The sequence below is a fragment of the Hyperoodon ampullatus genome (assembly GCF_949752795.1).
Source record: "Hyperoodon ampullatus genome assembly, chromosome: 7".
In the NCBI taxonomy this organism is placed as follows: Eukaryota; Metazoa; Chordata; class Mammalia; order Artiodactyla; family Ziphiidae; genus Hyperoodon; species Hyperoodon ampullatus.
The window spans coordinates 27,179,725-27,251,813 of NC_136920.1; the positions used below are offsets into that span (position 1 = coordinate 27,179,725).

Consider the following 72,089-nt stretch of genomic DNA (forward strand, 5'->3'; position numbering starts at 1 on the left):
TAGTACCAGTTCTCTGAAATTTGGTTTTTTCTGCCCCCCTCAGTGTATTGACTTTATCCTCAGGTTAACTTCCCTTATAGAAGAAAAAAAAGTTACAGTAGTTTTATGATTCACGTCTTCATATCACACAGTCTTGAGGAAGAGACTTTTATGTCCCAACATCCCCAGCAAAAAGTCCTGAGACTCACTCTGATCGTACTAGTTTAGGTTATAGTGATAACCCTCAGAAGAGATATAGACTACCCCGATTTGCTCAGCCTGGGTTATGTGCTCCATACCTGGAGTTAAAGGAAGAGCTACTTTCCTCAGAACTACATGGATCTCCAGTGGAAACTGAGAACTACTAGAAAGAGATAAGAGAAGAATGTGCACTTGGGAGGAACCAACAGAAATTCATTACATTATGAAGTCCTGACATCCAAGAGGTGAATCAAAATAAATACAAAATGGATAACCAAGGTAAAAGATCTGGTGGCAAACATTTGACACACTTAAATTTAGATCTGACTAAACAACTTTAGAATTGGGTTTTGATTTTGCCAAGAAAGACTAAAACTTTTAACCTTCAGCAACTAAAATATACTAACCCAAATCAGGAAATGGAGTAAGGGAAATATGAGGAACAACACATGTTAATTTTATCATATTTCAGAACAAGGAGTCAATCAATCCTGTCTAAAATTGAAACATGTACTTTTAGAAATCATAATTGCTCCAATGTCAAAATTTCCGTGCTTCATTTTCATGAACTTAAAGGTACCTTTTCTGAACTAATATACCTTGTATTAAAGAAACATTTATTTGAATTCAGAGATTCCCTCCATTTCTTTGTCTTCAAGTTGAGTTGAAGTCAAATTGAGTAGTTTTTACTTTGTGAATTGTGCATAAGATCACATTTCTCTAAAATTACTTCTATCTATATACCTATCTATTCATTTTATTGAAGAGCTAATCCATTAATATGGTTCCTATATAAAGTTTTACAGTGAAAAGTCATGCTTTCACCCATATCCTCCGTCCTCCCAAGTCCCAGCCCTCAATTCATCTGTTTTTTATTAGTCTAGAAGCCTGGAATTACATCCACCAAAAGTGTACATGGTTATTCGGAGTGGTGGGATTTGAGATACTTTTTTAACTTTCTTACTGTTTATCTATACTTCTTTTTTTTTCAAATAGTAATCAGATGTAATTTTTAAGTTATTATATTAAAAATGAAAATAATTCCTCTCCTTCAATGGCCAATTAAGTCCCACTCTTTTGTGAAGACTTTGCTGGTTTTCAGGAGCAGGAATTACCTCTCTCCCTCTTCTCCATCATCCATATCCCTTACTCTGCAGCCCTCGCACACCATACACATACTCTCTGAGACCAATGCTATTTGTGGACGTGTAATGCATTCCTGCTGCGGGAGCTCCCTGGAAGTCCAATCTGGGGTTCCACTGTTAGCATTACACAGACCAGTCAGCCTCAAGAAAAAGTGATAGCTAACATGAGTTTTAAATTTCAAATTACACTCAGTGTCCCAGAAACCTGTTTATTTTTGCATTTTTGGCAAAATTCAACTTCCTGTTTCTAAGAAAGCCTACTCAAAGAAAGAAGGGACTTCACTCAGCTGTTCAAACCTCAGGTGGTACCTCCTTTAGCAGCTTAGGAGTTCGTGCGATAGAAAGGTCATTGCTTGGGGCCTGGGTTCAAGTCCCAATTCTGCCACCTGGGCAAATTGTTTCATCATTCTGAGCCTCCATTTCCTCATCCCAAGGGAGAGATGGTAATGATGATATTTACCTATCTCATAGAATTAAGTGAGATCATATAAGTAAAGTGCATGGTACTCTGTCTGACAGAGTAAGCACTACATAAGTATCAGCCATCACTGGTACCCATAAGCCATATCCCCGGGGGGCAGCTTTACCAGGTGGAGATACACTTTTAAGATCCTGAAGGGCAGCTTACCCTGGAACTGACCACATATGTCCAAGGATCCAGGCTCTGCTGCTTTTGTCTCCACCTTTTTCCCACCTCCCCAGTCCTACAAAACCACCAGAGACAACTCCACGTTCACCTCAGTTCACCAGCCCTTCCCAGGGCAGAATCATAAACACTTAAATAAATTTTGGACTCCATTCAAACTTACTTTCATAAATTCCTGGAATTTTCTATTTGGAACAACCTCAGAGATGATCTAGTCCAACCTGTTGATTTACAAATGAAGAAACCAAAGCCAGAGAGTTTAAGAAACTTGCCTAAGGGCCCATGGCTAGGTAGTAATGGAGCCATGACTGGAACCCAGGCCCCATCTTCCTGCATTTCCCTATTATTGATCATATTGCCATGTAATATGTTGGTTAATTGGCCGTCTCCCCCAGAAAGTGTGAGCTCCAACTTAGAATGCCTGCTTGTTCATGAGGAAGGTGAGGTTTAAAGAGGTGAAGTACTTGCCCAAGGTCACTCAGCTTGTAAGTGAAGGTATGAGATTTGGATTGCTTCCACTCAAAAACCTGTGCTTTTTATGCTGATAGCCTGTTTTCCAGTCCCATGACTTAAAGATATCTCTTCCTAAAGAAAGAATGGACATCAACGGTGGATGCAGGACAGTAGAGTAGAACAGGAAGTCAAGTGGGCTCATACACTAACCTGCTGTGTGAACCTGGACCAGTCATTTGACCTTGTCTTTTAGTCTGTCTTGTGCAGTAAGACTGGCAGCACCTGGTGCAGTGCATGACACCTTGGCTGTGATCCATATGTAGTTGAAAATTGTTGAATGTGTGAAGCTTTTTCCCCCCAGTACCACGTAGCCACGTTCTTTACTTCTTGTTTTCCCTCTCACAGGGCACCTCAGAGGAGTCCATCATGGGCCCGGAATCCTGTGTCTCCCCATTCAGGTGAGGCATCCTCAGGTCGCCTCTGTTTTCACAGCTTCAGCAGGGATCACTGACTCTATCATCAAGTGTGAATACACTGTTTGTTTTCCTTCTTCTCCTTCCATTTGTTGTTGAAAAAGTCCATTAGTGCTGAATGTCATGACTAAATAGTCAAGGGGAGAACAGTTGATGTGTTAATAACCCTTGCGTAAATACCATTTGTTACTGTCACCACTGAGGCTTTCAGAGAAATGGCACCATTCCTAGCCCTGGACTGTCCTCTTGTCAGCTCTCTGTCTTTCAGCAACGCGGAAAGACAGGTTTAGAGAGGGAAGAAGTCTGAAAGGGACTGGTGAGCAAGAGGAAGGAAAGGTATGGGAAAGAAACAGGGACTCAAAGAGATACAGAAAGTAAGAGAGAGGAGGGTAGGTTCCAGTACATACACACATATGCGTGCGAGCGCAGACACATGCACATACACAATGAAGCCGTGGAGAGAGTCAGAGAGCTGATGATTAATGGGATCTTTTACCAGATGTTGTATTCTCTTGTGCTCCTTCCTTAGCAGTGCTAGAGACCTCTGCATTCATCATATCTTAGCAGCTCTGACGTGGTCTCCCTGATTCCACATCTGCTCTTCTACTAACTTCTAGGATGTGCAGTTTTTTCCTACCAGAACTGGCTGGGACCCAGAGCAGAGATGATGTTGGCTGGATTTGAAGAATCAGCATAAGAAGGTTACATGGCATCACCATGGAGGCCAGGAGAAAAAGAAACTTTCTAAAGGATATCTCCATGTTGGGGATGGAGGAACCTGCCGTCAGGAAAGGTCACACTTGGATGAAAGGATTCATGAACAGGAAAACTGGAAAACCAGCTTCCCCTCTTAGTTAAGAGCCTGGGTGACCTTGGGACTGTGCATTAAGCTCTCTGCACTTTTATGATGGCAGTTTGCATCAGATGATCTTCCAGCTCTAAGCATCTCTGGGGCTGAGATTTTAAGGTGGATCAGACACCAAATCCTCTTTGAATTTTCGTCCCTGGCTAGGGCTGATCAAGTATGACTTTAACGCAAGGCAAAATGGCTTGAAGACATCCACGTTGGTTAGATATCGTTGTGTCCCCAGACTAGACACCTTAAATACCTCTCTTGGAATTCTCACAAATTTAGTAATAATTCCTTTACTTTGCTTAGTACTTAATTCTTTTCATAGCACTCTCCAAGAGAGACTACAGAGCATCATGATTAAGATCCCAACTCTGGACTCAGCCAGACAAAGGCTCAAATCTCAGCTCTGCTTCATACCAGCAGGGTGAAGTCAGGTAAGATTCTTTACCTCTATGAGCCTCAGTTTCCTCATCTGCAAGATGGAAATAACACTAGAACCTATCTCATGGGCAAGGACTTAAATAAATACTGTTTAGCACAGTGCCTACATGTATAAACCCACCATAAATATTAGAATTTGTCCACTCCATTCCCACACCACCAATGGGACATAGGTATGTATTTCCATTTAGGAGAGGAAGAAACTAAAGAATGGAGAACTTAAGTGACATGACCACGGTCTCCAACCAGTTAGAGTTGAAGCCAAGACCAGAAAGAAAATAGACTGTCCATCCCCCATATCATAACGAAGTCTCTGAACTATGCTTTCAAGAGGCTAAGCTTTGAGGATGAGATTGAAAAGGGAGAGGAGTAAAGGCTAAGTCTTTAATCTTGGGGAATACGTGCTGTTAGAAGGATGGGAAGAGTAAGAACTGAAGGATGAGTACTCAGGAAAGCAGGTGAAGAAAACTGTTGCAGGAAACAAGGAAATGGAGAGACCTTCAAGATGGCGGAAGAGTAGGACGTGGAGATCACCTTCCTCCCCACAAATACATCAGAAATACATCTACACGTTGAACAACTCCTACAGAACACCTACTGAACGCTGGCAGAAGACCTCAGACTTCCCAAAAGGCAAGAAACTCCCCACGTACCTAGGTAGGGCAAAAGAAAAAAGAAAAAACAGAGACAAAAGGATAGGGATGGGACCTGCACCAGTGGGAGGAAGCTGTGAAGGAGGAAATGTTTCCACACACTAGGAAGCCCCTTCACTGCTGGAGACTGGAGGTGGCGTGGGGGGAAGCTTCGGAGCCACGGAGGAGAGCGCAGCAACAGGGGTGCACAGGGCAAAGCGGAGAGATTCCCGCACAGAGGATCAGTGCCGACCGGCAGTCACCAGCCCGAGAGGCTTGTCTGCTCGTCCGCCTGGACGGGCGGGGGCTGGGAGCTGAGGCTCGGGCTTCGGAGGTCGGATCCCAGGGAGAGGACTGGGGTTGGCAGCGTGAACACAGCCTGAAGGGGGCTAGTGCGCCACGGCTAGCCAGGAGGGAGTCCGGGGAAAAGTCTGGAGTTGCCGCAAGAGACCATTGTTTCGGGGTGCACGAGGAGAGGGGATTCAGAGCGCCACCTAAACGAGATCCAGAGACGGGCGCGAGCCGCCGCTGTCAGCGTGGACCCCCGAGACGGACATGAGACGCTAAGCCTGCAGCTGCCGCCACCCAGAAGCCTGTGTGCAATCGTAGGTCACTATCCACACCTCCCTTCCGGGGAGCCTGTGCAGCCCGCCACTGCCAGGGTCCCGTGATCCAGGAACAACTTCCCCGGGAGAAAGCACGGCGTGCCTCAGGCTGCTGCAACTTCACCTCCCTCCCCCCGGCCTGAGTGAGCCAGAGTCCCTGAATCAGCGGCTCCTTTAACCCCGTCCTGTCTGAGCGAAGAACAGACGCTTTCAGGCCACCTACACGCAGAGGCGGGGCCAAATCCAAAGCTGAACCCCAGGAGCTGTGTGAACAAAGAAGAGAAAGGGAAATTTCTCCCAGCAGCCTCAGGAGCAGTGGATTAAATCCCCACAATCAACTTGATGTACCCTGCATCTGTGGAACACCTGAATAGACAACAAATCATCCCAAAATTGAGGCGGTGGACTGTGGGAGCAACTGTAGACTTGGGGTTTGCTGTATGCATCTGACTGGTTTCTGGTTTTATGTTTATCTTGGTTTAGCATATAGAGTTTTTTTATCATAGGTAGATTTGTTTATTGATTTGGTTGCTCTCTTCTTTTTTTTTAATATATATATATTTTTTTTCCTTTTTCTCTTTTTGTGAGTGTGTATATGTATGCTTCTTAGTGTGATTTTGTCTGTATAGCTTTGCTTTCACCATTTGTCTTAGGGTTCTGTCTGTCCGTTTATTTATTTTTTTTAGTATAGTTTTTGCACTTCTTATCATTGGTGGATTTGTTTTTTGGTTTGGTGGCCCCTTTCTTTCTTTCTTTCGTTCGTTCGTTTGTTCTTTCTTTTTTCTTTTATTAATTAAAATTTTTTTTTAATTTTTAATAATTATTTTATTTAATAGCTTTATTTTATTTTATTTTGTTTATTGCATTTTTTTCTGCTGAACCATGTGCTGACAGGGTCTTGGTGCTCTGGCCGGGGGTCAGACCTTTACCTCTGAGATGGGAGAGCCGAGTTCAGGACATTGGTCTACAAGAGACCTCCCAGCTCCATGTAATATCAAACGGTGAAAGCTCTCCCAGATATCTCCATCTCAACACTGAGACCCAGCTCCACTCAACGACCAGCAAGCTACAGTGCTGACACCTTATGCCAAACAATTAGCAAGACAGGAACACAACACCCCCTATTAGCAGAGAGACTGCTTAAACTCATAATAAGTTCACAGACACCCCAAAACACACCACTGAACCTGGTCCTGCCCACCAGAAAGACAAGATCCAGCCTCATCCACCAGAACACAAGCACCAGTCCCCTCCACCAGGAAGCCTACAAACCCACTGAACCAACTCAGCCACTGGGGGTAGACACCAAAAACAGCGAGAACTACAAACCTGCAGCCTGTGAAAAGGAAACCCCAAGCACAGTAAGTTAAGCAAAATGAGGAGACAGAGAAACACACAGCAGATGAAGGAGCAAAGTAAAAATCCACCAGACCTAACAAATGAAGAGGAAATAGGCAGTATACCTGAAAAAAAATTCAGAGTAATGATAGTAAAGATGATCCAAAATCTTGGCAATAGAATGGACAAAATACAAGAAACATTTAACAAGGACTTAGAAGAACTAAAGAGCAAACAAACAATGATGAACAACACACTAAATGAAATTAAAAATTTTCTAGAAGGAGCCAATAGCAGAATAACTGAGGCAGAAGAACGGATAAGTGACCTGGAAGATAAAATAGTGGAAATAACTACCGCAGAGCAAAATAAAGAAAAAAGAATGAAAAGAATTGAGGACAGTCTCAGAGACCACTGGGACAACATTAAATGCACCAATATTCGAACAATAGGGGTCCCAGAAGAAGAGAAAAAGAAAGGGGCTGAGAAAATATCTGAAGAGATTATAGTTCAAAATTTCCCTAATATGGAAAAGGAAATAGTCAAGTCCAGGAAAGGCAGAGAGTCCCATACAGGATAAACCTAAGGAGAAACATGCCAAGACACATTAATTGAACTATTAAAAATTAAATACAAAGAAAAAATATTAAGAGCAGCAAGGGAAAAACAACAAATAACACACAAGGGAATCCCCATAAGGTTAACAGCTGATCTTTCAGTAGAAACTCTGCAGGCCAGAAGGGAGTGGCAAGACATATTTAAACTGATGAAAGGAACAAACCTACAACCAAGATTACTCTACCCAGCAAGGATCTCATTCAGATTTGATGGAGAAATTAAAACCTTTACAAACAAGCAAAACCTAAGAGAATTCAGCACCACAAAACCAGCTTGACAACAAATGCTAAAGGAAATTCTCTAGGCAAGAAACACAAGAGAAGGAAAAGACCTACAATAACAAACCCAAAACAATTAAGAAAATGGTAATAGGAACATACATATCAATAACTACCTTAAATGTAAATGGATTAAATGCTCCAACCAAAAGACATAGACTGGTTGAGTGGATACAAAAACAAGACCTGTATATATGCTGTCTACAAGAGACCTACTTCACCCCTAGGGACACATACAGACTGAAAGTGAGGGGATGGAAAAAATATTCCATGCAAATGGAAATCAAAAGAAAGCTGGAGTAGCAATTCTCATATCAGACAAAATAGACTTTAAAATAAAGACTATTACAAGAGAAAAAGAAGGACACTACATAATGATCAAGGCATCAATCCAAGAAGAAGATATAACAATAGTAAATATTTATGCACCCAACATAGGAGTACCTTAATAAATAAGGCAAGTGCTAACAGCCATAAAAGGGGAAATAGACAGTAACAAAATCATAGTAGGGAACTTTAGTACCCCATTTTCACCAATGGTCAGATCATCCAAAATGAAAATAAATAAGGAAACACAAGCTTTAAATGATACATTAAACACGATGGACTTAATTGATATTTATAGGACATTCCATCCAAAATCAACAGAATACACTTTCTTCTCAACTGCTCATGCAACATTCTCCAGGATAGATCATATCTTGGATCACAAATCAAGCCTTGGTAAATTTAAGAAAATTGAAATTGTATCAAGTATCTTTTCTGACCACAACGCTATGAGACTAGATATCAATTACAGGAAAAAATCTGTAAAAAATGCAAACACAGGGCGGCTAAACAATACACTACTAAATAACCACGAGATCACTAAGGAAATCAAAGAGGAAATTTAAAAATACCTAGAAACAAATGACAATGGAGACATGACGACCCAAAACCTATAGGAGGCAGCAAAAGCAGTTCCAAGAGGGAAGTTTATAGCAATACAATCCTACCTCAAGAAAAAAGAAACAGCTCAAATAAACGACCTAACCTTATACCTAAAGAAATTAGAGAAATAAAAACAAAAAAACCCCAAAGTTAGAAGAAGGAAAGGAATCATAAAGATCAGATCAGAAATAAATGAAAAATAAAGAAGGAAACAATAGCAAAGCTCACTAGAAGTAAAAGCTGGTTCTTTGAGAAGATAAACAAAATTGATAAACCATTAGCCAGACTCATCAAGAAAAAAAGGGAGAAGACTCAAATCAACAGAATTAGAAATGAAAAATGAGAAGTAACAACTGACACTGCAGAAATACAAAAGATCACGAGAGAGTACTGCAAGCAACTATATGCCAATAAATTGGAAAATCTGGAAGAAATGGACAAAATCTTAGAAAAGCACAATCTTCTGAGACTGAACCAGGAAGAAACAGAAAATATAAACAGACCAATCACAAGCACAGAAATTGAGAGTGTGATTAAAACTCTTCCAACAGGGCTTCTCTGGTGGCACAGTGGTTGAGAGTCTGCCTGCCGATGCAGGGGACACGGGTTCATGCCCCAGTCTGGGAAGATCCCACAGGCCACAGAGCAGCTAGGCCCGTGAGCCATGGCCACTGAGCCTGTGCGTCCAGAGCCTGTGCTCCACAACAGGAGAGGCCACAACAGTGAGAGGTCTGCGTACCACAAAAAAAAAAAAAAAAAAAAAAATCTTCCAACAAACGGAAGCCCAGAACCAGATGGCTTCACAGGCGAATTCTATCGAACATTTAAAGAAGAGCTAACACTTATCCTTCTCAAACTCTTCCAAAATATAGCAGAGGGAGGAACACTCCCAAACTCATTCTACAAGGTCACCATCACCCTGATACCAAAACCAAAGATGTCACAAAGAAAGAAGACTTCAGGCCAATATAACTAATGAACATAGATGCAAAAATCCTCAACAAAATACTATCAAACAGAATCCAACAGCACATTAGAAGGTTCAAACACCATGATAAAGTGTGGTTTATCCCAGCAATGCAAGGATTCTTCAATATACGCAAATCAATCAGTGTGATAAACTGTATTAACAAATTGAAGGAGAAAAACCATATGATAAAAGGAATCTAAATCGGAAAAGAAGAAGTAAATTTGTCACTGTTTGCAGATGACATGATACTATACACAGAGAATCCTAAAGATGCTATCAGAAAACTACTAGAGCTAATCAATGAATCTGCTAAAGTAGCAGGATACAAAATAAATGCACAGAAATCTCTTGCATTCCTATACACTAATGATGAAAATCTGAAAGAGAAATTAAGGAAACACTCCCATTTACCATTGCAACATAAAGAATAAAATACCTAGGAATAAACTTACCTAAGGAGACAAAAGGCCTGTATGAAGAAAACTATAAGTCACTGATGAAAGAAATTAAAGATGATACAAACAGATGGAGAGATATACCATGTTCTCGGATTGGAAGAATCAACATTGTGAATGACTCTACTACCCAAAGCAATCTACAGATTCAATGCAATGCCTATCAAATTACCAATAGCATTTTCACAGAGCTAAAACAAAAAATTTCACAATTTGTATGGAAACACAAAAGACCCCAAATAGCCCCAAAGCAATCATGAGAAAGAAAAATGGAGCTGGAGGAATCAGGCTCCCAGACTTCAGACTATACTACAAAGCTACAGTAATCAACACAGTATGATACTGGCACAAAAACAGATATAGAGATCAATGGAACAGGATAAAACACCCAAAGATAAACCCATGCACATATGGTCACCTTATTTTTGATAAAGGAGGCAAGAATATACAATGGAGAAAAGACAGCCTCTTCAATAATGGTGCTGGGAAAACCAGACAGCTGCATGTAAAAGAATGAAATTAGAACACTCCCTAACACCATACACAAAAATAAACTCAAAATGGATTAAAGACCAAATGTAAGGCCAGACATTATAAAACTCTTAGAGGAAAACATAGGCAGAACACTCCATGACATAAATCACAGCAAGATCCTTTTTGGCTCACTTCCTAGAGAAATGGGAATAAAAACCAAGTAAACAAATGGGACCTAATGAAGCTTTTGCACAGCAAAGGAAACCATAAACAAGATGAAAAGACAACCCTCAGAATGGGAGAAAATATTTGCAAATGAAGCAACTGACAAAGGATTAATCTCCAAAATACACAAGCAGCTCATGTAGCTCCATATCAAAAAAGCAAACAACCCAATTCAAAAGTAGGCAGAAGACCTATATAGACATTTCTCCAAAGAAGATATACAGATTGCCAACAAACACATGAAAGGATGCTCAACGTCACTAATCATTAGAGAAATGCAAATCAAAACTACAATGAGGTATCACCTCACACCGGTCAGAATGGCCATCACCAAAAAATCTACAAACAATAAATGCTGGGTAGGTTGTGGAGAAAAGGCAACCCTCTTGCACTGTTGGTGGGAATGTAAATTGATACAGCCACTATGGAGAGCAGTATGGAGTTTCCTTAAAAAACTAAAAATAGAACTACCATACGACCCAGCAATCCCACTACTGGGCATATACCCTGAGAAAACCATAATTCAAAGAGTGTCACGTACCACAATATTCATTGCAGCTTTATTTACAATAGCCAGGACGTGGAAGCAACTTAAGTGTCCATCGACAAATGAATGGATAAAGAAGATGTGGCACATATATACAATGGAATATTGCTCAGCCATGAAAAGAAACTAAATTGAGTTATTTGCAGTGAGGTGGATGGACCTAGAGTCTTTCATAGTCTTTCTGAGTGAAGTAAGTCCTAGTCTTTCTGAGTGAAGTAAGTCAGAAAGGGAAAAACAAATACCGTATGCCAATGCATATATATGGAATCAAAAAAAAAAATGAAATGTTTCTGAAGAACCCAGGGGCAGGACAGGAATAAAGACACAGACGTAGAGAATGGACTTGAGGACATGGGGAGGGGGAAGGGTAAGCAGGGGCGAAGTGAGAGAGTGGCATGGACATATATACACTACCAAATGCAGAACAGATAGCTAGTGGGCAGCAGCCGTATAGCACAGGGAGATCAGCTTGGTGCTTTGTGACCACCTAGAGGGGTGGGATAGGGAGGGTGAGAGGGAGATGCAAGAGGGAGGAGATGTGTGGATATATGTATACATATAGCTGATTCACTTTGTTATAAAGCAGAAACTAACAAACCATTGTAAAGCAATTATACTCCAATAAAGATGTTTAAAAAAAAAAAGTGTATTTTAGGCAAAGGGAACAGCTGAAGCAAAGTTCCCGAGGTAGGGATAAGTTTGACTATGACTTTCAGTGGGGCATTTTCAGTGACTTGATATGAACAGAGGCCAGATCATGACAGTTAACAGAAGAGAACTGAAGTATAAGGAAATAGAGAGTCTATGGGTAAACTACTCACTCAAAGAGTTGGTCTTGAAAAGAAGGAAGAGAACGGTATTGGTGGCATTTATGGTCGACAGTGGGCAGTGCCAGCCATTTCTCTTTGGGTACCTTTCATTTCCCTTCCCATTTCAGTGATTTCCCCTCAATACCAATATTCTCAAGCGGAAAGCCACATCCTTGGAACATTCACATTAACGACTATGAGGTATTTGTGGGGTTTGGAGATAAGAATACTCAAATCCTCCCACTCCAAGTCTCCACTGACAGCATGGAACTTGTTTGTACTTGTAGATACTGTCACCATTTCAGCAAGCACAGAGATATTTGCTTTGGATCTTTATTATTTTTTTTGTTCTCTAGAATTCAGGGTCACCTCTGGTTTCTAAGGCTTACTGTTTCTTATTTTACTGTTGGTTAGTTTTGCTCACTATCTTTCCACCCTTACCCCATCCTCCCAGGTCAAATTCTAGAGAAAGGCTGTCCAATAGAACTTTCTTTGATTATGGAAATGTTCTATATCTGCATGTCCAATACAGGAACCATTAGTCATATGTGGCTATGCAGCATTTGGAATCTGGGTAGTGCAATTAAGAAGCCACAATTTCGGCTGGGACAACAGAAGAATTTATATTTTAATTTTATTTAAACATTAATTTAAAAATATGACACATTTAAATGTTTGGAAAATAAGTATGTTTGGAAAAAATCAGGTATATGAGTCAAATAATTTGATTATAAAATTTATGAAATCTAAATACAGATCAAGCCTTTCCAATCAATATTTAACATGTGTTCAGTAAATGTAAAATGCACACCAGATTTTACAAACTTAATATGAAACTTTTTCATATTTCATAAAATATCTCATTATTAACATATTAACTAATTTTAAAATGACAATATTTTTATATATTAGATTTTTAAATATATTATTATAAGTAATTTCACCTGCTTCTTTTTACTGGTTAAAGGGAAAATTGGAAAATCTCAAATTTCAAATTACATATGTGACTCATTTTATTTTCATCAGAGAGAGCTAATTTAAGCTATTATTTACATATTAAAGAGCAGATTTGACAAATTCCCCTATTCTTAGGTATATGAATATAATTCATAATGTTATTGACTTATGATGCTTTACATTAAAACAGAAGAGTTAAAAAAAAAGCCACAATTTCATTTACATAATTTTCACTAACTTAAATAGCCACATGTGGCTAGCACCCATATTTTTGGACAGATAGTTCTAAAGTTAAAATTCAGGAGAGTTCATAGTTCCCAAAGAGAAGACACTCTGCAAGTTCTTTGTGATTACTGAGAAATGCATCAATGCAAATAAATAATTCCCAGGACAATGAGGGAATTTCTTCTCAATCAAAAAAAAAGGAATATATACAAAGTAGGCCAAGTTTGATGTGCTTGAATATTATCAGCATACAAATTTAGCCCAAACGTGAAAATACTCCTTCTTGTAAATCAGAGAGGTAATCTCTAAAGATCATCATTTCCCTAAGTGTGTTCTAAAGGGTGCTGATTTCATGAAGTCTTCTTTGATGAAAAAGGTGCATTGTCAAATAGGCTTGGAAAATTGGGAACACTTTTTTCCCTCTCTTATAGATTCACAATACACATCATAACACAAAGGTTCTGGGAAATCCTACAGTAAATAACTCTGTGATACATTGTTTGACTCACTTTCTCCATTGTATTTAACCATGAAACTCTGTGTGTGTGTGTGTGTGCATGTGTGTGTGTAAAGCATTAGTGTTTTGACACACTAGAGAAATATTAGGGTTAAGAGTATGGACTTTGGGGGAATTCCCTGGAACACCAGTGGTAAGGACTCAGTGCTTTCACTGCAGGGCCGTGCCCCTGGTTCAATCCCTGGTCAGGGAACAAAGATCCTGCAAGCTGCGTGGTGAGGCCAAAAAAAAAAAGTATGGACTTTGGGAAAAAGAGAGCTGGGTGAACAATGCCAGTTCTACCACTTACTACTAGCTGTGTGACCTTGAGAAAGTCATTTAATCTTTCTGACCTTCATTTCCTTCATTTGAAAATTGGAGATAATAGCTATAAACAGCAGGCTTGCATGAGGATTAAATGTAATAGTGTATGCAAAGAAGATATCACAGTTCCTGGGATCAAGTGGATCTTCCCCAAATGGTTAGCTATTATTATTTTCATTATGACTTCTATTTATTTATTTATTTATTTATATTTTTATTTTTTAAATTTTTTTATTGGCTGTATTGGGTCTTTGTTGCTGCTCACGGGCTTTTTCTAGTTGCGGCGAGTGGGGGCTACTCTTCGTTGCAGTGCGCTGGTTTCTCATTGTGGTGGCTTCTCTTGTTCTGGAGCACAGTCTCTAGCATGCAGGCTTCAATAGTTGTGGTACGCAGGCTTGGTTGCTCCGCGGCATGTGGGATCTTCCTTGACCAGGGCTCGAACCCGTGTCCCCTGCACTGGCAGGGGGATTCTTAACCACTGAGCTACCAGGGAAGTCCCTCATTATGACTTCTTAAGTGACTGAAGGACTGAGACTTTCTGGGCCCCAGGAGAAGTATATTATGAACCGGTAGAGCTCATTTCTTGCCTGGAAATATTTTTACCTGTTGTACTGGAAACCTGGATGTAAGAGTGATCTTTTCTGCCTCTCTTTGTTCATCCTTCACTAAGAATGTACACTCAGCATCAGATGCTCTCCATCTCACTCAAAAGAAAAACCAGAGCCTTCAAAATGACCTCTAAGTTCTGTGTGATCTGGCCTGCCAGGGCCTCTCTAACATTATTTCCTACTACTGCTGAGTCTACTCTGGCAAACAGACTGTGCTGCTGTTCCTTGGACATGTCAAGAACACACGTCAGGAACCTCAGGAACTTTGCACCTGCTGATCCATCCAGTAGGGTACCATTCCCCCAGCCATCTGCATGGCTCCTTTCCTTCCACCCTTCTTAACCCTACCTAAACTTGCAATCAACCCTACATACTCCAGCACACTTTACTCCTCTTCCTTGCTCTACATTTCTTGACTACACATCTGATATGCTATGTTTGTCTCTTAATATTTTGTTTCTTGTCTGTTTCCATCCGATAGAACATAAACGTCATGAGAGCAGAATTTTTTTTGTCTCTTTCATTCTCTGCCATAACTCAGTGCCTAGGACAGTGCCTGGCACATAGTAGTAGACGCTCAGTAAATGCATATTGAGTAACCATATGCAGAAACTGCATATGTTGTGTTGCTAAGTGTGTTGTTAAGTGTGTTGCTAAGTGCATTCCCTCTAAGCCTGGTTTTGAATGACTTGTTGAAGCATGAAGCACACAGTTACAGGTTGGTTTCTGTGGTTTTTATTAGTGTTTTCTGGGACCCATCAAACCAAAAAAAATATTTTGAAAAATATAATTCTTTCATAAAACAGAAATATTCAGTTTGAATTTAACACAGTTTCAAGGGCAAGATTTCTGATTTTTAAAAAAATAGCAGCAGTAGGGTTGCTTCCCACAAATTGTCAACCCAGAAGCCAGATGGGAAGAAGAGCAAGAATTAGGCATATAGTTACAGAAAGATTAATCCCAATTAAGCTAAACTTGTGAAGGCTTATACATTTTAGTGGTTCGTGAGGCCCAGGCTCAACACGTTTTTATTAAATGTTCTCTGTATCTCTTATTCCAGAAATGGAATACTGAGAAGCAATGCTGAGGTTAATTCAGCTCTGATAATTGTGATTGCTGTGTTCTTTCTTTCACACAAGAAGTATCCATCCAATGGGCTCCTATGGAGCACCTATTACACCCCACATAGTTAGATAAGCTCTTCACAAACATGGTTCCATGCTGTGCACACAGTAGGCACTCAATAAACTTTTTTTTAACTAAAGAAGAATAATATAATTGCCTTTCCCTCTTACTATTTTAACTTTTCCTACACTTTATACATTTGAAAAACAACACACTTGCAAAACTAAAACCTAACATGCATGACTAACCTTATCAAAAGATCCCTCAGTATTTTTCAAAACAACAACAAAAAAATACAAACCAACCCCAAAATACTAAAACTTAGAACTGCTTTACACTTAAATAGCAATTTACATCATATAAACACATTCATAATCTTCATTGGTTTAAACAGGTTCAAGGTTCATGACTGGCTTCTTATACCAGATAAGTCTCACAGTTCCTAATAAGGTGACAGAATTCTCACACAACATACGTTGACTTGCAGAACCAAATACCTGTTTTGATTTTATTTCAGCACAGGTAGGAAGGCAAAGTAAAGAGTCTCACAGTAAAATGTTCACCTGATAGATAATATGTCCTTGAAGTTTTGGCCGTTGTGCTCTTCATCCAGTGAAGAAAACAATTTACATCACGATTATGGATATGGCTTCCCAATCCGAGGAGTCTTCCAGAAGACATTCATTCATTAACTCAACATATGGTTATTGAGGACCTGTGTCATGTTAGATACTGGGAAAACAATATTGCTAAGATATCATCCCTGCCCTCAAAGAGCTTACAGTCTAGCAAGGTAAGAGTTTGAAGAAGGACAAGCACATTCACAGGAAAACTCATTGCCCGGGTCTGCCCTGCTCAGAAAGCAAGTTCAAGAAGCTGTAAGTATGTCCCTGGGAGTCAGGGCTTTGCTCATTTCATCAAGTCAAATATCTAGAAGCCTCAGATGATCTGAGTCTGGTAAAGTCTTAGCAATACCTTTCCTGCCTCAGGTTCCTAGGAAAAAAACAAACAAGAGCCCAAGCCTTTAGTTTAAGGAGAGTTTAAGGAGACCATGCGTAGTGACCATAGGAGCATCAGCTCAGACGAGCTTCTCAAGTGAGAAGCTGTGAGTTGCCAAAAGAAGGGGGCTTCACCTGGTGCTGGCTTGTCTCTGGGATTCTGTTTTCTCTTGCAACACCGGGGGGAAGGATTCTATTCACACCCCAAATTGGCATGGCTCGATTACCTTGAGTTCTCCAAGTCATGAACAGCACACAGAAAATGCATCAAACTCAAGCCAAGACAATAGAGAGATACGCTGAGAACTTAATACGCCCACCTATTTATGCAGGAACCGGGTGCCAAGAAACTGTCACTTTCAACAAATAACACAATCTGCTAATTATCTGCAGAGTGTTCCATTCAGTATGTCCCAGACTCACTACCTAGCAGGGACTGCTCTTCAATGGAGAGGGTGAGGAAAGAGCCAAGACCAATTTGGAGGAATGTGAAAAACTTACAGGTTTGCGGAAGAGCAAGGTCGGAGAAGGATCCAGGCTGCCTAGATGATGAACAGGCCAAGCCAGAGAAGAAACAGCAGAGAGAGAATTAGCAGACACCCCTAATCATGTCACACAATTCAGACACACACAGCCACACAAACATTCATGTGTTTACACAAATTCAAATATCTGGAGGTTTAATTTATTCTGTGGGAAGTATAGTCAACTGCTGGGAAAGCCTCATAGTTCTTTAGCCTTCCTTGGAGAGCAAGGTGTGTCTTTCATGCAGGAATGTCTCAGATCTGTGCTGCTCATCTTCATTTCTCTCAGTTCCCTCAGTAACTGTGACTTGACAACACTGAATAGCACCCAAGTCAGGCAGAGAGAAAAACAACTCGGTTGTACCTTCAGAAGATCATTCATCTCACTAAGCTGTGCTCCAAGGTCACTGGCGATAATGGCTGTCATTATAATTAGGACAAATTCTTAATTCTTCATACTTCCAACCTTCTGAATCCATTACAGACACTCTGCAACTTTTGACTATGACTCGCTTGCCTGAGTTGAGGAAGGCACTGCAGGAGGTGTTCCATCAGTGGATGAGACGAGCCCCCTCTTATTGGTACATGTCTTCATTCCCATAATATGCTCAAGATAGAGAGGCAGGAGGGAGGAGAAAGCCAAGGACATGGGGAGCAGGAAAGAAAAGTTGCAAAAGGGATCTGGATATTCGAACTCATTTTCAGAGTGTCTATAGGCTCGCGTTCCTCCCAGATTTCAGGGTCTGGCGATAAGTCTCCAGGGACCCAGAACAACACCAGCATTGGAGAAGTCTCCAACTCCTTCCTGACCATAGATCCTGAACTGAATTTTCTGTTTTTCTCTTCCATCCTTCCTTTCTTTTCTTTGTCCTTTTTTTTTTTTTTTTTAACATTCTTCTGGATGCAAATCTAGGCAAGACATCATTCACTTTGGAATGAATTAAGATGAGACAGGAAAGAGATTATCCAAAAGAGGAAAGATTATAAGAACTAACATCTGCAAAGATTCTCCCCTGGAACTAACTTCCTCTCTCACACACACACACTCTTTTTCTCTCCTCTCAGTGTTTCCTTCTGTAATATAATTTTTACTCTGTTTTGTAATTCTAGTGCAAGTGTGTTCTATTGTTAGCCCTTGTTTATCTGAGTCTAGCTCTCATCTCAGGTTCTGAAAAGAAATCCCTCTAGCTCTTTCAACCCATTGTCCAAACATTTTAAAAATGAAAAATAGGTTGACTTTAAAGTCTTGCTTTTGCTTCTCTCTAGGGATTTTTTGTTGTTATTGTTCCGAGAATAAATCACCATCCTCATCTTAACTAGCTAAATCAGCGGTTCTACCTCCCCCCCAGCCCAGGGGACATTTGGTAATGTCTAGAGACATTTTTGGTTGTCATAACTTTGAGGACCAGAGTGCTATTGGCACCTAGTGGGTAGAGATCATAGATACTGCTAAACATTCCAAAACACACAGGACAGCCAAATAATACACAACAAAGAATAATTCAGCCAAAAATATCAATTGTGCCAATTGGGAAACCACAGGACAATGGGAGTACAAGAGCAAACTCATAACTACCTCCCTTTTCCCACTTATTTTTAAGCAACTGGGATAAAGATAACCAAAGCCGGACCTTCTCTTAAGTAACTAAAAGTGAGCAGAGGTGGCAATTGAAGTTTTTCACCAATCATCCAAGGGGGAGGAGGGAAGATAGACTTGGCACCAGGTAAATCATTCCTGAATGAGTATAAAGCCCCCTCCACCATTATTATTCTCTGATTTAAGCATAAAAGGCATGTGATTATGCAGTGATTACAGTCCACTGTGGATTGTGGAAGTCCTCATTCTCCACTCACTGACACCCGAAGGTCAGGGTAGACTTCTCAGCATCCTTCTGGTTCATCCCACCAATCGGAGACCCTGGAGTTCATCCTAGAGACCACGCCCACCTCTCTTGAAGAGGCCACAAGGATGCTATGTGCGGAGGACACGTCACCTTTTCCTAAATCATTTTGCATATAAAAACTTTTAATGCCATCTGATTTTTTTTCTTTCTCCTTAGCAAGAAGCACATGGCTACAGACTCTGTTCTTGCAGTGGGAAAGAACTTCACAATAGAGGCAAAAATAAATCACAGCCACATACAGTGTCATATTTCACAGAAAACTGTGTACGTTTGTTCCCCATATAGGACATACTTCAAAGTAACAAAATAATTCTATCAACTGTCATGTTCCTTCTTCCTGTTAGAAGTAGATGTATTTTTTTCCCCGTCATGGTACATAAATATCAGAGAAAAGTAGTCTTTGAAATATTTATGTCCAGGGACTTCTGGGTTGGTTATCATTTGGGGTGTGTTTAGGTTTGTGTTCAGTGTGTCAGCAGCTTCAGTTTTCATTTTCCCTCCATCCGCGTGCATTCTTCCCAAATTTATATACCAGTCTTCGTCCATCCACACGTTCCAGAATTTCTCTTTTGTAGTAATATCTGTAACAAAAGGCATTGCATAAGGTGGCTGGTCTGATTAAGACAGCCGGGGGAATGACTGGTCACACGGCCTTATCATGTTTGGAGACATGAAACTCCTCACCTCATGGCTCGGCTGAGTTTTTCATAGGTCATGCTGCTGTTGTTTTTCTTTTTCCCCCAAAGCTGGGCCACAGCCTCTGATTTCAAGAACCTGAAGATACCCTCAGACCGGTCTTCCCACTTGATTAACCCTGGATTCTTGTCTGGGTTCAGGAGGATGTCGCGGATGAATTCCCATAAGTGAGTCCCTCGCGGATCTGAGGTGAAGGAGAAAAAGGAGTTTATTCATGGCTGAAGGCCTAGAGGAAGCCTAGAGTTGAAACATCTTACATCAAGTCAGAGATACTCGACTCCATGCTACCCACCTGTGATGCCAAATCACAGAATCCCCACTGGGTATTTAAGAATGAACTAGCACAGTTTTTTAATTTTACAAATCAGAAAGCTGAAGCATGGAGAATTTAACTAACTTGACCAAGGTCGCCCAGCTAACTAGTGGCAAAGCCAAGACAAAAGGACATGTCTTACATAGAGAACAGATTTGTGTTTGCCAAGGGGGCATGGGTTGAGAGAGGGGGCAGAGTGGGAGGTCGGGGTTAGCAAATGTAAGCTATTATATGGAATGGATAAACAACAAGCTTCTACTGTATAGCACAGGGAACTATATTCAATATCCTGTGATAAACAATAATAAAAAATATTTTTAAAAAAGAATGTATATATATGTGTAACTGAATCACTTTGCTGTACAGCAGAAATTAACACAACATTGTAAATCAACTGTACTTCAATAAAAAGAAATAAATTTTAAAAATAGGTTTTAGATCTCCTAGGCTAGGAGGTGTATCTTCTAAATATGGTTGACAGATTGCTGGGCATTCATTTCAACTTGTTACTTCCCAGGAGAGCAACGCTCAACCACTTTTATTCGGAACTTCTTTTATTTAGAACCTCAACCAATTAGACGGCTGCCACCCAGAAACTGTGTGTCAGCCAAATGCGCATCGGTAGGGTCTTAGAATTCTAACTCCTAGAATATATTGGGGCGGGGTCTCACAGGGGTTGAGGGGGCCAATTTGAAAATGAAACAGCTACTGTAATGAAATTAGCAATCAAATTCAATTCTACCCTCACTGGATTTGTGACACACAACTCCCTCCCACACCCAATTTGAAGGGCTGTGTTCATTCAGTTCTGTGGGATGACCTGGAGTAGCAGATAGCAGATAGCAGTCCAACTGCTTACAATTTCCAGATTACACCACCTTGATTTCTTTCCGTGTCCTCCGCCCCCCACCTCCACATCTCTGATATTTCATACACTTTCATAAGGTTTTATTATCGGGGGAAATACAACTCCCCAAAAGCACTGTTGAATCTTAAGAATAAACAGTATTTCTTGGAACAATAACTCCACAAAAGTAAGAAGCCAACATATAGCAAAAGAAAAAAAGAATACACCCTCGGCTGTTTCTTCCCATCTCTCTCCTCTTCCCACCCTTTTTTCTGGAGAAAGGGAAATTGCTCACCCCATGCCTGAAAGAAGTTCTCGTTCACTGATGTCTCAGTTTTAGCACAAAGAGAACAGAATGAGGAGGAAATATCCACTGGGGCTCCACTTTGAGAAGCGACTGCAGAGGAGGTTACTTAGCCAGCAAGTGATGCCTCTCTTTTCACACCCTACCCAGTCTGAGGTGAAGAAATGCAGGCAGCAGGCAGAGGCAATATTTGTCTAAAAACTGGTGGCCTCCAGTTACTCTCCACTCAAGGGGAAGGGCCAGGAGGCATCTGAAAGCCAGCCAACTTACTGTGCTTTTTGGTGTGGGACTTTGTTGGTTGGTCTTGCTGCTTTTTCATATCAGGCGACTCTGCTAAAGAGAAAAATGAGAACTGCTTCATTTCCCTATTTCCTACAATTATCATCTTCATTCATTCATCCACTCATTTCACCAGTATTTATTGAGCACCTACTACATGTCTGGCACTGTTCAGGTAGGTGATCATGTCCAAAACAAAACAGAGGTGATAAGTGCTCTGGAGAAAAAATTTCAGGGTAAGAAATAGGGGTAGAAGTGTGGAGATGGGAATAATTTTGCCATTAAATATAAGGTGGTCACAGAAGACGTCTCTGATAAGGGGACCAGAACAGTGTGAGGGGACAGCCATACAGAGAGCTTGTAGAAGAGCTTTCCATGCCTGAGAATAGCAAAGGCCCTGAGGTCAGTGTGCATAGAATAGAAGGAAGCCAGTGTGGCTGTGAACAAGGGGCACGGGGAGCAGGTGAGGTTCACTAAGGCCTTATAGGACTTTTTGAGGGTTTTAGCTCTTATTCTGTGAGAGATGGGAAGCCATTGAAGGATGGATTGATTGATCAATTGATTGATTGATTGATTTATGGTTGCGTTGGGTCTTCTTTGTTGCCCGCAGGCTTTTTCTAGTTGAGGCGAGCGGGGGCTACTCTTCGTTGTGGTGCATGGGCTTCTCATTACAGTGGCTTCTTGTTGCAGAGCATGGACTCCAGATGTGTGGGGTTCAGCATCTGTGGCACGTGTGCTTAGTAGTTGTGGCTCGCGGCCTCTAGAGCGCAGGCTCAGTAGTTGTGGTGCCTGGCTTAGTTGCTCCCCGGCATGTGGAATCTTCCCGGACCAGGGGTCGAACCTGTGTCCCCTGCATTGGCAGGCGGATTCTTAACCACTGCACCACCAGGGAAGTCCCCACTGAAGGATTTAGGTCATTGAAAAGTTTTAGGTATATATATATATATATATAATACAAAAATGTAAACATTTATAACAAAGAAAGATGACTTTTAAGCCAGAGGAGTGCCTTTTTTGGCATGCAAAGTTACCTTTTAATTAGCCTGACAAAGGGGCCATTGACTGGCCTGAGCTCAGTACAGAGGGCCACAGTGGACTATGGAAACACAGATTAGTTTAACAAATGACTCATTATGGTAACCCTTGAGATTATCAACAAAGAAGAGATGACAGAGGAAAATCTGTGGAATAAAACTTGTTAAAGAGAAAACTAAATGATCTAGCAGTGTGTGTGTGGGGTGTGTGTGTGTGTGTGTGTGTGTGTGTGTGCCAATGGGCACTTCAAATGTCAGGACGACTAAAGCAGATCTTACCATAAAAAAAATTACCACAATCAAAAATCTGCCAACTTGAATCCAGGGCAGCCCCTAAATGGTAGCCAATCCTGATAAGAAATTGGACCAGTATATCGTATCCCTTCTGTGTACATTACATCAAGGCTCCCCAACTTAAGGTTTGCTGACCCATGTGTGGACTTCAAGGACATTTCAGACTGACTGAAACCACAGGCAAAGGAAGAGGGTCCACAGCTTTCAAGATTGTCAGTAGTGATCCATTATTCAATAAAGTTTGAATACCATTAGATCCTAAGGAAAATGGTTAAGAAGACTAGCTCCTGTTTCTTGACCACTTACTATGTACCAGGCACTGTGGTCAGCACTTTACATGAATCACCTGTTTTGATTCACACAATCACCCTATGAAGAAGGTACTAGCAGGATCCAGAGGTTTTACTCAAAACCACTATTCTATGCCATTTCCAAAGATGGTGCCACATAACAGATTTCATAAACATCTTCCCTGCCAAGAATCAGGTTCAGTTCTGCAACCCACTACTTAGTGGGGAAAAGTCATTCCAATTTGATGATTCTCTATTTCCCCGCGTGCATGGATGCATTCACCTATCTGATCCCCCAGATTGTCACAACTCAGAGCTCCCAGCAGTTTGAAAGTCGTGGTGGGATAGATGAGAGAGTTTTAATAAGATCTGGTTAGAAGAGAAACCTCTTTTTCTGGTTAAATGCGCCACCACCCTCCCCCACCCCGCCGCCCCTCCCCTCAACACTGTCAGCAGGAGGGTTTGCACCCGACTTGGATTTCTCTGAAACCTGAAAGAACAAATTCGCAGGAAATGCAAGGAGACTCCACTCTCCCTCCCTGTAGGTTTCAGGGTGAGGTTGCGACATCCCATCAGGATGTGACAATATTGCGACAGGTTGGCACCCACAGCGGTTTCCAAGTGATACATCATTCTGACAGGGCCACGTTGTTCTGCAGACAAAGAGTGGCATTTACCCAGCAGGCCACAAGCAAAGCTCATTTTCAAATGGCATCCAGGAGAGATGCAGGGCCATTATTTCAGAGCCAGCATTGAACTCAGAAAAACCCAAGTGTAGGTGTCTCTCAGCTTTTTGGCCTCAATCATTGTTTAGGCGTTGCAAACTCATGTAAAGCAAGAATCAGTTACTTTGGGGAGTTAAGGTACCTCTATGAATAAAATGGAAACCTTGGCCCCTCTCCCCAGAAAAAGGCACATATGTGTACACTCGTGAAATTCTGTAACAATTTCAGGAGTGTGTGGGTCACTTAGGAGTCCATGGACTCCAGATTAAGAAGCCCCAGACCAGCTACACCACGAGGAAATGTCTCTTTGAGATGTCAGCCATTTACCCAAGCTAGACTTCCATCTAGCTTAAGAAAGACCTCCCGCGAAAAAAATTCCCCCAATAAAAATGTGTGCATCATCGTAGGCAAGAATATGCAGCCAAAGGCAAAAGAAACTTGAATTTCTTCCAGCCTCTTCTTCCAGTCCCCAGGGCATGGGGGACAAGCTGTGGAATCACCCACCTGCCTCAGCACTAAAATCTTTTGATCTGAAACCTTACCTTAATATGATGGCCCTGCCCCCTGTATCTTCCCCTGGCCTCAAAATAAAAGTCAAAACCTTTGAAGTTAGCCACGTGGTTAAGTGATTCATCCTTGTAAAATAATGGCTTGCTCTGGGGAAACTGTCCAGCTTGGCTTTCTCCTGCTCCGCTCCCAGGCACCTCAGGCCAAGGTCCAGTCCAGACGGGGCAGCACCAAGGCACAAGTTTATGATGAGTTCCAGAGCATGACTTCATCTAAGCTGCTTCACAAGAAGCAAAGATTAGAAGCATTTGCATATGATTCAGCTGTGAGCCATTTCTTTACGGGATATACAAATTTCAGTGTTATAATATACCATGCCACCCTCGCTCTAGGCTCAGCGAGTCGGTAAATAAACACATCAATCCCGAGTTAGCGTGATTGGCTCGAAGACTATCGGGCAGATCAGGAACACTGGCGGCGGCCATTTTATGAAATGAGCAGAAGACAGAGAAATCAAAACAGGGCCCGCTCCCCCACCTGTGTTTATCAGCAAGGGCGTCAGTTGACATGTGGCCTCGCCTCAGCGCGGCTTGTGACTTGCACTAAAACACATAAAGATACTTAACTGCACTCCATTTCATAGGAGCTGGAAATCTAAAGACTCAGACAAATGACAAGGGTCTTTGTGGGGGGGGCGGTTCTGGTCCCGTCCAGTAAAGACTAAACTATTCTAAAAGGAATTGATCCTTACAAGGTTGTAATAACTATCCTACCTGGAAGGCTGTTATCCCAAAGAATTCACCAACCCAGACACTGAAATGATTCTTTAAGTGATCATTCTGATCGGGGTCCTGGATGGCTTATCTCATTTTCCAGCCTGTGTTACAATTTCAGGATAGGAATCTGGAGTAAGGTGATCAAGAATCAGGGGAGGTACAGGAGAGCAGATTTGTAAAGCCCATTTGAAGAAGGACTATTGAAAAGTAGAATAGCTGAACTCAGGAGACAGTGAGTTCCCTGTTACTACAAATATGAAAGCTGACATTGGTCCCTGTTGATTGGGAGATTCCAGCAGGTTAAGTCAGGATGCAGGAGAGAGCAGTGTGTCCTGGCTGGGAGGGCAGCAGAGTTGTTGATTACAGCTTTTCCTTTCCCAGGTGCCTAGAGACTTAACCATCCCTGAGGCTCAGGAAGTGGTTGGTTCAACTTTATTCTTCCTTGGAATCTTCTGCCCTAAGCCAAAGACCCAGGACATGGGAGGTGACACCTTAGGAGGTGTGTCAGGAAGTCAGAGGGTGACCATGGTGGTTTCTTCAGCTCTGAAAACCTTGGTCTTGACTGGGTGGTGACGATTGCCACAGAAATTTTACCCTGACTGACTCAGTTCCCCCAGCATGGCAAATCCACTGCAGAACCTTTCTAGTGTTTGATCTAGTTCCCTAATTTCAGCAAATACTTAGAGTGACACATAAGGCGATGGGCCTCTGTGTGGAGGGGGAGGTCGAGAAATGAATTGGCCTCCATTCTTAACCTCAATTCCAGAAGCATTTACCCTGGCTCCCAGCCCTGTCTCATTCAAAGGGCTTAACCCGAACAAAACCTCAAACCAAAAGCTTTCATTTTTTTCAGTTCTCAAAAGCACACTCAACAAAATGAAAAAAAAAAAAAAAAGGAAGGAGGAAGGGTTGTTGTTTGATTCTTCCTTTCACAGACACTCTTTTAAATCCCAGTTCTGAAGTTGCCCCAAATTCAATTCCAGGAAAAGACAGATTCACTTGTGACGGGTCTAAGCTCCATTTCACAGAGCCAAACAGATTCACAAATTCGCACCGAGATCAAGAGACAACACGAAACCCTCTCTTCACCTCCCCCATGCACTCATTCCTACCAGTGGAACTATTTGTAAGTGGACAAGGAGAAATAATCTGAAATACAATCTGAAAGCTTCTCTCCCAGACTCCCAGCAGACCAGCCCTCTCACTCAGTGTAACCTTGATTGAGAGTCATGGGTAGACCCCAGATGCATCCAGTCCTAACCAAACACGACTCATATGAACATAATTCATAATGTGCAGGCGGTCTGACTAATTAGAGAGTCCTGATGAGCCAACAAGGTCAGACTTTAAAACTGACCTGTGATTCCCAGGGTTCCAGAAGTTTTCAGCTACTGCCCCTCCACCCAGAGACCATCATCCCAGGTTCACTGTCCTCTGAATTCCACTGTTAGACATTCATTCTCTAAAGCCAAAGACAGCTTGTTGAAAATTAAATAGAGCCTTCTCCCCCATAAGTATACCCACATATGAATAATTTTATTGGATAATTTCACAAAAGCAAGTTTTTACTGAAAAGAGAGTTTCTGTTGTCACAGAGAGTGACTTGGTTTCACAGGAGCAAAACACATTTCCTAGAGGCATCCTTGCTGGTCATTTTCAATGTACAAATATGGGCCCAAAAGCAGATTCTTTATAAACCTTTCCTAGCCTTTTAATGGGAAAGACTCCAGCGAAGTTGGAAATGTAGGGCATTGGTAATTCTCATTAATTCACAGTAAACACTTGCAGGAGGCACACTCAGCCTCAGATGTCAGGACAACTTACCAATGGGAAGGTGACCGCTGGTTGTCATGGAGATCTGGGCCCGGCAGAAAGTTTTGCTGTCCAACAAATCTGTGGCAATGAAAACATAAAGGACATTAAGAGTCCCCTCCTTACAACATAAATTTTTGGCTGTTAGCAAACTGGAATAAGAATGTAAAAGGGTCTTAAGCGTTGGGGAGTTAGTTACCTACTGTGCTACCATAGTTGGTGTCATATAAATAGTTTTCTTCTTTCCAGGTGTTCATGATGGAAGGGTCTACAAAGGACAGAAAATGGGAATGTCAGCAATCACCTTCCCCAGGTGAGGAGTTTGCCTTTTCTTACTCACTGTTCATCAGAGAGGTGTGGGACAAGGGGCTGGTTCTCAGAGAGAAGAGATAAGATTCTGCTTCAGCCACATGTTACCTTATCATAATGTTACCCCAGTTTTCTTCCAGGGCCCTAGGGGAGATGGACTTTGTTACGGCCCCATCCAGGTGTTCTACACCTGTTGCATTTTGAGGGAAGTGAGAGAAGTTGTAACAGTGGGATCCTGTCCTGGACCAATGCTTTCCTGAGGATATTCCCAGTCTGTACTTGGGGGGGTCCAGGAGCCTGGCATTGTCTTACATTCTACTATATTGTCACCAGAACATTTTTAGACTAGTAAAAAAAAAATAGTAGGGACAAAATAATTTCATGATTAATGAGCATCTTTTACTAGTAACGTCTTCCTGGGAGAATTAATGAAGTTTCTTTAAGAAAAAGTCTGCTCAGTCTTATCACAGAGTCTTTATTGCTAAAATCCAGAGAGAAACTCTCCTCAAGTTGGGTGACAGCCCCCTCCCTCCAGAATTTCTCCAATATGCTTAAGGGGTAACATAAAATTTTCAAAACAGAACTAAGGAGAAGGAGATGAGAGTGTTACCAAATCAAATAAACAGGTTTTAAGAGTAGGGCCTCATTGCTTCATCTAGGAAAAGTTCTCTCTCTCTCTCTCTCTTCAGTGTGCTGGGTAAGCACGTCTCCTGACTCTTCAGATTTCAGACTCCAAGGAAACTCCCCTCCACCTACCCTAAACGAAGCCCAACTCCTACACACCCCTCACCTCTGGGCTGATCTCCAACAGAAGTTTCTTCTTTCCTGGCTGGCCAAGAGCTGTGAGATCTGGCAGGAGCTGTCACCTCATCCCCACCAGGAACTTCCTGCTCTCCCCTCGTCACAGACAGAGGCTGCCCTCCGCTCCCTCCTGCCCAGCATCTGAATTTCAGGGCCGGGGTGGTAAGCCACTGGCCGAGTTTCATTTTGTTTGTGTAGCATAAGTGGTATACAAACCTGACTCACTGGCTAAGTCCTCCTGTTTACGACATAGGGATTTAGCTGGTATTTGAACTAATAGCTACGTGTTTGGGCACCCCAAGCCTGATCACTTAGGGGTTACACCCTCTGTCCTTGTTGGGTCACCTTGTACACCTGTTGTTGTCTCTGAAAACAAACTGAACCAAAAAGATTTGGGGGTGTTGGCCCCTGTATGAGCCTCCTTTCCCCTCCTCCCAGGGTGGAGCTTCTTCCCCACCCCTCGGCTCAGCTTTTGTGAACTGGCAACATGAGAATGTCTGGATGGTCAAGGAGGAATTGTCAAGTACTTGGGACCTCTCCAGTACCAAACTGTCTCCTCCGCTGGGGCTATCTGTCCAGTCAACAGTGGGGATTCGGGGTCAGGGGGCACCATCCTCTAGGCCAACTCCTGTGCCTGCCTCTAGGGCAGTCACGCCCATAAAGCATAGACCATCTGGGTAACTCAACCCTGGTCTCTGGGGGGAAGGGCAGGGCTAGGAATACCTAATTAACATGTTTAGCAGCTACTGTTTTTCTTTAATAATGGTAGACCAGCCCCCTTACAAAAGAGTAAATAACTGCGTGGGGCCAATTTCCGCCCCTAGTGACTCAAAAATCACCCCAGGTAAAATACAGTCCTTGGTGACTGGCATGCAACCTGCAGGGAGGCCTGAGGCAAACTCCGTGGGTGGTCCATGTGGCCCACATTCTCACTGATGTGGACATGGGGAGTGACCTTGGAGCAGTGGCAGCTCCTATGGGCTTGGGGGGACTTGCAGAGCTCTCCCTAGCCTAAGAGGTCATAGGCCAAAGGTCACTATACAAAGACCTCTGATTGGTACAAGGCTCTAGGGCACAACTTCTCGAGGCAGTTACTGCCCCCTGCAAGTCCCCAGAGGAGACAGAAAGTCCTCAGGAGAGAGATTTTGGGACAGAGGAAGGAGGGATGATTAGGCAGATGGAGAACAAAAATGAATGTAGCTACTCTGGGCCTGCAGACTCTACTCAGAGCTCAGAATAGTGGCTTTTGTCTAAAAGCGTACTTAAGGCGGGAATCAGTTCCACAGCTGCCTTTGGACATCCCTACAGAAACTCCAAGGTCCCCAGAAACTATAGTAACTACAACACCAAGTCCGAATATTCCTCCTCCTTGTGAAACACACTCCCTCCAAGGGAGGAGGGGAGAGGAGACACTGACCCTTCCTCTTCTCTCCCCTTGCTTCTCCTAACTTGGCCAAGTCCAATCCCCTGACTCTTTGTGGTGACAAGAAAGCCCACTTAGATTCTGCATTTTCTGGGCTCCTGAATCAGAGCCTGGGTGTTCCCTTGACCAACCATGGGAAGCAGAGAAGTGTGGGCAGAATTAGGCTCACCATCAATCTTAACAATCAGAAATAGTCGTCAGTCATTGGTCCCAAGGATGAGGGATGAGGCTCATGGCTGCCTGGCCCATTGGAGGCAGCCAGGGAAGAGACATCCCTGGGTTTCCTGCCAAAGTACTGGCTCCGTCCTGCTCCCACACTCTCCCTCACACTCCCTCCCAGTTGTCCTCCGCAGGCCTTTGCCTACCAAGTTGGCTCCCTTCATCTGCCACGACTCACCAGCTTGTTCGGTCTTGACAATGACATTGTGTGTGGACTGGAACAGGTCACTGCTGCACTGGCCTGTGAAGGACAGATTGGGAAACTCAGAGCTGGCCCACGTGTAGCCAAAATGTGTTGCTTGACCAAGGACGAAGCTGGCTTCATGGAAGAGCTTCTGACAATCCCACAGCATGATCACCCTTCTTTGCTTCTGGGAGGGGGCTTCCCTCTCTGGATCTATAATCTCAAGCCTGGGGCCCTTGGCCCAGAAAATCAGTAGCTAGGGCACCAACATCAGATGGAATTATTTGGCCTTGTATAGAGAAGGCATCCAGTATGAAGGAAATAGAACTTTAGAAGTTGAAAGACCAGTTTTTCCACTAATAGCTGCAAGGTACTTCACCTTTCTTCATCTTGGTTTCCTCAACTGTACATTTAGGAGATTAAGCTAGCTAAAGTCATTAGATTTCCTCTAAGGTTCTTTCCCATACTAAGATTTGATACAAAATGAAAAGGAAAACCACCTTAGTTCTTCTTTGATCTTAAATTTAATCAAACCCCTTTTGATTAGATCTAATCTATGAGCTATGTCTGGATAAGTGCAGTGATTCTTCCCTTATTTATGCCTGGCAACTTTTCTCCAGATGTATCATATATGAAAGCACATATATACAAGTGAATTCGTTTCATATGTTTTTCCTGCCCATCCAGGTTATAAATATCTCAGGAGCAGAGGTCATGCTTTAATGTCTCTGACCTTCAGTTTTCCCAGATGAAAACTGCCCCTGTCAAATGGGTGCAATATTTATTTTCACATAAGGTCACCAAATGAATCAATTCACTTAGAGTCCTTGTATAAGTAAATACTCAATAAATGTAAGTTAGTAGAATGTCTACAAAAAGGCAAACAACGAAACAAAGGTGAGAAATCTGGACATTAGGCATTCAGAGACACCAGCAGCATGCAAGTCATGGAAGGCCAAAGGTGGAAGGTCAAAGGTGGAAGGTCAAGGACGGCCACATCACCTCCCACACTTCCCTGCCTTAAGCTTCAATCAGGGCAAAGCTTTAAAGGAGTGGATTTAATTGGAGGTGGGGAGGTAAATATTTTTAATTCTTCAAGTGTAAGTCTGCTCTTTCTGAAGATGCCTGGGGGTTATTTTTAGAGCTTTGTTTGGTTTGGTTCTAGTAAAAGAAAAATGAGCAACCACCTCTGTGAGCTGGATGGGAAGTAGGGAGTGTCCAGGAGCTGAATGAGGTCATCTCAAATGGCCACCACTTCTGCCCGCTCCGAAGCCAGACTCTGGATTCTCTTCAGTGTTGATGGCAGCTATCTGGATCTGAATCTGGTTCATAGCCCCGGAGCTCATGCTTCCCAAAGCTCCAGCTACATGCCCAAACACAGATTCTGCTTAGACAGACATGCCCATTCTGATGTGGACAGGACAGCTCACTATTCATACATATCACTGCTTTCCAAAATAGTTCTCAGAGGAGCTAGTTTTTTTGTTTGTTTGTTTTTTTGCGGTATGCGGGCCTCTCACTGTTGTGGCCTCTCCCGTTGTGGAGCACAGGCTCCGGACGTGCAGGCTCAGCGGCCATGGCTCACGGGCCCAGCCTCTGTGCGGCAAGTGGGATCTTCCCAGACCAGGGCATGAACCCGTGTCCCCTGCATCGGCAGGCGGACTCTCAACCACTGAGCCACCAGGGAAGCCCGGAGCTAGTTTTTTATAACCATATCAGAAGAACCTTAGGCCCGTGTCAAGGACATTCTGCAAGATAGTTGTCTACCCTACCAGCTCTTGCAAGCCAGTGTAGCACGCGTGTAGTTGTGAATAAACTATCACCAATGGACAGCCTTTAAACGGTGCCTGTCTATGTGCTAGGTGAGGCCTCAGGAAAGACACCTGGGGCTCTAGTGCAGCACCAGTCCCAGAAATCACTGAAGAAACACCCCAAATGTGTCCAGACCATTCGTTTTAAGCCTTTTTTCGATTCAGGACCTTTTAAAAATCTGTTGTAAGATCGTAAGCTTTCTCCCCTCCCAAAAAACAAACTAGATCTAATTTTGCCTATTTTCTTACCACACTTATGTCCCATCTTGAGAACCTAGGTGTAGAAATGTTTTTAAAAAAATAGCCATGATGATCTTAACAAGCAAGGGATTGGGGATGAAACAATCGAACCCCATTTGCAAGAGAAAGAAGTGGTTTTCTGAGAGTACCAAGTATCCTGTGAATACCCAACTAACCTTTGTCTCCTTGGAAATTAACCATGTAAAGAGAGAATTACAGTATGCTGGATTTGTATGGGATTAGACACACCTTCTACCCTAGGCTTCAAGCCTGTCCTCTCACTTCCCTTCTACTTCTCTGTCTCAGGAAACAGTCATTTGGAGGTGAGACCATCCTTGGATGCCCCTAAACAGGAACCCTGCCAGCTGTGGAGTCTCTGCTCTTCCCAGATGGCTCCTAGCAGGGCAGAGAGACCGAGACAGAGACAGAGAAAGAGTTACCATTCCACTTGAGATGCTGCAAGTTGCTGTAGAGGAGCTGTCCCGCTGTCCCTGCTGCCCGGGTGAACTCCTGCAGACTCATGCTGCAGAGATGCTCGCCGTTGATGTCAAACTCTTGGAAAGGGATGCAGCTGGCGTCCAGCTGGTTGGTGTCCAGGAGGTGCTGGAGCCACTCCCACACCTGGTACTTGGTCCAGTACTGAGGATGGATTTCATGCCACTGGCCTCCAAAAAACCCGCTGGAAACTGCAAAACAGGAGGCGGCCCTGTGAGTGACCCGTGTTTGTTTCCGAGCATGATCCCAGACATGGGGATGCCCCTCTGGCTGCCAGACGTCACAGGGATCACAACCACCCTCTGCATGCATCAGTGGGGATTGGAGCTTGAGATGGGCTCTGGAGAGGAGGCTCTAGGAAATGCAATTCTTTCCCCAGTTGTGGTGGGAGCCAATCATTCAGCCTCCGTATATCTTCATTTTGTTCTCCATATACTTACCCCTGAGCTCTGGATGAGGACACAACACTTGAAATGCTCTGAGATCATGAGCTCCTCCCACAAACTACCATGAAAGCTAAAGCATTGCTACAGTTTCAACAGAGTATTAGCTTCTTGTCCACAACCACATAATTCTCTCCTTCTTCTCCCTCTCTCTCTCCCATTTATTTCTCTCTCTTACACACGCATATATACACATACATACCCAAAACTCAGACCATTTTCAAGCAAACTGAAGCTTCAGACCCAGGTTCTTGTCACTGTGATGCCTTTGCTGCTCCCCAAAGTGGCCCAGATGATTCATCTGCTCACTGTGCTGACATCCTCCCACCCCATACTGGTTATTACAGCCACTAGGATGTCACTTCCCTACTCAGCTACCTTCAGCAATTTCCCTTTATCCACTGAAATTAGGCCCCAAACTGCCAAGCCAGGCATTAAGGCTCTTCACTAACTATTCCTCAAGTGACCTTTTGCCTTTTTTCTACGTTGTTCTTTCAGCCTGGTTTGTATTCTACCTATCACTGCCTGTTGAATTTCTACCCAGCTTGCTGGCCCTGACCACCCTATAAAGCCATCACAGACCCCCTTGACTGACTGCTGAGGGCTGCTGTCCTCTGAATCTCTAGGAGATGCACTTTACATTTCTCCTAATTACGTTTGTCATGTTCTGCCTCTCTTGGTGGGTCTCTAACTACAGTCCTGTTCTCCTTTGTAAATTGTATGCTCAAGGTCATGGACTCTGTCTTACCCATCCTTGGATCTCCCATAAAAACTACCTCAGAGACTTTGCCATCATAGGTACTGTCTCTCTCCTTCTTTAGTAAATTTGGGGCTGAAGAAGAAATAACGTTGGAACCTGGAAGAGTTGTGAGGTGCATTCGCAAGATGGTTAATTCAAGTACCGGCGAAGAAGAGGAGTTCATTCAAGCCAATAAATATTACTGAGCTCACTATGGGCTAACCATCTATGTATGTGACACTCATACTCACTTAAGAGAACATGACTAAATCAGCCCCAAATCCTGGAGGGATGGAGAAGAGAGAACCAGCCTCTGGCAGCATATAACCAGACTGAGAGACCTTACAATCCCCTTGAAAGCATGGGCCAAGGCAAGGAGCTCTCTAGTGGGAAAGGTGAGGGGCAAGGACAAGGGGAAAACCCTATTATAGCCCACCAAGCTGAAGGAGGGGAAATCCAGCTGAGCATGACACACAGATATTCCCACAAACTCAAGGATAGGCCAATAGAGGAAAACGTAGCAAAAGAAAATGGTCCCTAACTTTTTCTTCAAGGTCATGCTAGATCAGTACTTCTCAAACTCTAATGTGATTATGAATCACCAGGGGATGTGGTTCAAATGCAGATTCTGATTCCATAGACCTGGGGTGGGGCCTGAGTTTCTGCATTCCTAACAAACTTCCCCAGGATGATTATGATGCTGGTCAGTGGATACAGTTTGAATGGCAAGGAGCTACAGAGCTCCAAAAGGTTTGATCTCCATAATGCCTATGGCCTAGCCCTCAACACCTCAGGAGGAAAGGCTGAAGGGGGAATGTTTCCAACCTGGTCCCACCTGCCACTCATATTATGTGCCTTACTCCTCATTCCTCATGGCCACACAAAAGCAGGCCTAAACCCTCAGCTTGGGCCCTAAAGGAGAAGCCAACAGTGGAGGGGGAAGGGGCAGGGACTGGACGAATCTAGTCCCAAAATTTAATTACATAGAAATATTCCCTAATACACCAACACACAGAGCCTAGACCGGGTGTCTCTACTTCCTCCCGAATTTTTGGTGTCCTACCAATACAGCTATTTAAGGGTGGGCTACATTTTTTGCAGCTCCCCAAGTCTTTGTACTTTTATTTTTTAATTAACTGTGTTGCTATGACTGTGCAGCTCCGGCTTTGTAAACAAGAGACAACAACTCTCAATAACCCCACACCAGAACTGCGGTACTTTCTTCTCTCGATGTCACATGACCCAGATGAGAGGATGGCTCCTGATAGCGCAGCCTGTTAGAACCTGGCAGAACCCGAGAATTTTGTCTAAAGTTGACCAGGGGAGACTCCCCATCAGCCAGGCGACTCATCAGATTCCTGAAGCTTTGGGAAAAGCACTGAAAATCGTATGAGTTCAGCTCCTCTCTGGCATTCAACTGGCCTCCCCCATCAATCAGGACCGGGAGCTGGGCCTTCTCTGGGGCCTCTGGAAGTTAGAGAGTAAAAAAGTGATGTTTAAATTCCACTCCCTTCTGACTACACTCCAGAGCAAACCAGAGGGATGCTGCCTTAATCGAGGGTCCTAGGGCCTGGCATCCAAAAGATTTTGCAGCCTAAAGAGCTTTTCCCTGTTTGGAATCATCCTTTGAGGGCCCCACAAGGAATCGGAGTCCTGTCCCAGGGAAGGTCATGCCCAGAAAAGGCAGGAGTTCAGAAGCACAGGTGATCAATCAGAGAAGGTCACCCATCCCCGCTTTTGACCACGTGTGGCTGGGCTTCCAAGCTGGAAGGTGGAGCTGCCCAAGGATCGGCCACTTCTTGGAGAATGCACCCCTTCCATCAGCCTCCCACTGCTGCTTCCCAGACTCTGCTCACCGATGGCCCATTTCCATTTTCTCAAGGGAAGCAAGTGCAGCAGAGTCTCTGGGGAGGAGATTAGCGGCAGGTATTGGGCGGGAGAAGGCTCAGAGCTCCCTACACCCACTGCGGTTCTGTGCACAGCAGTCTATGCAAACTGAACACCTTCACAATGGGGTGCGGTGCCCTGATTCAGCAACAACTTTATTCAGTCCGGCTTCTACAGTAAGCCATGGGCTTGATCACCAAACCCCCTCTAAGCCCCACCACCAGGCCCTCCTTCTTCTAATCAATCGGTTCTAGATTAAAGCACCAAAGGCAGGCACATGGTCTCCTAACAACTCTCCCCTCCCTTTATAAAGGGAAGTCACCGGAAAATGAAATAGAAAGATTAAGCTGCTACAACTCTCTTCTCCTTAACTTCCACGCTTCCATGCGACACACACACACACACACACATACACACACGCACACACAGTTTTCCATCCTATCCTATCTTGATATCCCAGCCAACACTATTAAAGTCGGCCTTCCTCTGGGGTGCCTCTTCTATCACCCTCTCTGCCAGGCTACCAACCTGGACCTTTGAATATTGGGAGAAAACCATGGAATATCACAAATGGGCTTCTGGCTGGGGCCCTGGGGGGCCTGTGAAGACCTCCAGCGTGAAGAAGAGTTTTCTCCAGTCTCCCTGGTCCCCACACCCCCCGGCTGAATAAAACCTGTATTTTTCATTAAGTTGGGAAACGAAGCCTAATTAAAGCCGAGGAAGAATCCCCATGGGGAGTGACACTGACCCCCGCGCGGCCCCTTACCATTGCACGTGGGGTAGCTGTCTGTCCAGGCCGGCTGCTGGTGGAGGAGATTGTTGCTGGGATTGAGATTCATTACACCACTTCCTTCCAGAATCATGATCTGTAAGGGGATCAAACAGGCCGTTCAGCCAGTGCCTCTTGGACAAACGTCATTTGAGAGTATAGATCATAGAGTGAATTTAGGAAGGAAGAAATAATTTGGTCCTTCCATCCATTGCCTGTGAAGCATGTTGCCACAGCCCTTTCAGTAAAAGCAAAACTCACTGACAATTAAAAATTTCCAGGTTCGATTTTCATATGCATGAGGCAAGATTTTATAGCCACCCATTCACAAATGAATAATCTCTGATCGGGAATGAAACGGGAGGAAAATGTAATACTTGCTCACTGGGCGAGTCTGGCCAGCAGCCAATTTTTTTTTTTTTGGACAAAAGTGAAAATACCGAAGAGGTTTTTATTTAAAGTAAAATTTCAATCAGTGAAAACCCAAATGGGTTGCAGAACAGACCCGGCACCTGTGTAGGAACTCTGACCTGAAATCAGACACTTACAAATCTCAACACATCTGAGCAGCCTACACCTGGGCATCCAGTAAATTTCCTCAGCACAAATGTCTGCCACGGGATGGGCTCGTCTTGGAGGACCTCAGCCATATTTGACCTAGAGTTTTTCAAGTATTTGGCTCCGTGATAATATTAGAAATCAGTTGGTTTTGGGGACAAGACACTGCCCCTTCCCCTCCTTCCTGGTAAAAATTCAGCCCCACATTCCCTCTCCTTTTAGAGACCTGGAGAATACCGCAGGTTTCAAAGCTCATCTGAAGCTGACTTTCTCAGTCTGAGGGCTCGTTTTCTCAGTAAAGGACCCAGGAGAAGAGGCTGTCTTCCATGAGCCTGTTTGGGTTTTTTAAACCATGTAAAAATTTTACACTTTAGAAATATTCACCTCAGTCGTCCAGCATCTACAATGTTCTTACCCTCAAGGCAGGCGCCCTCCACCTTTCAGACTCAAAGCCCCAGAAGTGTGTTCAATCATCCAAAGGATGAACAGCTTGTTTCCAGAGGATGATTGAGCATTACCCAGGGCCTCTAAGGGTAACCTGTTCTTTGTAAATGTTCGGGTAGGGAGAAGAGTCTAGCTTTAGAGTAGCAGCTCATGGAAATGTTTCTGCCTGTATGGGGGAAATCTTGCATCTTCACGAGTCACCAACCTCCCCCAGTCAGAAACTGCCCAGCCAGAGTAGTTCCATCCCTCAAAACCCTTTCCTCTAATTTAGCTAGTGCTCCTCTGGTTCTATGTAGGGCTTGAGAGGGGAGAAGGGGGGTCTGGAAAAGGCATAAAAATTCATTCATGTGTTCATTTATTCAACAGATATTTATCAGCCTTGCAATGGGCTGGGCACAGTTTTAGGGACCAAGGATAGAGCAGTGATTAAGAGTTGAACTAGGCTAAACAGGAACATTTATCATGATTATTAACATCATCATCCTGGTTGTTTGGCAAATAATTAGGCCTAAGTAGAAGGTAGGAGAAGGAAAGATGTGGTGGGAATAATGAACACTGTAACAGACCACAGGGTGCAGAGATGGCAGAGCTGGATTTTACGTGGTGGTGCCGTAGAGATGAGTTTCGAAGTCAGAAAGAGTGGGGGTTTATCCCACGCTCTCACACTTACCTGCTAAAGTTGGTACTAAGTCGAACAAAAGTCATTAACCTCTCTGAACCCCAGTTTCCTCTTATGCAAAATACAGGTCATCATACATACCATATGTATTGGTTGGAGCTTAAACAAGTTTCTATACCTCGAGCACTTGGCACAAAGTAGGACATGACCGCATGGTAGGTGTTATGAGGAGGAGGGCTACTACATCTCTGGATAACCCAAACCAGAAGCAACCTTGGGCCTCAGTTTCCCCACGCAAAAATTTAAAGAAGGTAGATTGCTTCTTAAGTTCATTTCCAGAAATCGCTTTGATTCTCACTCTCAGAGGAAACCAACCCAAGTCGAGCCTTTTTCTCCTTCACAGGAACTGGGCCTTTTCCCATCGAGCTTTCTATAGCAATTGCCCTAAGCTAAGAAACCAAATGGGGGACTCCAAGGTACAAGAAAACTTCCAGGTCCCCAGAGGGGTGGCTGGGGGAGGGAGGAGGCATGGCACCGACTCCTGTTTGCTCAAGGCTGGGCTTGTTCCTTGCCAGCATTTGCTCAACTACAAGCAGTAGACAGGTTACTGTTTAACCCTGAAGGGGCTGCAGCTCAGAGCCCAGCCCATCTGCCCTCCAGGCTGTGGGTAAGGGTGGGGTGGGCAGCGGAGGCTTCCCTGAAATTCTTTCACAAGGGTTTGCCCGCAGGGCTGTTTCAAAGTGGCCATTTCAGTGGAAGCCAGACCTGCCGGGGCCAACTAGGACCCACCTCCTCAGCCGGCTGGCCCAGACCTCCTGCTCACCACTTCCCAAAAAACTAGAAGGCAGGGTGGTGTGAGGACTGAACGCCTGGCTTTGAAGTCAGGGAAAGGTGGGCTCAGATCCTAGCTCCCCTGCTCACTGTGGGTGACCTTGAGCAAGTTCAAGTCTGTCTAGCCTAAATCTTTCTGATCCTCACTTTCCCGCCCTGTAAAATGGGAACAACCCAGACACAGAGGGCTGTGGGCATCAAATGAGCTTGTGCATGCAGAGAGCCGAGTGGGTACTAAGGAACAATTCAATAAATGTCTCATGACCGTGTGGGCCAGTTTTCCTCTTAGGACTGAATGCCCACCAGCCCCTTTCTTCCGGGCAGACATCATTTCTCAGCATGAGGCACCCAGAACTCTCAACCCACAGAGAAGCCCTGAGGACTACAAGGTCACAGCTGCCCGGTTGCCACCTGGCCCCCCAGGAGGCTGAGCGTGCTCCCTGCCAGCAACCCCTTTCCAAGGGAAAGCAGCTGGCAGGGTGAAGGGCCCTTTTTTACAGGGCACAGTAAATGGTTACTGCCCATAAAAGAGTTTATGTGGCATATTCCTTAGTGAGTCAGAGTTCACCGAGGTCACCCAGGCTTGTGAGGAAAGAAGATCAGTATTTTCAACCCAGCTTGGGGCTGCAGGGACAGCGCCCTTAGCGTGGGCACCGAAGGCCCCCCACCTCGGGGCCAGCATGGCAGAAGGCCTTTCACCAAGTCCTACCCCCACCCCGGAGGCCCAGCTCTTCAGGTGTAAAATGAGGACATTTGCCCCCCAGCAGCCTTACAGGACTGTTGAAAAGATCAAATGAGATAATGGATAATAAATGTGCCTTGCGAATTGTTTTTTTTTAAAAAAAGCATTATTATAATCAACTCAGCCACACTCTCATATATGAATATAAACTTTCTATGGTACATGGTGATTACTTTATGAGGTATAAAAAGCAACCCTTTTCATTAAAAAGTAAGGGAATTATTTAATGCTGTTCTTAAGCTTTCTACTTTACCTTCAGCATAGCTTTTATTATTTTCTTTCAAAAGAAAAATATATCAAGTGTGGGAGGTAGAGACTTTGGAATCTCTGAGGCCTGGGTTGGAATCCAGGCTCCCCATCTTTCAGCCACGTGACCTTGAGTATGTTACCCTTTCCCAGCTCAATGTCTTCACTGATTTCAAAGGGGAAGTCGGGGAAAGTGGATGTCCTCCAAGCCTAAGGGCTGTTTGGAAGGATAAATAATATCATGGATTTAAAGGTCCCTAGTCCAATGCCAGAACACATGCCCTCATTTAAAATCAGTTTCTTTTCCTTTCTTTAAACATCAGTTCTCAGGGTGTTGCTCTAACACATTTTACTTCTTCCAAGATTGGAGGAAGTAAATTCAGAGCCTAAGTAAGAAGGTTCCACCCTTCGAGCCAAAAGCAAGCTGGGAAAAGGATCTATTTGGCCTCATCTCCAGCTCGAGGGAGAATTCTAGGGGTGAAAAGCAGTTTCTCAACCTCAGCACGACTGGCATCTTGGTCCAGGACGGTTCTTTGTTGCGGAGCCGACTTGTGCATTGCAGTATGCTTAGCTGCATCACTGGCCTCTAGCCACTAGATTCTAGCAGCACTCACCCACCACCCCCCTGAAAAATGTCCCCTGGAGCCAAATCACCCCCAGTTGTTGTGAACACCAGTCAAATTAGAGCCTGTGGAGGTGACAGCTCAGGCTTTGATCTTGCTGGTGTGGTGACCTTGGACTGTTTCCTATCCTTTCTGAGCTGCTATATCCTCTCCCAGGAAACAGCCGTGGCATTAGTATCACCACCTAAGCTTGCTGGAGGACTGACTGAGATAAGGGACTGCGAGGTCCCCAGCACAGTGCCTGGTCATGCTGGGTAATTGCCTCCTAGGTGGAAATTTAAGAAAATGCACTGGGTATCAGGCCCACCTTTGTCTATTCCCGCATTGTATGTATTCTGGGAACACAGCGTAAATTACTACTTGGGCTCTTAAAAACTGCACACCAGAAAAAAGGTAAATCTTAATTGAAACCGAAAGAGTGAAATGCAATGTGGGTGATGCAGCGTTTTTCCATCTGCGTTCTCTTATCCCCCCTTCGTGTATACAAACAATTGGAGGGAATTTTTGCCCCCTGTGATTGTCTTGACTTCCACATTCGCCCAAGACATCACCCTTTGCACGGCAGTTCTAAAACTGACACTTTGGGCGACAGAAGTCTGGAGCCACGCATGGGACCCAGTCGACTACAGTAGGCGGTACCTCATGCCAGCCTATTCCACCTTAGGCAGCAATTCCCTGGCAAACAATGGGCCACTAAGTTTTGACCAGTCCGAACCCATTTTGTCAGAGAGACGGCACCATGCTGTGCTGGGGTGGCCACAGACACTCTTTACTCCCCTACTTTGTTAAGTGGCAGTTCAGGGTTAAACACAAATTCCCACAGAGCCCTAAGATGCTAGGGTCTCAGACCACTTCTGGGCCACCCACGCATAAAGGCGATCTACCACCTCTGTACCCTCCCTACCAGACCTTCATCAAAGGCTAAATTCCCTTCGAGCACCAGCTTGACCACCACGCACAGGGAGGACCAATGGATCGGGGTGGAAGCCATCAGAGCACTTGGCCTGACCCTAAAGTTTAAGAGTCTCACATTTTAGCTGCTGCTCGGTGGCACAAATGGGACTGCATGAGAAAGAGTCTCACTAACATCTGGGTTGAAAGGGCATACTCAAGGTGCGAGGACCTTCAAACCCAGCCCGATGTTGCTGCATTTCTGGAGGGCAGCTCTTACAGTGACTCAGATGGTAAAGCTTGAAATCTTGATTCTGCCCCTTGGCAGGCTGTGTTGACCTTGGGGAAGTACCATCCTCTCTAAAGTCTCAATTTCCCCCCATGACAGAAAGTGGGGGAAATGGAGTTGATGTGCGGATTAAATGAGAGTGTTTAATGTGTGAGAATGTAAAGTTCTCACACATTATCTCATATGTGGCAAGTACCCAGGAAATGTTGGCAGTTATCATGGGGTGTGCCCAGGCATCTGTCTCTAAACTGTGCTGGTTGGTTTGGGCGACATTCTTGGGGTCGGGTTAGACCCTTCAGAGGCAGGATGGTGTAATGGTGGAGAGCTCCAGGCTCTGGAGTCAGATGGCCATGGTTCAATCCCTGGCTTTGCCAGTTTACTAATTGGGCAAGCTTGGACAAGTGATTCAACTTCTCCTGAAGGTCTCATTTTCCTCATTGATAGAATGGTATGAAAAGTGTTGATAGATGATATGAAAAGGGTTGTTGAAAGACAAAATGAGATGATACCTGTAGAGTGCTTGGAAAAGCGCTTGGCACATATTAAGTACTTGGTAAATTTTAGCTGGTCTTTATAATCATTATTATCATTTCTTTATTGTGTTGTGGCTATTATTTTGTTGAGTCTCCAAGGAGGAAATTGAGGGTTTAGTTCACTTCAAGCAAGGCTTCCAACTTCCACCATCTACGTAATATTCAGCAATCCCAGCTGGCTGGCACAATCTAGCCTAGGGCTGGACTCGTGCCTCCACACTCCCCATCCTGGGCTGCTGGGCAGACACACCGTTAGGCTGAGCTGTGGGCAGCATCTCTCAGCCCCTGCTCACAGAAGCCGTGCTCCGCTCCTCTGGGCCTGCATCCTTCCTGTTCCCCTTCGTCCCACCAGGCACACGCTGTCTGAGGCTGCCAGGAGCGGTGGAAGGGCACACCTCTGTGGGCCTTGGGTTACCACCCGGCACTGTGCTCTCACACACCATGGCTGGTTGGCAGGTGCACAGGAGAGCAGCACATCCAAAGTGGGAGCTCCGGGCAGAGAATGGCCAGAGGATCTCTCTATCCTACAGGGTCCCTTAGCACATGAACTGCTCATTTACTGGAAGAAGGCGGTCTGGGGTTTGAGCTCATGGGTTCAGAAAAATGAGGGGAAAGAGGCACCACTGGGACTTTGACAAGGGACCAGAGTCATGCACTCCAGAACCCAGGAGGCTCTGCCCAGTCTCGGGACTCCTACCAAGGCCAAGAACTGCTCCACTGGTCTCTCTCCTTAAACACACAGAGAGAACCTGCCAACAGAGACAAACGCAGACCAGCTTGGGCTCGCTTATCTGGAGCAAGGTGTGTCTTTTGTTCTGTGGTGAGGTTACTGAGACCAAGGACAAAATGCTGTAAAAATGAAAAATAAAAAACATAATAGTAATAATAACTATACTATAGTAGCTAGGGTTTATTGAACATTTAAAACGTGCTGGCTCTGTGCTAATAGTTTTAAATGCATTGTCTCAGTCAATATTCACAATTACTCTGTAAGGCATTATGTCACTTAACAGATGGTTTATCCGAGGATCAGAGAGGTTGGATAACTTGTTCAAGCTCACACAGTTTCGAAAGAATTGAAGCTAGAAGAGAATTCAAACTCCACGTGTCTAGCAACAAACCCTGGGCACTTTCTGCTGAGAAGGGGGTGCTTTGCCAGAGAAGAAAGATGCCTTCAACTCATCCTCACCTCCATCCCCATTCCATACATACTCACAGCATTCTCCCTCTGCCATCTGGGGCCTCACACCTTTACTACGTTTCTCCAAGATTACAAAATCCTCTGGTTCATTCAGTCATGCAGTGACCCTGACTGAAACCCTTCTCCTTTTTGCCAGAGCAACCTGAAGCCATCACTCTTCTCAATATACTCAAGAGTTCTTTTTAGAATGAAAGGGTAGAAATCTGTCTTCATTCTGTCATACCTACGATACACTCAGGTAGGAATATTTAGGGTATGAAAGCTGGGCCAGTTTTACTCTTTTAGCCATTAATTACAGATTTATACCCCTATATATTTATATACACATACATACATATTTACATGCATATATATACATGAGTATATTTGCACACATATATAAGATAAACTCTCCTTTTATGACTCGATAAAGTTATTTTTATTTTATATTTTGGAAATAAATTGGTCCATGATTCTTTGTGCTTCATCTGAATTAGCTCTCAGTCCAGAAAGTAGGGTTTGCTCTTTCTGGGAGGGTAAAGATACACTGGGAGCCACCAGGACCACAGAGCAGACCATAAGCAGGGCTTTGCCTGTATTCCCTGTTCCCAGCCCCAGGGGACTGAGAGTCAAAGCCATGGTCTGCCTTCTTCCCAGCTCCTTGATACATTCAACCACAACATCCCCAAATGGCCTCAGACCTGGCTGCCTTGTGTGGGTATTTTTACTCCTCAGGCTCGAGGAGCAATTAGACATTGTAAATAATTACTTTTGCAATGACAGTAATATCCAAACCATTCTCGGTCCTTAATCAAAGTTGCCAGCAGGTAAATTCACAGCATTTGCCTGAAAGATATTGCAACAGATTACCGACTTCCTGTTTCAATATGACTGTCATTTCAAGAGAACTACTCCCAACGAGAAGAAAAGAAAATTCAAGTACCTGTGAAATCTAACTGAATTCAATACAGACAATAATTTGTGTTTTCCAAATGTATTAAAATGTGAATCAAGCTTGGGGAATGTATTTGATCCTCTCGGGATTACATCACAGGTAATTTCATACCCTCATAATGTGTTTTGAAACAGACATTTCACGTTCCCAGGGGCAACATCAGAAGCATTATTCCTGGGCTTTCAAGCGTTTTCATGTGCAATGATGCCATATTGGGAGGCCAAGAGTTGATCCATTATAGATACACTTTACTGACTGTGAGCCATTTGGAAATATACATATTAGGCTGATCCTTATCAGTCTTGGTGCCAGATCCAGACAAGATTCAGATACCGACAGTGGACAGGCACCAAAGTTGATCAAAAAACAAGATTACCTTTCACGACCCCAAGAGCCTTTATCAGTCTCGTTCAGATGCGACAAACTAAGAAAAATAGGGCAAGCTTTGAAGCATAAAAGGTCACAGAGTCTTTTGAGACCTCAAGAGAAACTAGGGTTTTCTCCTCTTCAAAATGCACACCAGGTTTTGCACGTATTTTGTGGGCCCCAGGCCCTCTAAAGACCATCCACTGACCCCTGCAAATCTATGGACACCATGGATCTTTAAAGAAAAAAAAATCTCTCTTGCACTCATGTTGGATTGAAATGTAAAGAAAACTTTGCAGTGGAGTTAGGGATGGGAGACAAGTCTACTCCGACCTCTGAGAGAAGGCCTGAGAGATTCTATTCTTGCTCTTACTTGACATGAGTGTTGCCTAGTTTTCCTATGGTGACACCAGGAGGGGACCCACTGTCCCTCTCCATCGGCACCTAATGTAGAGATCATGCTGCATCCAGGAGAGTCATTCTGGACCTCTGTTTGGCAATGCAGTGAAGAATTCACCATCCTCCCCACCACCTTGAGCCTCAGTGTCTCTCTCCCCACTAATCCTCAATCTCTATTCTAAAACCAAATAATCATAAAGTAAAGATCATATAGAAAAAACAAAAAAAAATCCAAAAAACAAACAAACAAAAAACCAGGCCTACTTTTACAACCCTAGGTCTCTGTAGGTCTTTGGAAAGGTACAGGTATGGGGACTAGAGGATTACATTTATGGTGCTTATTCTCCTACTTGACTGATGAGGCCGCACACCTGTTTCTCAAAGGTTGGTCTATAGGACACCTGTATCATCATCACCCGAGGAGAAGTTAAATTTGAAGTTTACTGAGGTCCCGCCCAGACCGTGAATCAGAATCTACATTTTAAGACCCTTCCTTCACGAATCCTTAAACACTCTCACAGCTGAGAGCTTCTGGCCAAAGATTCATCTACTTGCCTTCCCTCGATTTCCCACAACAAGATAATAAACTCCAGCAGATATCAGCCCTAAAAGAAACATCCATAAACACCAGGAAATCTTTGTAAAGTCAGAGACAATACATTCAATCCAAAGAACTCAAGCTCCAGTTCATCTGAGGAGATTCTATCACTGTATTATTTGCAAACTTGAAATAAAGCTGTTCCTAATGTCCAGTACCACCAAATGGTTCAATGCAACGGTGCTCAACGAACTTACAAGTATGAGTCTCTGAAGGCCAAACAAACAAAGCCAGCATTTGCAGGGGATTTTTGTAATGATTATTTCCATCAAGGGAATCTCATGGCTGGCTGAGTCACCCCTTATCCCAACCCCCACCCCCACCTCAGCTCTTCCAAAGTTTACTTAACCACCTTGGACTTCAGACCTCATACCGAAGAAAATTAGTATCTTAGCCTTCGGCAGAGAGAAACAATCATCAAGGAATGTTTGTCCCACAGGTATAAATATTTATCCCCTCCAATTAATATATATTTCTTGACTGTCTACTAGATGCTAGGCACCGTGCTGGGAGCTGGGGGCACAACAGTGAACAAAACACAGAAGCTGCCCTGCTCTATTGGACTATCCAGAGAGGACACCACTTCTGAAAACAACAGTAGATCTTTCCAAAATTGTCTGACCTCATTTGCCATCTCCTGCTGGGGTTACCGTGGAACCAGAGGAGACAGAGCCTGGCAACCTGCCCTGGCATTTGGAAATCACCAAGCTTGGAAAGAACTTCAATTCCATTTAAAAACAGGACTGACCCTCCTCTCTCCAACAACCCCAAGCCCTCACCTTCACAGGAAACCCTCAGCAAGACCTGGAGTTGGCAGCCATGAGTTTCACACGAAGCAGCCTCAGCCAAAACCAATCTCCACTCAGGGCAGAATAAAGCAGTTGGTTGTCTGGATGGCTGAATGTCTCTCCCCGAGACAATGGCGTGTTTATGTGTCGGAGGGTTAGGGGCAGGTTAACATAAAACCCACCGTAAACAGAGCTGTTAATTCAGTTGCTGGCAGGGGCTCCTGTTATCTTCTGAATACCTCCCAGAGGGTATAAGCCCTACCTTTGCATGTGAGTTGGCAGCAGAGGTATTTTTTTGCACCTGTTGCTCTGCTCCAATAACAACGCCGTTAAGCATTGATTTGTTGGAAAATAAACAGAAAAAAGCAAAGAAAGGCATCTGCCCAAACAGCCTGAGCTGGTTTGACAGAGCGTTCATGCCAATTTGTTTTTCCTATAAAAAATCAAAGAAAAACCTGCGCTTTCACTTTGGATGCTACCCTCCCACTCCCTCAGAAGAAAAGGTGGTATCGAAGAGGCCAGCCACAGCTGGCAGGGCCAAGGAGCCAGAAGACACTGTACTTTTCCATCGGCTGGCTCTGTGAGGGCGCTGAGGGGTGTCCAAGATCTGCAGAATGACATGGCCAGCCTCCAGCCAGCCCAGGTTAAGATCCTGAGTCAGATTAACAAGGGCGGAGAAGGGGCTGCTGGGGTATGATCAAAACCCAAACCACACTCTTCCAAATGGTTGACTTCTGAAAGTCAATATGGTTCAAGTAGAAGGTGTGGCCTATGGGAGCCTCCCTAAGCAGAGACTCAGCCTGCTTCTCCCACTTCTTCACCTAGCCCTGGGCAGCAAGCATAGTTTGAAAACTCCAGGTCTCCAGACCATAGTTTTCCCAGTGGGGAAAGGAGGTTAGCCATACCTACCTCCAAGGCAAGATGTGTAGACTCACTCATGTCCCGCCAAGCGACTTGATGTGTCAGGTCCCCAGTGGAAAGGACCTAAGATGTTCACGGTGTGATGCTTGCATTAATTCAAGCATCATCGTGCTCTCATTTCTCAACAGTTTGTCCATATCACATGAGGAGCTCAAGCCAAAAAGGGCCACAAAGAGCTAAACAAATCACTCAAATGGAGATCATGACAATGCTAATTAAGCAGTGGCATCATCACCCACCCTTTAACACACAGTGTCAGAAGAAGCCTCTTAATATCTCTTTTTAAGCCTTGAGCAGAAAGCCTAGGACATGGGCAAGGCTCACTTTTCCCCGAGATGACCACCTCCCCTCAGCTTTCAGCTGTTGGGCCTTCATTATCACCAGACCACTGGCTTAATGGAGGAGTCACAGCAGCGGGGGAAGGCCTCGGAAAAGCCGCTTCTCAAGGAGCGTTACGAACAAGGTGTTCCGACAGAAGAGGGATATGGCTGGCTGAGCATTCCCAAGCATTCTTGTCATGAGCAGGGCAGGGAGTGGAGTGCCTTGGAACCAAACTGGGCAGCCAGAAAAATAAAAGATTTAACAACACCCTCAGTTCACTGAAAAATAAATAAAACCAAGGACGCAAGAATGTGGGAAGGGTAGAGGGAGGTAAGAGGTGAGAACCGCAGCCAGGGAGGGGTTGGGATGGACTGGGACAATGGATTTGACCATGTTGAGATTCAAGTGTCTTCCCAGAGAAAGACTAAGATGACCCAGCCAAGGAAAGATCAACAGCCACCAATTTAGAATCTCACAGATTGTATAATCACAAAACAACAGACAAAATTATGATGAGGATGATAGTTTATATTTATTGAGTGTTTATGATGTGCTAGGAGTTGAGCTAGGCTTTACAGGAATTTCCTCACTCAATCCTTGCAATAGCCTCAAATGTTGGTACTAATATTATCCCCATTTTACAGGTAAGGAGGCACAGAGAAGTTAAGCAACTTACCCAAAGACACGGAGCTAGTAAATGGACTGGATATATTATAATAAATGTATTGGAGTGTGGCAGGAAAGAGCAATACAACTCTTGCAGCTTTGAAAACGCATCCTTGTATTTCCAAAGACCAAGAGGATGTCTCTTTAGGATCACATTCTTTTACTTTTGAAGTTGAGATCCTTTAAGTACAGATCCTTTCATTTTTTCCCTAAATGTGAACAAGAGGCATACTAAGCATCCTTGTGCCCTAATATGAAAGTTCTCTTAGTGTCCATCAGTGTGGATGCTACAGAAGCACCAGTTCACTGCCACGCAAAACCATTTGTCAATACTTCAGCCTGGCTTCCTGTTGAAAGGCCCAGACTGACTCAGGAGTTGGGCTTGGCTGCTTGAAGCCACCTCAGACTTATTATCCATGATAAAAGAGCAAAAATAATAACAAGGAAACAAACTGTTGAAAAATTACGGGAAAATTATGCCTCCTTTGGAAAAGCATCTGACGACTGAGCTGTCACACACAGGCCCTGATGTCAGACCTGCTGTGTTGTGGACATCACACCCACAAGAGGAGGACTGTGAATGTGTCACTCTGGGAGCCTGCATTCCATCACTCAGAGAAGAACTCTAGGGAAGTCCACCCTCTCCTCCACCAGGCGCACGACCCTGCAGCAGTTTGTAAAAATGTAGCCGTAAAACACAGACAGAACTTCATTAGACTCATTCCAGTATCATCTTTGCAACTTAAGAAACAAATAATATCTGATTTTCTCACGAATTAGAGGATTTCCTCTTTAGAAGAAGTAGGGTTTTCTCTTCGTACAGGCAATCATTAAACGACAATAGACAAGAAAGCTGCGTTCCTTTTTAGTGCCATCCTACAAGAACAATAGACTCTCAGCAACCCAAGTCTCATTTTTCCTTCCAAAACACATTTTGCTCCGCTTCTCCTAGCTCACTGGCCTGTGGATTAAGCCCTCTGGAAAATAACAAATGAAAATACTCCTCAACAAGGCAAGCAACTGCCTATCAGAAATGTTTTCTGGGCTTCCCTGGTGGTGCAGTGGTTGGGAGTCCGCCTGCCGATGCAGGGGACATGGGTTTGTGCCCTGGTCCGGGAAGATCCCACATGCTGCGGAGCGGCTGGGCCCGTGAGCCATGGCCGCAGAGCCTGAGCATCCGGAGACTGTGCTCCGCAACGGGAGAGGCCCGCATACCGCAAAAAAAAAGAAATGTTTTCTGAGGAATCAAATCCCTTCCAGCCGATTATTCAGCCATCCCTCCCACTGCTTCAGTGGACACCTTTGACACTCAAACAAAATGACCCAACTCACTAACTCAGAACGCCCAAGGTCAGCTAGATGAGCACGACTAGAATGAGTAGGGGCTCTCCCAACAACTTCCCGGCTTGCTGGCTTCCCAGCATCAGGAGCTGTTACATGTTTGAATAATTTCATCACACCCAGAGGGAGGTCCAGCTACACAATTTGCAGGGCTTGGTGCAAAGGAAAATTCGGAACCCCTTGTTCCAAATGTATTAAGAATTTCAAGACAGTCGCAACAGAGCATTAAACTAAGCACAGGTGCTTTCTAAGTGTTGGACCCTGTGTGACTGCAGTTGCTCTATCCCACTGACACCGGCCCTGTCCCAGGGGTCAGTCCCAACTTTTGCCTTCACCTGTACCCTTGCTCTATCATCATGGAAGGCAGGGGGAATCTTTGCTGTCTAAAGCTTTTCTGTCTAAAGCTCCTAAAGTGGTTAGGAGAATTAAATGAAATATGACATTGAACATGCCTGTAACAGCACCTGGCTTACAGCAGGCACTCAACAAATGTTAGCTAGTATTATTATTGTTGTTGTTATTATTATTATTTTCATTATGCCAAGGTCCCTTGACAACTCCAAAGTTACCCATAGGCAAGAATGAAGGGTGGGAAGAAAATACACCCCATTTCGACAGAGACCATCTATTAGCTACTGCTGTTCAGAAATCATTTCATTAGCTCTGTGTGAGAGAGTGCTATAAATTAAGCATTCTTAGCCTTCTCTTTATACCATGGACCCATTTTATGCAGTCTGCTGAGGCTTATAGACCCCTTCTCAAAAAAAATGCTTTTAAAATGACAAAGTAAAATAATAAGATTAGAAAGGAAGTTTATCTTGAAATACAATTATCAAAATACTTAAAAAATAAATGTGTGATATCATAATAACATATGGGCTTCTTTATTAGTACATTAAACAAGAATATCTAGTGCAGGTTCAATAACTTCCGTAATATCAAAGTAGTGATGAATAGTGATATTTTGAGACATTTGTAACCAGTATAACATGATATGAAAATATCTGTAATTTCTCTTGGTGCCAATCAGCTACAGCTATTGCTACTGGGGAGTTTTGCTTACATTCATATTGAAATTGAATTCACACTGAATGTTGAATTTTAGTTAGATTACTGAAAATAAACATGTAATTTTTTTCCCACATCCAAGTTCACAAACCCTCTGATTTCTCCCCATGGACACTAAGAGATCTTTGGATCCCAGGTTAGGAACCCTTGCTGTTTTACAGCAACGACTGCTTGTTCAATTTAAATAGTCTCTTGAGACCACTTTCACATGGCCAGAAGCCTCAGCTGAACAATTTACAGGAGGCAGACCCTATAGTGCCTTGGCAAAATAAGTAGGAATTTTTTTAAAGCCTCTAGAATACCCAGAGTAAGTAATGCCTTAGCTGCAGTGGCCAGTAGGTATCCGGAGACACTCAAGAATTTAAGGGTGGGCTTCCCTGGTGGCGCAGTGGTTGAGAGTCCACCTGCCGATGCAGGGGACACGGGTTCGTGCCCCGGTCCGGGAAGATCCCACATGCTGCAGAGCAGCTGGGCCCGTGAGCCATGGTCGCTGAGCCTGAGCGTCCGGAGGCTGTGCTCCGCAACGGGAGAGGCCACAGCGGTGAGAGGCCCACGTACCCACGTACCGTAAAAAAAAAAAGAATTTAAGGGTTGGGCAACATATATAAAGTTGCAGTTAACCATGTGAACTGCTGGGACGGAGATCAGTTTCTCCTGGAGGCCCCTACCTGCCAGGCATCAAGATGGGATAAAAACATGCTATGTACCTACCCCAGGTCTTCCTTGGAACTGCCATGGGTGGTGGTTTGCAGCCAGTTCAACCCAAGGCTCCATCTGGAGTCCCCGGCTTCACATGGCTCATCCCATCTCCCTGCTGCCCACCTTCCCCCACTGAAAACCCCATTGCAGTTCTTTCCCAAGGTCACAGTGCAGAACCAACATCGATCACTTTGAAAAACAAAATTCCAGAATTATTATCAGCCACTCTTACTCAATAGCGCCTCACCGAAAACACCCATGTTGAGCACTGACCCTCCAATTCCGTTCCACAAATTACTAATTGTTTCCTCACAAGCATTTGTCCAGGTGCTTTCAGAATCTTTTTCTAATTTAATCCTTACAACAGCCTGTGCAGATGTTATTAACCCTATTTTCCACATGAGGAACTTATATTCTTGAGCTTACATAATTCACCCAAAGTCACTCAGCTACTCGGTGGCAGAGTCGAATGTGAACCCAGGTATTCTGACTCTAACCTCCGTGTTCTTTGTACCACATTCCAGCTGCTTCCAGGCATCAAAAACTCATAGCCTCCTGCTCCTTCAGATACATAAGCAGCCAAAGTCTACTCTTCACCAGCGTTCCTCAATCCACAGCCTCTGACAAGTGAAAGGTAAGCTAGGTGCTCTCTAATTTTCTCAGTGGACATAATTGAGACAGAGCCTGAATTTGGGCCAAATCTAAAGTCCTTTGCAGGGGCTTCCCTGGTGGTGCAGTGGTTGAGAATCCGCCTGCCAATGAAGGGGACACTGGTTCGATCCCTGGTCTGGGGAGATCCCACATGCCGCGGAGCAACTAAGCCCGTGCACCACAACTACTGAGCCTGCGAGCCACAACTACTGAGCCCGTGTGCCATAACTACTGAGCCTGTGCTCTAGAGCTCATGCTCCACAACTACTGAGCGCATGTGCCACAACTACTGAAGCCAGCACGCCTAGAGCCCGTGCTCCACAACGAGAGAAGCCACCGCCATGAGAAGCCTGCGCACTGCAACAAAGAGAAACTAGGGCTTTCTCTAGTTTCTCGCTGCAACTAGAGAAAGCCCTCATGCAGCAATGAAGACCCAACACAGCCAAAAATAAAATAAATAAATCTATTTTAAAAAATAATAAACTAAAGTCTGTTGCAAAGAAAACATCTTGTCAGTAGTCACCCTGGAGACAAGGCTGAAATAATCTTCACCTTTCAGACCCCACTTACCTCATCCAATAGGATATATCATTAGCCCTACTGAGGGAATTTTTTAAAGGTCCTAAGAGGGACCCCTCAAAAAAATCTCTATGAGACAGTCATATGCTCCAAGGTCCACTGTCATACACAAAAGTAGGAGGCATTCTTCATATTCCAATAAAGACTCAATAGACTTTTGGAAGAAGTCTGCATCAGGCAAAGAAAGGGCTGGCAGGCAGACTAAAATTTCTCAGATCCACAATTGGACCCATAAAGACCTAGTCCCCAAGATTGTTTATGTGGTGTCTATAATATAGAGTCAGGGGGATGTGACAGAATAGGAAATTTTGAATTCAACACAATTACAACAACATCAAAGAAACTGTACATCTAGACAAGGTCCTACGAAAGTAAAAATAGTTATTTTAATAGTGGGGTTCAAGAGGTGGTCTAATAGTCCAGTAATCAAAATATTATAGGAAGCATTTTGGCTCCTTTTGATTTGGAGCTTGGTTTTCATCAGAAAGCAGGTTTGGAATGCACCTCTGCTGGCCACATTTTAAATAAATAGGCAGATACCCTTAATAACAACGAAGATGCTCCTGAGAAAGGACAGGAAAGAGGCTCTAAGGGCCGGGGTGTGGGGGAAGATTGGAAGAGAAGAGATAATGTGAATCCAATGAACCAGAACAAGGGACTCAGCCCCATAAAACAAACCGAAGACAGAGTGTGCTTAGGTGCTAGTGAAATCAATTTTCAAAGAAGTATTTTACAAAGTATCTCTTTTAAAACAAGGCCAATTAAAACCCTGGTAGCCTCGGGCTTCCCTGGTGGCGCAGTGGTTGAGAGTCCGCCTGCCGATGCAGGGGACATGGGTTCGTGCCCCGGTCCGGGAAGATCCCACATGCTGCAGAGTGGCTGGGCCTGTGAGCCATGGCCTCTGAGCCTGCGTGTACGGAGACTGTGCTCCACAACGGGAGAGGCCACAACAGTGAGAGGCCCGTGTACCACAAAAAAAATTGAAAAAAAAAAAACCCTGGTAGCCTCTTTAAATGGGCCATCCTGCTTGACCCTATTGCAAGCTTTGGTTGCTCCAGATTCGGGCCAAGGGCCTCTGGGAAGACCAGGCTCTCCAGGTGGACTGCCCAGTGGCTTGGCCAGCCATGTTCCCCTTCTGATGACCCCTCGGGTCTTCCTCTCGGAGAATTGAGTCCATGTCCATCCAATCTACCCAATAATTCATGGACAGTCAAAGGACCTGATCAGCACCACACAAGCTGAGCAGCCTCCATGGGGTCCTGAACGTTCACTTTTCAGCCGGCTGCTTTCGTGTTTTACAGAAGACAGCATTAGAGTGCCTACCCGTGGACACCAATGGCTCCCGGTGGTCACAAAGCAGTCAGCTGCATCCACTTCTACACTGGCACCAACTTCACATAAATGAGGCAATTGATAAAGATGGGATGTTGTCATGGGAACAGCTCAAGCACCCCTAGTAAAGGTATCTAGTCTTTAGTACCTCCACCAGGTACATCCCTTGGCCAAAATTCTGAAGACCCCAAGGAAGCCACTTAAGGGCTCCTACTGGTCTTCTTTCCTGTCTCATCCTTAGGAAGGCATCTCCCACCCCATTCTCAGCTTTCACAGACTCAAGCTAAACCTGCTGACCTCTAGGCATAGCTAGTTTCCCCGGGTCATCAGATTCTGAGGGCCGAATTGGATCTTACGGGTGATTGGGTTCAAACTCCTTTGTCCAAATAAGGAAACAAAAGCCCAGAGAGGTGGAGTGTACTGCTCTGGGAACACAGCTTTGCTGGGACTACAAAACCAGGTCTCCTGACTGCCAGTCGCATGACTGTCTTGCACCCTGCCTTGCCCACACCATGCTCCAATCACTCAAAAACGTGAGTCTGGAATTCTTCAAGGAAGATTCTTAAAGAAATATCTTTTTTTTCCCCCTCCGAAGTCCAAGAAATTTTTTATCAAATAACTCTGAGGGATCCATGGAAATTTCTACTCCAGCACATCTCAGCTTCCCGACATCAAAGCCACTCAGCTTGAACATATATCCCATCCTAACATTAGCTGCTGTGGGAAGCCATCCTCCCCCACTGCGCTCTTTGTTTCCTGCACAGCTTAATAGTCTGGGCTTTAAAACCCTGTCCGATTTAAATAAACGTAGTAGTCATGTATGTCTAATAAGAGCACAATTGCAGCTCCTCAAAACAAATCCGATGATTTAAAATCTTATTATGAAAAATTAGATAAGAAAATATTAAATAAAGTTTACTATCTTCCCTGTCTCTTCAGTTATTCAGCAATAGATTTAAGAGAACTCCAGCACCATATGGCTGCCTCTCTGCCTCTGTCTTCAGGTGACAACCTCCAGCTCAGACAGAGCCGGTGTGGCTCACCCAGGCTGACAGCCCCGCACGGTCAGTTACCCAGTAACAAAGCAAGGATTAGAAGCGTGGTCTCAAACACCAAGGCTACATGGAGCCCAATCCTCCCGACTGGCCCCTCCCACAACAGAAATGATTGTCACTTAAATTCTACCAGAGAGGGACCCTAACGAGAGAAATAGGCTGAAACGGCGGAAAAAGGTATCACCGAAAATCAGCTTCCGACTTTATATTTGATTCCTTAAAACCGTGGTGTTGCTTCTCAAGTGTGTTAGCAATTTCTACCACGGCGTTCTTGGTATCCATCCTACCCCATCTCCCAGAGGTCTTTGAAAATCCCATCTGTTCAAAAGGACTTAAGGAGGAATACAACTGGAGGAAAGGGGGGAAAGACTGGATCACTTTTTAACGATTTGTATAAACCTCTATGGCTGGGCTTGATGCTTTAACATTAAACAGGGTTCCTACACTGAGTTTTCAAAAAGCAAAGAACACAGCCCAGTGCTAACTCTAATTTGGGGGCAGAGGTATAGGTGGAGATGAGGAAAAGTAAAACGTTACAAGATTCCAGAAAGCTAAATTCTACTTCCTGGAAGTGAACTTTGACCCAAAGCACTCACTTTCTGGCCTAGGACCTGACATGAGTTCCTTCCAGTTTCCAATTAGCTAACTGAGTGCAGTTGAGTAAATATTTTAACCTCTCACTTTGTCTCGGCCTTTGAAGTCGTCAAAAAGGTAATGAAAGAGGATCTGCATAAAGTTGGTAACTTAATGGGAGCATAAAGGTGGAATCATGAGTGTGAATGTAGGGCTTCTCAGAGGTCCAGAAAGGCCCAAGTCATTTCCATTTGGGGGAGCTCACAGTATATTTAAAAAATGGGGAAAAAATCAAAAGGGGGTTGTTTGAATTTAACAAATAGATGCTTTTTAACACAAAAGAACAAATATAATTGAATTTGAGATCTTTCATACATATGAGGCCTGGATCAAAGGCATCACCCTACCCACAACCACCCTAAAAAGGTCTCGACTAACGCCGCCGTCTTGAACAGTAACACAAGAGAACTTACAGCACGGTTGTTCCCTCAAAGTTACTTTCTTCTAAAATGCCTCTGTAAAATGGTTTGGAAACATGGAGGATTGTCTCCATTATATTTATTGTTTTTTCAAGTGTGATCACACACTTCCAAAGGACCCTCATTCCATGTCCCCACTGTTTTTTAAAGTCTATCCATATAAGCCATGAGTGATGGTGTGAGAATAATGTGATCCTACCCGACTTCAGATTATAAGATGGAATTGATGAGTTATTTCATAGTCTCAGAATTCTAGGTCTCAAAAAGAGAATAAATGAAGCCTTCTGCAAACTCCAAATGCAGCTATTAAAGTCATTCTTTTCCTTTTTAAGAATTAAAGATTATTCACTGTTATAGAGCTCCATAAAGTCATTCTTACAATCTCTTAACAGCCTTTCCTGGTAGCATCCCTTACCCCTGAAGTTCTACCCAATAACACGACTTCATCTCTCCTGTTGGAAATCAACTCTTCCCTTGACCTCAGTGGAATTAGCGCATGGCCACTCATGATCCCCAACTATGCTTTTATGCAGTGAAAGGCTCTATCTAAACACATCCTCACAGCCATGCCTATAGAACCAACTCCTGCATTAGACCTTCCACTGAAATGTTCTCAAGTCCAAACACTCACTCACTTTATTCCTGTTACTAAGGTCAGTGCAGATAACCAGCAAGACACCTGTGAACTCAGACTCACAGAAGCTTATGCTTCATCATAACAAGACACAGGCTCCCACAATCCTAGGAGTATCCTAAATCTTGACGAAGACGGGTGGTGAAAATGTCAATTTCCTGACTCAGCGTTGTCATTTACCAGCAAGAAGATTAACTCCCCACTGTTTCCAGTTCTATGCACAGGTAGGCCAATTCTTCTCCACTGTGTCCAAACAAAATCAAAAGAGCCCCTGTCTTAGAAGGCATTTGGGGCTGCTGACTCACATCTGCCTGCCTGGTCATAGTATCCTATCATGGAACAAACAAAGGGTTAGTTTGACCCCATGTGAAATGACAAAACTCTTTGCCAAAATTGTTTTTGTTTTTTGTTTTCTGGACAGAGATGTGCAACTCTCCCCAATACCCTTACCTACCTGGGCTGCCTGACCGCTTTTTCCAATGTGGGTGCATACACCCTTGCCTGTTTCCAGCCATTTTCCAACACCAGAATATACTGAAGATAATCTGCCTTTCTCTACAACTAATGTAATGAGTCAGAAAAACTACCAAGAGAAGACATCTCTAGAAAGTGAGAACATGTGCCCTGAGCCCCAATAGCTATTCAGCCATCCAGTTCTTCACTGAGAAGAACCTATCCCCAGCTTTCAGCGTTTCAGCATTCAATCCAGGGAAATGGCTTTGTCACAGAAAGAGAGGGAAACCAGGGGGCTTTTAAATTCACAGTGATCAAAGACCAGACTCCATGCAGGGAGTTCACAGATAACACCCAAAGTCACCCTGCTGCCCTCCAAAATAAAGTCCTAAGACAGCCCAGTGAGGAAAGCACCGCTGAGGCGAGCTTCACTTCCTGCCAGCTGCCTCCGGGAGTCTGGTTTATTTTCACCTGTCTGATTCAAGGCAGGTTTCTCTTTCCACTCAGGTGTTTGAATTCCAGATTCAAAAGAAGATTTAAAAGTAAGGACTTACCTCATTTACCTAAAGATTCTGGGTGGGAAATCCAATAGCTGTAGTGAATGGAGGGAAGGTAGCGAGCAGCACTCACGCCAGCTCCTACAGGGACAGGGAACCAGGAGTGTTATCACGTCTGAGCTCTCATCAGAGTGAAGATCAATGCACATGACAATAATTTTACATCATTTTGTAGGATGTTAAGCAATAAGCCACCAACCGGGAATTCCCTAAGTCACTTCCCCCTCTTCTGATTGGCTGCTGGTCCCTTTAAAAAAATAAAATAAAGGATTACAAACATTTGCTCATTTGCATTTGGCCAACTCACACGTTAGTGTTCAAACAAAACAGGTCTAACCAGGTTATGCCTGTGTCTCGAGAACAGAGACAACCTGTTAATGGATGAGGAATTGATTTGGTGCTGACTGTTCTTTCCAACTTAGAGGCTGTTTCAGGTGAAAAGCACCAGGCTTGCTCCCCAAAGACACCAGCAGGAATGGAGAATGTAAGAGCAAGGTGAGCAGAAGCTCAAATCTGGAGGAGATGATGGTACAGGGGATTCGGGGGCGCTCTGAAACCTCTGTCTCATGTACTAATTTGTATTCAGTCTGCTCTGCTTTGACATCAAGATCTTTGCCCTGGCCACACAGGTACCAGGTTCTTAAGGGACTCCTAGCCAGGTAGCAAGAACATAGGTTCTATCTCCAGGCACCATGATTAACTCCTTGACAGTGACCCTTGGCAATTTCAGTGGACTTTGAAAAGCCCATCTCCCCTGGCCCCAGGTAAGAGCTTTGGAAAATTTGAAGGGAGGGTCCTAGAAGGGAGAGTCTACCCTGAGTTGTTCAGGTAGAACAGTCAGCTCTTAACAGCTCGAGGGCTGACTATCTGGTTGGTGGATTATCCAAATTCTTTACATCCTCTTGACACTTGCATGGTCTTTTTTTACTATATATCAACCCTCCCTACAGGTGCTAGAGAGGGAAAGACCAGGATGCTGTAACTGGGAATACAACAACACACTTTGGGCAAGAAGAAGATGGAATCTGGGGGAGGATCCACGGATTTCAAATGCCCATGCTATCCCCATCACCCTGGGCCAAGGGCCTGCTTCACTGGGTCACAAAAGCCCTTCCACCAATACAGATGAGTGCCGGCTCCTGGCAAGGAAAAATACCCTCCCCTAACCATGAACTTTCTCTCTTGGGTCTCCTTGGACACTGGCCTGGCATGAGCTAAGTGTCTAGGTAGATTTCTTTAACTCACCAGGCCTCCCCTCTGTGGGAGGGGAAAGGGAATTTGAGTTTTGGCAAAGAGACAAAGATTTTGTGATCAAAACCAAGAAGTTCCTTGTGTAAAAAAGGAAAGTCTATATATGGGCAACAACTGAATAGAACAAAAAGCAAGCAGTTGTCCTATTAAGGTGGAGTGGTGAGTGGACGGTAGCACTCCTTTCTTGCTGATTTTCCTAGTGTGGGCACCCACCGTGTTTGCTGAGGTTTGGGAAAGTGTAAAAGACTCGGTGGGAGGGCAGGGGTGGGTTTGGGAGGGTCTTGGAACTCAGGCAGGTCTTGAAGGGTTTGAAGGTTTGGGGAGTGTAATTTAGGGAGGCTCTAAAAAGCCCCTCTACCTCCTTGGTCTTCACTAAACATTCCCACCATTCCCTATCTTCAACCTACGTGTTTCCCCAAGGCCTTGTTAAAATGCAAATGTCTGATAAATACAATAAATGTCATTATTGCCCATTATCACATTAGCCCCAATTAGTCTATCAGTTCCAGATCTGAGAGCAGGGCCCTGAGGGAACAGACTGGTGATGTTTTGCTTAAAAGATGAATCAGGAGCCACCTGAACTACCAACCCCACCCACTGCAGGGTGTGTGTGTATGCGGGAGTCTGTGTGTGTGTGTGTGTGTGTGTGTGTGTATTGGGGGAGGGGCGTCCAGGTGTTTTGAGTGCCAGTGTAACTCCAGGAAGCAAACTTGGCCTTCTTTACAATTTTGCCTGAGATTAACCTGAAACAGGGACTTCCCTTGTGGTCCAGCAGTTAAGACTCCATGCTCCCAATGCAGGGGACCTGGGTTCGATCCCTGGTCAGGGAACTAGATTCCACATGCATGCCGCAGCTAAGAGTCCGCATGCCACAACTAAGGACCCTGCTTAACACACGAAGACCCCACGTGCCACAACTAAAACATTCCTGCATGCGGCAACAAAGATCCCGCAACAAAGACACAGCACAGCCAAATAAATAAATAAATATTTTTTAAAAAAACAAACAAAAAACCTGAGACAGCAGCGGGGTAGGTGGGAGGTAGGGGGTGTGTGGTCAAGAGATGGTAAACCTCAAAAGCAATTCCAAAAGTGGTGTGACTCTCCGGTTCGGCCCCAACCACCTTTAATTGCAGGCTCTTTCATTTCTAGGTGAAGAGTTTCAGTTACATCTCTATTTCTTCATCCACTCTTACCCTGCCCATTTTCCATCAGAGGACTGCTCCATTAGGGCACTCCTGGGAAGAGTCATTTGAGGATGGTAGTGGTGAAAGAGGATGGAAAGACGTCACCTCTTACTCACAAGCCACTTTAGTTGTGAAGTGTTTATGTATATACACAAAGTACCTACTACTGTGTCTGGTCCTTAGTGGGTTCTTATCCAGTATTGGTTATTTTCTCTACTTGGGACTTAAGTGAACCTCCCAGAAGAAAAACAAAAACAAAAGCATCTTCCTCCTCTATCTGGAAAAAAAAAAAAAAGGCTAGATTTTTAGGCATGTTACACCCATAGAGAAATTTCTTCAGAGTATGAGGTCTCTTACCCTATAATTAACTTCAACAAGACAGCACTTACATCAAATTAGATAGATGGATGGTTAGATAGACAGATAGATGGATCAATGGATGTCACATCCATAGAGAAATTCCTTCAAAGTATGAGGTCTTTTACTCTATGGTAAAAGAGACAGCACTTACATCAAATTAGATTGATGGATAGATAGATGATAGATAGATAGATAGATAGATAGATAGATAGATAGATGGAATGGATAGAAGTCCTGATTTTTAACTGAAAATGTTAAAAGTTGGATTTGATGCTGAAGCCTTCAACTGCAAGAGCCCCAAATATATCAAGCATGTCTCTCATGGATAAGTTTAAAAGTGTAACCACAAAACCATCAGACACACCAGAGCCTTTATATAAACACATGGTTAGTTTCTTGAAAGTCATAACCTTCTCAAGGAGGAATCAGGCAAGAGTCTTGTTATCAGGTCAGAGCTGCAGCCCCATCACAGATTCTGTTTGTCCTGTGCTCCGAGGATCTCCCGTAGACTGATAAAGACAAAGGGAAGCAATAGAGTGATGAGACAAAGCTGACTGCCTGGGTTTTAAGGATGGGAGGACTTAAGATAGAGAGGCAAAGCAGCTTGCCCTCAGGTCAAGATTTAGATAATACTGAGATAACTGGAACCAACTCTGCAAACCCAGTTACTCTGCATAGAAACCTTCCTGATTTCAAGGCCCTCTCACTGTCTCAGACCTGTGCAAAGACACAGAGGCTTTGAGTCAAGCTGCGTTGCTGGTTCACACAGAGGAAAGGCGGGCAGAGCAAACCAGGCCAGGGTGTGGGCAGTGAACTGGGGACCCTGAGTTCAGCTGAATTGTCTGCTAGGAGATCCACATTCCTACATCAAAGCCAAGACAAAGAATCTCTCTGAGCCAAGTATCAAGCCCTAAGGGGTCAAGTCTTAACACCAACACAGGCTGTGGTTACAAGGTTAACGAGAGCCGTATGCTTGCTTTGCAAAAAGAGGATGCTGGCTTACTTTACACAGCACCTTTTAACGAGAGGCCCTATATTTATTTTTGAAAGCAAGAGTGTGTTTATATCTGTTTCTGTCTATCATCCGCTCTTGATGACATGGACTTACCTCCGGGGCAGAATGTAACAACTATTTAGTGGAAGCCACACAAGAATATTACTCTAGAACTAATAGGAACAAGAAACTCTGGTGGGGGGAGGGAAGTGACAGAGAGCATTATCATCAGTTACCTTGGCTAGAGTCAAATAAGGTACCACGATTAATAAATATCATCTTGCCTCACACCCTACTCCCTTCTAAAAGCTACGCTCCCCAAATCTTTACATTTTGGCTTAGATTCGATTCCCAGGGATATACAAATCCTCTGAGGAGAAATTTCCTGGGCTCTGAAGGTAGCACCTGAGCTCCATTTGTGAGGTCTGACAGCTGTCCTAACAGATATGCAAGGCACCTTTTGACCATGTCTTTTGCCATCACATCTGTGCCTACACGCTGAGAATATTCTCTGCCCATGGCACATACCACGCACCTGCTGAAGTGGGGACAACCTTGGTGCTGGAGTGGGAAAGGGTGGCTCACCATTTCTGGAAAAAAGTGATCTATCGCATACACGCTTCCGTGCTCACACACACAGCTACCCCTCGGGCACCTGGCTGCGCCACCAGTCTTACCTAGGCACCAACGGTAAATGTTACGAACTCGCCCTTCATATTTTAATTATTCTCAAGATACCTCCATTCTTGACTTACTTAACTCACCCCTGACCCGTTCCTTCTGCTTCACCTATATATATCTCATTACTTTCTTTCTGGCCTTATCTCGCCTCACAAACAGCTTTACACAGTGCCCTGACTTAATGCCAACTCCACTGTTGGTGTAAGCACTTTGTTTCTTGATTTGAGAGCCTAAACAGCATTTCCATCAGGGTCTTCAGGAAAGTTCATTTCTCCATCTCAGAGCAGGAGGAAAGACGAGGCAAAAGTTGGCCACTTCCAGACCATCTTCTTGCAGCCTATATTTTCTTCTTTTTTGTGTGGGGAAGAGCTTCTTAACAATTATAGGGGTTGTATTTATGTATTATTTTGGCGTTAGAACTTTTTCCACTATCATGGAACCCCCAAATATAAAACAGAATAAAGAGATGCTTCTGCAGATGGATTGGAGGTGAGGCATCTGCAGCCTCCCCTGATCAGTCACCCTTCCCTTCCCCCACAGGCACTCAGCCTTCTCTGACCCCTGCGTCCTTGCTCTAAGCCAGTGGAGCAACCGTATTGCCTAATACAACTCAGGGGCTCCTGCCTATACCTGCCAAATTGGCACCTCCAAAGGTGGATGACAGCAGAGACAATAATCAATTTTGCATTCATCAACGTCTATTTTTATTTTGTGGGCTCCCATATTATTCCACCAATGATAAACCAGAAGCCTAGGTTCCTACTGTCCAAGAGGACATTTTAGTGGGACTGATCTTGGGTGAAAGTCTCAGTGCCTCATCTTTTTCACCCAGGGACCGTGAGAGACAGCAAACTCTCAGATCCAAGTAGAAAATGTGTAAAATCACAATCTAAATGTCTAATTATTGGGGAGAACCTGTGGTGTTATAAGATGAGGGGGGCTAAGAATTTATTCCCTCACCCTCAAAAAAAAAAAAGACTCAGCTTTCTCAGCAGCCACTGTTATTGTGGAAAGGACAGAGATTTTGGAGCCAGACAGACCAGAACAATCTTGTCACATTTACTTACACTTTAGCTCTCAGTTTTCCCATCTGTTTATTGGGGATATAAACACTCTCAGTGAGCTGTCTGAGGATTTAAATGAGAAATGTACAAAGCCTCAGCCGAGTGCCTGGCATTTGGTGGGCTCTTGGGAAATGCTTACTCTCTTCTCTAGGTATGGGACTTGAATCTCAAGAGATCCCCTTAGCAATACATGGAAGTTACATATGGGTGATCAGAGCACTAATTCTCCACGTTTCAAAAGACAAAGTAGGAGAAGAGGGTGGTGCTGGACAAGTTATAGGAAAATGGAAGCGTAATAATGACTCTTCACTTTTATTCATTTTTAACCGTGTCCCAGTCACTAGACTAAGAATTTAACTTGCATCACCTCATTTAATCCTCACAAAACTCTATGAGAAAGGTCTTATTACTCTTCTTACTTTGCAGATGAGGAAACTGAGCCTCATAAGCCTGATAAGTAGCTTGGCCAAGGCCACACAGTAAAGCAAGTTGCTGGAGCTCAGACCCAGCCAGTGTCATTCCAAAACAAGATCTCAACCACAACCCTCTTCAAAAAAGAGAAGCTTAACAGTGTGTTGAAATTTGGATTATAATATCTTATAGGGACAGGGAAAACCAAGCTCAGTTCTGGAAGGCAATTGGACATGTGATTGTTTCTTGGAAGAGTGAGATTGTAAAGGTGAAATGAAAAAAAGTATGAAACAGGCAAACAGGTCTGGACCTTCTAGGATAGTCTTCACCCCCTGCCCTTCAATACCAAATATGTACAAAGCCAAATGCTCAGAATAAGAATTGAGGGGAAACCCATTGGAAAATGTTGTGACTTGGTCTTGCCTGGGAAGTCATGAGTCTCTTTTGACACAAAGGTCACCCTGCCACACACCAGGCCTGATAACACTAGGCAGGCTAAGTCCCATAGCATCTAGATCCAGAAATGGCAGAATAGAGTGAAGAGCTGGAGTGGTGATCAAGGCATTACACATGAAGGTTGAGGGCAGTAGTTGAAACTCATTGGGGGCAGGGTCTCATCAGTTTCCCAATCCCACTCTTCATAAGCAATTGAGAGTGTCTCAAGAAAATGTAAAATACTAACCAACCAGATTCTGCTCCTAAATGCCTTCCAGATAGAAATTAGGAATTCTGGACCTGCTCATGCCTCTGGAAAGAATGCATCTAGAAACCTCCTGGAAATGATATCTGAGAGTTGACAAGCATGTCCACTGGAACTATGTAAAACAATTCATTGCATAAATAAATTATTCATTCAGTCCATTCAAAACATATGCACCTGTACTTTGGTGGAATGTCAAGAAAGAAGCCCTTGGAATTATTTCTGAATAATTCCTGATTTAGGGGAACTCCGGATGAAATCTCCCCACATGTATCATGGCGTGTCTATGATTTTTCTCCCCTTTCTCTCCCCCATCCCCATTCTTAGCAACCACATGTGAGTTCAGGGTTTGGAATTAGTCAATCTGTCTTCCTGGACAAGGACAGTCTACCAAATACCTATTTTGAGACCTGGTTTCTCTTATGACAGTGCCCCAGGAAAGTTTTATAAGAATCCTGATTTAAGGTTGGAGGTTAATAGCTCTGAAATTCTGAGAACCAAAAGATACTGTGTAGGTGGGTGCACAGTCAAACTGAAATAAGGAACTCCTCTGTAAACTGAATCCAAAATCTGCACAGTCAGTTCATCTGAAAACTTCTCTCAGGAGGACAGCCCCAAGTGAAAGGGACCAGCCACAGTCTACCCACTTCCTTACAGTGGAAAACATGGAGGCCCTCAAGCTCTGTGTTGCTGGAAAGAATGGGAGATGGAGAACAAGGGGCAGAGGCACCTGACAAGGTGAGCCTGCGAGAAGGGCATGGTCAGCTTGCCTTGGACGTTCTCCATCAACACCAAAGTCCGACGTTGAGGGACTTTTTCCATCAGCACCAAAAGGCTTCAAGGTCTGCCCAAGGTTTACCATCCTCAAATTCACCAGTTTGTGGTTCTCCAGGAATTGCCAGACCCACTAGAGCAGAAAACCTCAGGGAGTCCAACCTTAGCTCTCACAATTGTATGTGGTTATGGTGGAGGGGCCACACCCTTGGCAGATTTCTGATTTTTGCTAATCCATTTTCTTTTCAGCTTGGCAGGTCACTTTAACTTGGACGCTGAATGCACAGCTAGGAAAAAGAGGCTTGTTAGGGGATGGGTCAATGCTCTGTGAACTTGAGCCTTGGCTGGGGTAACATTCTTTGAACAACCAGGTAAGATGAGCCTAGGAAGACACAGCACTATGCCACCATGGACACAATTGCTGGGCATCCACACCCACCATGGGTCACCACGCAGCCCACATCCTGACCCCCAGTGGACCACTCGTTGCTCTAACTGCAACCCCTCTCCATTCCTCAGACCTGTTGGCAGCAAGCACTAGACGGTGGGGCAGAGTTGCTGGGGAAGAGGGTAAACTGAGACCAGGAAGGAAACAGATGGAGAGAGAGCAGTTCCTGCATGTTTCATCCTGAAGCCCTTAGAGAAACTGTGAAATGCCCTCCAAACTCACCTTGGTAATATTTCTTACCATTCTGGTCACAACTAGACCAGAATTGTATTCACACACCCCCATTCTTCATGTTTGCCACCTTCTCAAAAAGCAGTTAGATCATTCTCTTATTCCAAAATCTTTGCCAGTATCCCCATTCCCTGGAGCTGTGCTCCTCAGAGGGTAGGCAAGATGATTTTTAAGCACCAATAATTTCTATTTTAACAATTATATGTTTTTGATGTAAAAACAAACTTAGTAAAGTAAAAGAGAGTCAGTGTAAGTCAAAAAGATAATTTTTAAGCAAATAATATAAATGGGTACAAGACATAGCAAAAATAGTGATAATAACTATCACTAATAACTATCACTAATAACAATAACAAAAATAGTGATAATTTGAGTGATTGAAATGTGGAAAATAATGCCTTAAAGACAGGCAGTCCCAACTCCCTGAGGGCACACCGTTACCGGTCCCCATCACTTGGTCTTCACCTATGTCCTAAGTCCCTGGGGGCACATCTCAGACACCGTGGGCCCACATGGCTTCTGCTTCCTGCCATCCCACCAAGTGGACCGTCCCCTCCCCATCTTTGCCCAGTGGAAGCCAACCCACTTTCTCCATTCAGTCTTCTCCAATTGCTTCATTAGGATTTAAGTCTCCCCAAATGGTTTGTTTGTACTTGGAACCATTCTATAGTCAACATTTAACAAATGTTTATGGAGCTTCTACCATGGGCCAAGCACTGTGCCAGGCAATGGGGATTTAGCCACTGGAGAAAAAAAAAGGCAAAAACTCCTGCCATCAGGGACATAGATTCTAAAGAAGGGAGACATCAGCACATTTACTATTCTGCCATGGGGGCCACTTGGAGTTCTGCTTTTCCCCAGCCAGCCTGGGTAACCTAGGCAGACAGGGTCTACATTGCCTATCCCCAGGAAGTCCTGACATGACTTCTCTCAATAGCAGGGCACTGAGTTGGTGAAACCCCAAAGCTGGGGCTCTGGTGTCTAGAAGCGGTGGCATAACCCACACACCCTGTGTGTCTATGGCTCTTTAGAGACTGTTTCCTCTTTGTGTCTCCTTAGATCTTCCCAACGTTCCTGGAATGTGTGATGCATACAAGATGGTTGAAATGATGACCCCACTTGGTTTGGCATCTTTCCAGAGGTCGTGCAGTTAGCGCAGAGCAGACAGCGGTCTGAGGTCACGTGCATGGTTCCCAGTGGCTCCTCTGGCCCCTGCAACGGCTCTCCTCCAGCCTCAGGGAGAGACACCTCCAGGCACAGACAACTCTAATTCCCAGTGGGAATCAAACCCACAGAAGATACGGAGTACCTCCTGGTGCAAGGCTCTGTAGTGACTGCAGGAAAGAGGAGGGAGCCTGAGAACAGTGTCAGGAGTGGCAGAAGCTCTGGACATCTTTCCAGAAAGAAACAGTGCAGAGCTGCTGCTACTGTTCTGTCCCTGCATTTCCCTCTTCTCCTCTCTCTCACCCCAGGTTTTTTCCAAACTCGCTGCCCAGCCTCGGCGGGGAGACAGCATGTAGAGGACTTAACGCATCCCAGACTTTCCTGATTTTAGCACTGAACGCCCCACCTCCCAGGAAACTCCATGGTCCAGGAAACTCCTGCCAAACCAGGAAGGTTGGTCAATCCAGCTGTGTCACAAAGGCTCCAATCTGATCTTCTCTAACATCTGTGTGTCCTTGGGCAGTCACCTACCATCTCTGAGTCCCCGTGTTCTTATCTGCAAATGGAGACATTGCCATCCCCCAGGGCTGTGGAGGGGATTAAAGTCATAACGTACGCCAGTGCACCATAAATGATTGCTGTGATTAAGCCTGTGGAGGCTGGACCGAGAGCTGCAGTTGAACCAAAGGTCCTATGAGCTGGTTAATGAACTCGTAAGAGAGCTTGCCGAGTGGCTCTCTTTTAGAGGTGCCCGTGCCAAGGATCACGTGGCCACAGTGACCATAGTCTCACCAGGGCCTCTGAATGGCAAGAAACAAGACACTTGCTAGCCAACCAATCACACAATCCACCCAGCTCTGCCTTATTATTTTTATTAAGCACTTACTAAATGCCAGATACTAAGTACTTTATTTACATACAATCTCTCATTTAATCCTCACCACAGCCCCTCAAGGTAGCATCATAATCCCCCATTTTAATGACAGGAACCTGAAACTGAGGGGGATTTAGTAACTTGCCTGAGGTCACACTGCTGGGAAGGACAGACAGAAACCAGGGCTGCCTGACCTCAGAGCCTCTATCCCTAACCAACCCTAACCTTAAGTGAAAAACATCCTCTCCCCGTTCCTCAGCAGGAGCTGATCGCTTTTTCTCCCCTCCAAGTAGAAGGAAATTGGCATTTGATGAGGCACTGGGCCATCTGATCAGCCTCAGAGAGAAGGGGAATTAGCAGGCTAGCCCTTGCTTGCTTGCTGTGAGATGATGGCTTACCCTGCAACCCTGCTGGGTTTCCCAGAACCCTGAGTAAATATTTACATAATCTCATTACATGGCTCCCCAGCTTCAGACTGTGCAGAAAACATAGAACCAACCCAGGTCGATGAACCTTTGTAGTTTGGATGTACTGTTTTTCAGCCCATGACAGTCTTATAGGCAGACTCGTGCCTGTAGACTGTCCAGTACAGAGAAAAGGACTCTTGACTTGGAAACAGACTGAGGTTTTCATCCCAACTCTACCGCTTACGAGCTATACCCTTCGGACAACTTGAGGCTCGGTTTTCCCATCTGTAAAATGGGCATAAAGTTTGTCCCAGCTTCATTATCATCATCATACCTCGTGGAGAACTTACAGGTGTGCTAAGCATTATATTTCCATCTTTGCATCAAATCCTCTCAAAAGCCCTTTGATGCAGTTACTATTTTTATCTCTGTTGAGGAAATAGAGTCTCAGAGAAATTAGGAAATTTGGCCAAAGTTATACATCCAGTAAGAAGCAGAGCTGGGTCTGAAACCCAGGTGGCCCAACACAAGATTCTTGCTCCCTACCCCTCTTTGCCTCATTCTCCCATGTACTATCTCTCATAATATGTATGTACTGTAAAGCTTTCAATGAGATGACACACGTGAACATGCCTGACTCAAAGGTCACCCTGTGGCAGCATCCTCTGTTCCATAATTCTCAGCCCATGCTCCTTATCAGTACCTGGAAAGTTGGGAGAGGAGCTCAGGGTGGGAGCACTCCCTCCATGGGAGCATCTCTTCCTACATGACTGTACTGCCCTCCAAGGTGATAGTGAACGATTGGCCAGTCCGGAGAAGCACCCGTGAGCCTGACAGTGACTCAGGAATGCAGAAGGACCAAGGAAAGAGTCTCTCACTGCAGAACAAAGCCAGGCAGCAACCTGTGACAATGCTCATTACAGGCTGGAGAGGCGACACGAAGGCTGAGAGCTGGCTGGTTTACACAGTGATGAGTCACAACCTCAAAGCCTTTGAGGTCTAGAAGCTCCACCAGGCCACTGGGGACCCAACTAGAATTTCTAAACAAAAAGCCCAGACCCCCTGCTCCTCTCCCCAACTACCACACTGCATAACCTCTTGCCTTGCCTGCCTCCACATTAAGCCTACCTGGATGGCCCCCACTAGCCCAAAATTCTCAGAGATGGTGGGAGGAGGGTGTACAGTTGGAGTGTGATAGAATTGTCAAGTATACAAAAATCAGCCACGTGGTTTAAAAATGGAAGCCAGGGCTCTTCGTGTTGTCCTACTAATGGGTAAAAATAGGTCATATTTGGGCTTCCCTGGTGGCGCAGTGGTTGGGAGTCTGCCTACCCATGCAGAGGACACGGGTTTGTGCCCCGGTCCGGGAAGATCCCACATGCCGCGGAGCAGCTGGGCCCGTGAGCCGTGGCCACTGAGCCTGCGCGTCCGGAGCCTGTGCTCCGCAACGGGAGAGGCCACAACAGTGAGAGGCCCGCGTACCGCGGAAAAAAAAAAAAAAAAAAAAGGTCATTTTTCATCAAGATAAAAAAATGAAAACCTCCCATTATCATATTTAGCGATCTATGACATCCTCATCCAAGATGAGCTCTGCCAGGCCGAAAGAGAGGTTCTCCTCAGTGTTTGGGTTTAGGGTCAGATAGACCTAAGTTTGTGTTCCAGGTCGGCCACTTGTGGCTGTGTGACCTTGGCCAAGTGACTTGACTTCTCTGAGCCTCTACTTCCCCATTTATTAGATGTGGACTATCACAGTACTAATTCTGCAGGGTAATTAAAGGGATTCAGTTAGGTAATAAATGTAAAGGGCTACTTTTTCAGTTATTCGATTTATCATTCCTGCCATTCTGAATTCTGCCTCCTCAGCCTGTGTAACTGTCTTACACAGTTACACTCTCTCAAACTGTGTAACTGTCTTACACAGTGTCCATAGATCACCGTCTCCCCAGAGTCCATTGGGCTTGACTCCCTGTCCCTGCTTAAAGGAATTTTAGATTGGGGCCAGTTGAATTGGTGACCAACCTCAAGCTGGCCCTAAGTCTTAGGCTAACACAAGCAGGACCAGTGTTGTCAGTAATCAGGTCTAGAACTTTCCAATGGCCCCTTGTTTTGGGTTTCGAGGGCTGCAGAGGCCTCCTTCTCCCCCTCTCCACTCTTCCCCTTTTCCTCTTTCCCATAGCGCTCACTCTCTCACATGCAAGCACCACCAGGAGGTCACGGGCTCTTTCCATGGAAATGCTCTTTGGTTACCTGGTGATTTGCATTTTGTAACACGGAAGGCCTGGATGTGACCAAGACATGTGACCAGCCACAGCTTGACAATGACAAAGTCACACTTCGTTAAACTCACACCTCAACCTCTCCACATCTTCCTCCTCTCTCTCACCACCATCCCTCCAAACACAACAAAGATCTGTGTGTCAGAACTTTCTAGAATAACAAAACCAATAACAATAATAATACTTGTGTCAGGTACAATGCTATGTGCTTAAAATAGGTGACTCTATTGCTTCTGGATTTTATGTTTGCAAATGTAGTGACTCCATTTAACCCTCAAAGCAAAGCATTCCAGATAGTCTCGGGACAGGTTCCTACCATTTTCTTGGGTAACCATTTTTCAGACGGCCCCTGCCCACTACTGTCACATGGCACTCAGCTTGTCAGGCAGAGGAGCATTGGAACAAAACTGGTCAGTGGACCACGTGGCCAGCGGAGGGAAGAGGGGGTTTCACAGTTTTAAAAGCTCCAGAAGAACAGGTAACACCCACATTGGCTTCAGGAGCACCGTGGAAGGTATGTTTGTACAATCTTTATGGAGAGCAATTTGGTGGTATCTGCCAAGATGTGAATGCTCATACCCTTTGGCCCAGCAACCCCATTACTCAGAATTTCTTTCATAGATATATGCACAAAAGACCACAGAAATATATGATGAAAAACTAGAAATAATATTAATGTTCACCAACAGGATAATGTTAAGGTAAACTATGGTCCATCTATACTATGCAGTGATATTAGGAAGATAGGTCTGTATACCATGACATTAAAAAATGTCCACATACAGTGAAAAAAACAAGCTAAAAAACAAGGCTTATAAAATTGTTGTATTTTTTTGGTTTAAATTATGTATTTCGTGTATGACTGGGAGAATATACAACAATCATATTAATAGTTGCTGCCAGGGGCTGGGGGTGGGATTGGGAGGAAAGTTCCCATTCTTCTTTGTTTTAATTTTGTGACAGGTGTATATTTATCTATTTATATCTATAGGACAAAAGTATTCCAACACAGCAGATCTCTCCATTTCTCTCCCTGCCACCGTTTTGCAGAATCCTCCAGCAAAGCAATACATAATAACCCAAAATAAATATTTGTCCAGAGCTTTGTTGTTTACAAAGTAGGTTCACAAATAAAACCTCATCTAAGGCTTCCCTGGTGGTGCAGTGGTTGAGAGTCCACCTGCCAATGCAGGGGACATGGGTTCGTGCCCCGGTCTGGGAAGATCCCACATGCTGTGGAGAGGCTGGGCCCGTGAGCCATGGCCGTTGAGCCTGCGCATCCAGAGCCTGTGCTCCACAATGGGAGAGGCCACAACAGTGAGAGGCCCACATACCGCAAAAAAACAAAAAAAAAACAAAAAAAAAACAAAAAAAAAACCTCATCTAAATCTCACACTATCCCTGTGAGATTATCCCCATTTTACAGATGAGGACACAGAGACTCAG

General features: G+C 44.3%; 1 protein-coding gene across 4 annotated transcripts; it reads right to left on the reverse strand.

The window, feature by feature from the left end:
* Positions 1 to 19,334: 19,334 nt before the first annotated feature.
* EHF (ETS homologous factor) lies at positions 19,335 to 57,717 on the reverse strand (the record flags this gene model as incomplete). Of its 4 annotated transcripts, XM_079708595.1 has the most annotated exons (9): positions 19,335 to 19,814; positions 19,918 to 20,113; positions 21,664 to 21,726; positions 27,123 to 27,191; positions 27,310 to 27,378; positions 30,041 to 30,103; positions 32,538 to 32,783; positions 36,428 to 36,527; positions 57,697 to 57,717. In XM_079708595.1, 8 exons carry the CDS (start codon positions 36,522 to 36,524, stop codon positions 19,715 to 19,717), a joined length of 903 nt encoding a protein of 300 aa, XP_079564721.1. In that variant the 3' UTR covers positions 19,335 to 19,714. The 4 variants fall into 4 exon arrangements, with proteins under 4 accessions (XP_079564721.1, XP_079564718.1, XP_079564720.1 ...); XM_079708592.1 differs by lacking the exon at positions 57,697 to 57,717 and having other exon boundaries at positions 21,664 to 21,723; positions 36,428 to 36,524; XM_079708594.1 differs by lacking the exons at positions 27,123 to 27,191; positions 57,697 to 57,717 and having other exon boundaries at positions 21,664 to 21,723; positions 36,428 to 36,524.
* Positions 57,718 to 72,089: the final 14,372 nt, after the last annotated feature.